At 33.7% G+C, this 72,089-nt stretch overlaps 4 protein-coding genes across 5 annotated transcripts; 3 read left to right on the top strand and 1 right to left on the bottom strand.

Moving 5' to 3' along the window:
* The first annotated feature begins 22,128 nt into the window (after nt 1-22,128).
* Nucleotides 22,129-25,942, top strand: LOC107425199 (uncharacterized). Its single transcript, XM_048478647.2, is given in 4 exon segments — nt 22,129-22,555; nt 23,672-24,162; nt 24,164-24,421; nt 25,174-25,942. Coding segments are annotated over 4 exon segments (1,572 nt in total). The 5' UTR covers nt 22,129-22,267; the 3' UTR covers nt 25,709-25,942.
* Nucleotides 25,943-44,130: 18,188 nt separating this feature from the next.
* Nucleotides 44,131-46,360, top strand: LOC107425177 (uncharacterized). Its single transcript, XM_016035127.4, has one exon. The coding sequence runs from the start codon at nt 44,654-44,656 to the stop codon at nt 46,025-46,027; it is 1,374 nt and encodes a 457-aa protein (XP_015890613.3). The 5' UTR covers nt 44,131-44,653; the 3' UTR covers nt 46,028-46,360.
* An 8,677-nt stretch (nt 46,361-55,037) lies between these two features.
* Nucleotides 55,038-61,081, top strand: LOC107425179 (uncharacterized). 2 transcript variants are annotated; one of them, XM_048479771.2, is made up of 4 exons: nt 55,038-55,331; nt 56,649-57,698; nt 58,604-59,492; nt 60,627-61,081. In XM_048479771.2, exons 2-4 carry the CDS (start codon nt 56,730-56,732, stop codon nt 60,677-60,679), a joined length of 1,911 nt encoding a protein of 636 aa, XP_048335728.1. In that variant the 5' UTR covers nt 55,038-55,331; nt 56,649-56,729; the 3' UTR covers nt 60,680-61,081. The 2 variants fall into 2 exon arrangements, with proteins under 2 accessions (XP_048335728.1, XP_015890615.1); XM_016035129.4 differs by having other exon boundaries at nt 55,041-55,331; nt 60,601-61,081.
* Nucleotides 61,082-62,724: 1,643 nt separating this feature from the next.
* Nucleotides 62,725-64,689, bottom strand: LOC107425180 (probable xyloglucan galactosyltransferase GT17). The gene has a single exon (XM_016035130.4). It carries the CDS (start codon nt 64,675-64,677, stop codon nt 62,899-62,901), a length of 1,779 nt encoding a protein of 592 aa, XP_015890616.3. The 5' UTR covers nt 64,678-64,689; the 3' UTR covers nt 62,725-62,898.
* Nucleotides 64,690-72,089: the final 7,400 nt, after the last annotated feature.

The raw sequence follows: 72,089 nt of genomic DNA, 5'->3' as shown, positions 1-72,089 counted from the left end.
CCATAACAAATTTTAATTTTTATATAAATAATGGCAGCGCAATTTAATACAACATTAACGTGCATTAAATAAAACTATACCTGGAATTTATCCGACAACCTTTGTTGTACAAAATCATCCCACACCTCTTGGCTTATGAATTCATAAATTGAGGATCGATGCTTCAACTTTTCGGGTGTGTCAATATATGGTCGAACAAAATATCTATATAAGTAATTCTTGAATTTTCTCCATTTGTCACAACAATCTTTTAAAGTTGCCTTCCTAAAACTATCATCCTTACCCGTATATTGCTGCAAAATTAAAAAATATATAAATTTAGTAACATTGATTGACAAGTAAATGCGGTAAGTTAGAAATGCAAGTAAAATGCATATATACAAGCTGCAAATGTAAAAAAAAGAATTATAAAATCTCCATCAATTAAATATTATTCATAATAAACAATATCTAACAATAATGCACTTCGTACCTTTATTGATGCCCATAGGTTATCTTTTAATCTATCAGACACATCTCTCCAATTAGGTATATTAATTGGTATTGTGCTCCTAGCCAACGAGCCCTCCAAATTGTTTAGTCGAACGGCCTCAGAGTTAATAGCAACTCCAACCTCATTATATTGAGGTTCGAAGCTTTTGTTTCCCGCCAATTGCTTCCTAAGGCCTTTCATTGTTGTGGCCCCTCGTTTTCTACGCCTTGGGGATGACGTATTCGGCCTTTCCATATCACTGGATGGTGATCCAGTGCCATCCCCATCCGAGAGGACATGTTCATTAAAAGGATCCATAATTCTACATACAAAAAACATAAACACAAATTAATATTACTAACAATATGAACATAGGGTGTAGTATAATGAATAAACCATTAATAACAATAATAAACGATAAATTCATGCAATTTATTTACCAAGTGATGTAGTAATATTATCTTCTCTTAATATCTATCCTCTTTAACAGTCATTAACATTTTCAAACTTTGCATCCGGTGACTAAAACCCAAATAAACTAATAGGTTACATTTGGGAAGGACATTTCAAATAAAAAGCGACGCATTAAAATATTTATGAGTCGCTTATGAGCAAATAATTTGTTTTTTTGGGTTTGTGATCTTTCTGTTTAATTAATCTGATATTCTTTCAGCGTTAAATAACCAGTGAAAATATTTAAACAAGATAAAGTAGGGTTTTTTTTTTTTTAATTAAAGTAATAGGCGACGCATAAACACTATTATGCGTCGCCTATAACCAAATGATAATTTTTTTTTTAATCTTCCTCTTTAATAAATTTGATTTTTTTTCAGCATCAAATAACCAATGAAAATATTTAAACGAGATAAAGAAACTTTTTTTCTTTTTTTTATAAATTTTAATAATAGGCGACGCATAATCACTCTTATGCGTCATCTATAATCAAAAGTTTTTTTTTTCTCTTCCTGTTTAATCAATTTGATTTTCTTTTAGCATCAAATAACCAGTGAAAATATTTAAACAAGATAAAGAAATTTTTTTTAAAAAAAAAAATTTTAATAATAGGCGACGCATAGTCACTCTTATGCATCGCCTATAATCAAATGGTAATTTTTTTTTATTTTTTATCTTCCTGTTTAATCAATTTAATTTTCTTTCAGCATCAAATAGCTAGTAAAAATATTTAAACAAGATAAAGAAAGTTTTTTTTGTTTTTTTTTTTTTTGGTTTTATATTATAGTAATAGGCGTCGCATAAGCACTCTTATGCGTCACCTATAATCAAATGGTAATTTTTTTTTTTTATCTTCCTGTTTAATCAATTTGATTTTCTTTCAGTATCAAATAACCAGTGAAAATATTTAAACAAGATAAAGAAAGTTTTTTTGTTTTTTTTTTTTTTGGTTTTATATTATAGTAATAGGCGAGGCATAAGCACTCTTATGCGTCGCCTATAATCAAATGGTACTTTTTTTTCTTTTTATCTTCCTTTTTAATCAATTTGATTTTCTTTCAGTATCAAATAACTAGTGAAAATATTTAAACAAGATAAAGAAAATTTTTTCATGTTTTTTTTTTATTATAGTAATAGGCGACGCATAAACACTCTTATGGGTCACCTATAATCAAATGGTAATTTTTTTTTTATCTTCCTGTTTAATCAATTTGATTTTCTTTTAGCATTAAATAACCAGTGAAAATATTTAAACAAGATAAAGAAAGTTTTTTTATTTTTTTATTTTTTTGGTTTTATATTATAGTAATAGGCAACGCATAAGCACTCTTATGCATCGCTTATAATCAAATGGTAATATTTTTTTTTATCTTCCTGTTTAATCAATTTGATTTTCTTTCAGCATCAAATAACCAGTGAAAATATTTAAATAAGATACAGAAAGTGTTTTCATTTTTTTTTTTATTATAGTAATAGGCGACACATAAACACTCTTATGCGTCGCCTATAATCAAATGGTAATTTTTTTTTTTTTTATCTTTCTGTTTAATCAATTTAATTTTCTTTCAGCATCAAATAACCAGTGAAAATATTTAAACAAGATAAAGAAAGTTTTTTTATTTTTTATTTTTTTTGGTTTTATATTATAGTAATAGACGACGCATAAGCACTTTTATGCGTCGCCTATAATCAAATGGTAATTTTTTTTTTTTATCTTCCTGTTTAATCAATTTGATTTTCTTTCAACATCAAATAACCATTGAAAATATTTAAATAAGATAAAGAAAGTTTTTTCGTTTTTTTTTTTTTTTATTATAGTAATAGGCGATGCATAAACACTCTTATGCGTCGCCTATAATCAAATGGTAATTTTTTTTTTTAATCTTCCTGTTTAATCAATTTGATTTTCTTTCAGCATCAAATAACCAGTGAAAATATTTAAACAAGATAAAGAAGGTTTTTTTTTTTTTTTAAAATTATAGTAATAGGCGATGCATAAACACTCTTATGCATCGCCTATAATCAAATGGTATTTTTTTTTCTTTTTTATCTTTCTTTTTAATCAATTTGATTTTCTTTCAGCATCAAATAACTAGTGAAAATATTTAAACAAGACAAAGAAGGTTTTTTTTTTTTTAAATTATAGTAATAGGCGACACATAAATACTCTTATGCGTCGCCTATAATCAAATGGTATTTCTTTTTTTTTTTTTTGTCTTCTTGTTTAATCAATTTGATTTTCTTTCAGCATCAAATAACCAGTGAAAATATTTAAACAAGATAAAGAAAGTTTTTTCATTTTTTTTTATTATAGTAATAGGCGACGCATAAACACTCTTATGCGTCGCCTATAATCAAATGGTAATTTTTTTTTTATCTTCCTGTTTAATCAATTTGATTTTCTTTCAGCATCAAATAACCAGTGAAAATATTTAAACAAGATAAAGAAAATTTTTTTTTTTTTGGGTTTTATATTATAGTAATAGGCGACGCATAAGCACTTTTATGAGTCACCTATAATCAAATGGTAATTTTTTTTTTTTATCTTCCTGTTTAATCAACTTGATTTTCTTTCAGCATCAAATAACCATTGAAAATATTTAAACAAGATAAAGAAAGTTTTTTCATTTTTTTTTTATTATAGTAATAGGCGATGCATAAAACTCTTATGCGTCGCCTATAATCATATGGTATTTTTTTTTTTTAATCTTCCTGTTTAATCAACTTGATTTTCTTTCAGCATCAAATAACCATTGAAAATATTTAAACAAGATAAAGAAAGTTTTTTCATTTTTTTTTTATTATAGTAATAGGCGATGCATAAACACTCTTATGCGTCGCCTATAATCATATGGTATTTTTTTTTTCTTTTTTGTCTTTCTTTTTAATCAATTTGATTTTCTTTCAGCATCAAATAACTAGTGAAAATATTTAAACAAGATAATGAAGTTTTTTTTTTTTAAATTATAGTAATAGGCGACGCATAAACACTCTTATGCGTCGCCTATAATCAAATGGTATTTTTTTTTCTTTTTTATCTTTCTTTTTAATCTATTTGATTTTCTTTCAGCATCAAATAACCAGTGAAAATATTTAAACAAGATAAAGAAAGTTTTTTTTTTTAAATTATAAGTAATAGGCGACATATAATCACTCTTATGCGTCGCCTATAATCAAATTTTAATATATATTTTTTTTTATCTTCCTGTTTAATAAATTTGATTTTCTTTCAGTATCAAATAACCAGTTGAAATATTTAAACAAAATAAAGTAGGTTTTTTTTTTCTTTTTTTTTAAATTATGAGTATTAGGCGGCTCATAATCACTCTTATGCGTCGCCGATAATCAAATATAAATTTTTTTGGTTCTTTTTTTTAACTCAATTTGATTTTCTTTGCAAAATCAAATATCCTATTAATATATTTAAGCAACTTATTAAATTAACAAATTTTTTGTTTAATTAATGTTAGCAAATATATATATTTGGTGTGTGATCTTTCTATTTAATCAATCTAATTTTCTCTCAGCATCAAATCACCAGTAAAAATATTTAAACAACATGAATGAGTTTTTTATTTTATTTTGTTAATCAATCTGATTTTCTTTCAAGTATATTTATTTTTTATTTAACATTTCAAAACACTTAAAATTTATATGCTTTTTAATTTTTATAGGCGACGTAGTTTCTTCTTTATACGTCGCTCGTTCTAATTTCATTTTTTTTTTTTTTGTATTTCCATTTTTTCGTTTGTAAGTGTCTTTAAATATTTTTATTTGCCCCTAAAATGTTTTTAATAACCATTTTTTATTCCCTTATATTCAGGAAATATTAGAAATAAAATGGCACATTAATCTATGGGCTTTCTTTTCAACAATTAACCCCAAGTACGGAAACTTGAGAGCTGGAAGCAATCTAGGAGGTATGAGAAGATTTTGAAGGATCACACTCTCATTATGCATTCTTGTTTCTTTCAAGGGTTTGAAGGATTTTGTGGGTTTCTTTCCTAAATTCCAAAGTTCCTTCGTCCTCTACTTCTTCTTCTTGCCGGTGGTTGGGTTGGAAGAACTTCACCCTTTTGCCGTCGCCTTCTCCGTTGCCATGTTCGGTGGGTCCTGTACGTCGCCGTCGCGCTGGGTGGCTGGGATTTTTGCCGTCTCGTCACCGCAATTGGGTTGCTGGGTTTCTGCCATGCCATCGCCATTGGCTGCTATGGTGGCTTGAAGTTCCTCTTGATTGCTGGATTTGTAAAGGTTTGCTGTTTTTGTGTGCTGTTTTTCATCCCTTTTGGGGTTCGGTGGTGTATGTGTGCTGTTTTTCATCCCTTTTGAGGTTCGGTGGTGTATGTGTTTGCTGGAAAAAATATTCTGTTTGCTTGTTTTTTTGTTTTTTTAAATTTTTGTTCGTTACTGTAATTTTGGTGGGGTTTTATGTTGTCAAGATCATGGCTTGTTGTCGACAATGGGTTAGCTAAATTTTGTTTGGAAAAATAGCTATATTTATTGAGTTGGGTTCGATTGTATGTAAAGCAAAATGATATGCTAATATTTGTATTATGTGTTTATATGGTTAAATTCAAGATATAGCCTTTATAAATTGCGTGGGAAATGTCAGAGGTGGCGCTCTGTTGCGGATCTTAAAACGACGTCGTTTGTATGACTCAAAATCCATTAGTGATTTAGTCACCGGATGCAAAGTTTGAAAGGCCTGCACTTTTTCTAGCACATAATTAGACATTCTTGCATTAGTCATAACACATGTTTTGCTGCGTCTGAAATGGTGAAGTTATGCAGGAGAAACTAGTTCATTTAGCTCCAAGTAAATAGAATATCGTCCATCTTATAGGACTTTTACAATATGTAAACAGTGTCACAGTCCAATATTTGCAGAGATAGTCCCTGAGAAGTCCCGTACCAGCATCTATGCTCTCGATCGATCTTTCGAAACCATCTTGGCCTCCTTTGCTCCCCCAGTAGTTGGGATTTTGGCACAGCACGTTTATGGTTATAAACCAACCCCAAAAGGGTCATCAGATTCTATACAGATTGAAACGGACAGAGAGAATGCTAAATCACTTGCCAAGGCACTGTACACAGCAATTGGCATTCCAATGACAATCTGTTGCTTCATTTACACTTTCCTCTACTGCACGTATCCTAGAGACCGAGAACGGGCAAAAATGACTGCTTTAATAGAGTCAGAAATACACCAGCTAGAGGCAGACACAGATACTACTTCACCAAGAAAAGAATATTCAGAAACTCTTGTCTCAGAATCAAAAGAAGTTGATGAAAAAGAATTGACTGAAATTGACATGGAATATGGTGGTGACGATGACAAGGACATTGCTTTGAATGATAATGATAAGAAGTCTCTTCTGTCCCGAACGTTGACACTTTCAGATGTGGGAAAATAACTAACCCGCAAATCGAAATAGAAGCAGGATCTTATTAAAAGCTTTAACCAAGATCAATATCTTCTTCATACCACATTTTATTACTCAGTTTTGTTTGAAGTAGCTTAATATGTTCCACGAATTGATAAAGATTAATGAACAATGTATACCCATGTTTATAAATTTGCTAATTTGTTTTGATCGTACAACTTGTCAATCATTGTGAATAATTCTGTACTGATTTTCATTTCTTTATTGTTGCACATAAGAGCAATAGTTCCAAAGTACACGAATCTTTCCGCAGGAATTTACCTTTACTAGGATTGAAATATGAGGAGAATCATTCAACCTTAGTAGATGCTCTTCATCGCCTAGCTTTTTTTTTGGGAAGATTTTCAATTTTCTTGCCCATGAGCAAGATATCCTCTTCAACATTAGATGTTGAAATAATCAAAATCTTAGAGAAATCAACATTATTATGTCCTTGTTCATCGCTTAGTCTACCTTGAGTTAAAATTTGAATCAGAGTGTGAACTCAATTTCTTACATGGCAACCTAAGATTTTTTCTTTTTCTTTTTGTTTGTTTGTTTGTTTGTTTGTTGTTGTTGTTGGTTGGAAACTAGTAGGCCAATAAGTTCTTCTCTCCTTATTCAATATGTAGCCGCCATATTCCATAACTTTACTTGCCCAAAAACAACCTCCACGGCCTTCCATATTTCAATTTGGGAATGCTGGCTAATTTTGGCAATGAAATATTTGGCAAATAAGCAGACTCCAAATCATGGGAAAATTTTCCTTTTATGATTTTTCTTGTGTAATACACGACTTCACTCTGTTATATATAGACATGATCACAGACAACCCTTTAACACATTGCTTACTTGGGTAAGCTGCAGTGTCTATGTCTGTGTCTGTGTCTTTCTTTAATTAGGCTTCAAACATGGAGTTTTTTTGGTCTAATTATATTCATGTTCTTCTTCTTCTAACTCAGTTGTTGGTGCTTTTAACCTTTTTGCAGAATTTGCTGGTCAACCAGTGGAGTCGCTCTTCTTCTTCTTCTTCTAGGCCAGTAGGTATGTATGTCTTACTTATTTACTCTGTTTCATGTCCTGCTCAAACCAAACATGGTTGTTGTTTTGTAATTGAGGAAGGAAATTCGGTTGGTACATATATATACACTTGGGTTTATAAGAATTGTATTTACCTGTAATTAATGAAACACACTCATTACCTTAGCATATGCATTAAAAAAACAGCATTATTAATCCGGAAGCTGGGAAGAAGAGCTTAATTAATTTTGAAGTTGATTATAATTGAAAGTTCGTTAATTTTTTTTCCTTCTTTGCTTGCTCTTTGGCTCTCGAATTCAATTCAGTAGGTACCCTTTATCACAATGTCTCATACTCAACATGATTGGGCTGAATATTGTGTGCCGCATGCTTCTCTTGGACCTCAATGTCCGACGATGCTGGACTACATGCAGTAGGCCGATGCTGTGGGCAAAAAGTGCAAATGCGGGTACGATTTGCTTCCTGGAGACATCGTCAGCCGCCTCGGTTGTTGCGACGATTGGTATCACCAAAGCTGTTGCAAGGACATGGCATGTGAGAGAGAACGAAGCTGTTTCAATTGTGGTGGCCAACTGTTTTTGAACCCCTGGACAGTACTAGAGAAGTTCAACATCGCCCATTTGCCGCCGTCGCCTCCGCCATCCACCACATCCACACCTGCCTCGTCGCCTGGCTCATTCCCAGCAGACTCACCACCGCTCGCCCCTCCATTTGAAACTGAGTCACCCTTTTACCGCCAGCAGACGCCTTTCGAGCAGAAGAAGAACAAGCACAATAGATGGGTTTTTTAGACGTCTTCTTAGCCTATTTACAATCCTTTTATTTATTTATTTATTTATTATTATTATTATTTTTGGTAAATTAGGTTTTTTTTCAGCTGAAAGGTTAAATTAGGTTTTTACTCGTTTATTTATTACTCTTCTACAGTCTTGGTCTAAGTCCTTAGTGATACCTATTCAGTACTGTTGGTTATTATAATGACTTTGCTTTTATATAATTCAGTCCTTTATTTATTTTATGTTTTCTTATTTCTTGTCAATCTAATCTATTATTTGACCAATCTTTTGTCAGTTTATTTCTTTCTATGAGGATTGAGATTTAAGGGTTTTTTTTTTTTTTCAAATTCTATTCTCCAATAGTTTATGGCTTTGGGAAGATTATGCTGTTTTTTTCATAGTAAAAATTAAAAAATGATTAATAAATTTATAACTGCCTCTTTTTTTTTTTTTTAATCATAAATAATTTGTCTTTAAGGAGAAGGAAAAAAAAAAAAAAAAAAAAAAAAAAAAAAAAAAACAATAAGTTGATATCATGTAAAGGATTGCTCTTTTGGATACGTTTTGTGAATCTTGGACCGGCCAAAGCCTACAAATACATCTTTTATTTCTATATACATTCATAGTTTTATCAACATGTCATTCTGTGATGCTACAAAAGGATGATCCAGTTAATACCGGTAATGTTAACTTCATCCCTCACAGTCACAGTCTCAACGCCCAAACAGGTCACTACAAGCATACGATCTCTACCACCACTATGTACCCAAAATCCATATATTTTTGGACTAAAAAACTGACATAATTAAAAACTTAATCATCATCATAATGGGCCAAAAAAAAAAAAAAAAAAAAAAAAAACTTATGGCAACAGAAATAAGGTTTTTTTTTTTTTTTTGTATTCTTAATTAAACTAATTCTTTAAAAAGAAATAATAATAAAATAATTGACTACTTCAATTGGACTAAACTCTTTGGAAAAACAAAAACGAAAATCAACATTGATTGCGTACGTACATTTAAACTTTCTTAAACTTTCCAGTAATAAGCCGATTCCAAGTCATGGCGAAAATTTTTTCTCTGATTCTTCTTGTTTGCCAAGACTTTCCTTGTTCTCAACTTGGTATCACATGTCAATATATGTAGACAACCCAAGCAACCTTTTTAACATATACGTACTATCCATTCCAATTCCAATCTCACCAGCATCAAAGCTAGCAATAGAAGCAGGATATTATTAAAAGCTTTAACCAAATCAATATCTTCTTTATATATACCGCACTATGTTACTCATGGTTTGTTTGGAGTAGCTTAATATCTTCCATGGATTGATAAAGATTAAAGAACAGTGCTACCATGTTTATAAATTTGTTAATTTGTTTTGATCGCACACCTCATCCATAATAGTAAATTAATCTGTATTGATTTTCATTCTTTTATTATTCTTGTTTCTTGTTTTGGCTCAACTCAAGTACAAGGACAACATCAACTTCAGATTAGATGTTTGTTAGTTGCTGTGAGATCATTTCATTGATTCCACTCGGACTAATGGCATGCAAATGATTTCTCAGATCGTTACATTGATACTTGCACCTTCTTTTTACTTTGCCAGTTTGAGTTTATTTATTGTATGCTTGCACGCGATTCGAATATATATACATATATTATATTAATGGTACAAATTCTTTTACCAAATAATATTTATAACTACCAAAAAGCTTGGGCCACCGGTAGTAATGTATAAAACCAGTTTGTAGTGAACAAGAATCTTCTCCATCTTTTTAAAATGGAAGATTACAATTTGGATTTAATCAAATTATGTCATATCAATAAATTTGATCGAAAAATTTAGATTGTACCATGTCATCATTGCTAAATTGTTTAAAACTTTAGGAAAAATTGCACTTTAATACCCATAAACTTAGAATTTATGTAACTTCAGCCATAAAGTTTCAATTTCAGTGATTGTGATCAATTTCAACAATTTTAATCATCAAGTTTTCAAAGCTATACTTTACATAAATTGACTACACATATCTTATTCCACGTTATTTTTTTCCTCTCTTTTCTTTCAAAAAAACCAAACCTCAATCTCTTTCTATCTTCATTCCCTCTCTGGCTTCGAAACTTGTTTCGTAACTCAATAATTCAAAGTACTGGCTTGATTGAGATGCTAAATTACAATAATGAGCTCGATTAAGATGAAGAAGAGTGAGGTGAACTCGATTTATCAAGTTTCTACAGCTGGATAGGATTGGAATGAAGCAACTTTAATGGTGAGCCCAATTCGAACGTAGTGTCGTATTCTTTTAATAGGAGGGTGTACAAAACGATGCATTGTGGGCTTTTTAAATAATATATATATATACACATATATATTTCGATCCTGCCTAAACCCTAAAAGAAACTATAGAAAAAAGAAAAAAAAAATTTGGGGGTCATGTGAGGTGCATGTGATCCCAATTTGATGGAATCGATTAAAATTACTTTAATTGGACCATATTAAAATAATTTTGAAAATATGGGATATGGATATATCAAAATTGATTTTAGAAGGTTTGATTGAAACTTTTATGATTATTGGCGATACTAAAGTGCATTTATCCCTTTTTTATTATATAGTAATCTATAATTATGGAATAAATAATTTTATTTGAAAAATAAACTAAACTTCTATTTTTAAAGTCTTAAAAATAAATTTTTTTTTGAAAAAATAAATTAGTAAAAGAGTTTTTTTTTTAAAAGTAAAAACTTAGTAAAAAATTCCATTTTTAAAGAGAAAATAAAAAAAATTAAAAAAAAAAAAAAAAAACCTTAACCTGATAGAATGGAGCATGGCACTTTCTCTCTTTCAAATTCCAAGTTTGTAGGAAGAATTATGATATGTAGCGATAATCCTCATAATCCATTCCAAAATTTCTTCAAACAATTCATTGTAAAATACAAAAAATCACAAAATAATGAGGAAAAAAAAAACCATCCTTACAAATAAATAAATCGACCATATTTGTCCTCCTCTACCACTTCATTTTTTTTCTTTTGGGAAAATCCTCTACCACTTCTTTTTAATTACATTTTCTGATTTGAAGCTTTTTACAATGTCGAATTTTATTTCTTCATGAGTTTGCTTGGCTACTTTTTCATTTTCGAATTGAACTTTTTGCCTCTTAGACACTCTCCCTTGGCCTCCGCTTCTTGGTTATAGTCGGCTCCAATTTGTGCGCGTTGAACATACTTACTTCGAGCAATTGGACTATGGGTCCTTGCTTTAGACCAATTTACAATTGTTATATCCTATCTCAAATTATGTCGTAAGATGTGTTTTGTTGTTTGTGTATACTCATATATGTGAATAATTGAAAAGAGCATTGATAGAACTGTTTTATATTTTTAGATTAATTGACTTGGTGTTCATTGGAATGCTATGTGGAAATATTTTTGGATGTACTTTTAAAAAAAGTAACTAAAATTAAAAAATAAATTTTAATTACTATTGGATAAGGCGACCCTTTTATATGTAAATGCGTCGCCTGTTTATAACAATGAGTCGCTAGATCATCTACTTTTTTAAACGAAAAATTACAATTTTAGAGTTATTACCAAAAGTTTAAGAAGGAAATAAACAGTACTTGGAGAAACTTATTTGTTTTAAAAGAATTAAAAAAAGGGCGTCTATGAAACTGTTTATCCTTTAGCAACACAGTTTATTTGAATATGTCGCCTGTTTATCCAATTTCTTAAAATTTTTGGCGCGTTTTCAAAATTTACGCGGGATTTTGAATACCATTTCTTTTCACAAAATATGTGTTAGTACACTTCATAATAGGTGTTAGAATTGGAAGCAATCTAAAAGAGACTTGAAGAGTGGGATATTTCGTGTTTAATTTTCCATTTGCTTGCGTTGCTATCTGGAAGTTGGATTTCTCTATGTCGCCCTCGTGGTTAGCTTGGATTCTTCTTTCTTCGTCTCCATGGTTTCGGTGAGTTTCTTTTTGCTTTATGATTGGCGGTGACATTTTTTATTTATTTATTCATTATACCTGAAGGTTAGGTTCGCTGGGTTTTCTTAATCTTGTTTTTGTGGATAATTTGTTTGCGATGGGTTTTCTTAATTTTGCTTTTGTCGATAATTTGTCAAACACTAGCGGAAGGTTAAGGGGAAAAAAAAAAATTGAGCTATGGTAAAAAGGAAGGGTGTGAGAGGTTGAGAGAGAAAGGAAAAGAAGAGGGGAAAAGCACAACCAAAAAAAAAAAAAAAAGAAAGAAAAGAACTAGGAAGGAAAGAAAGAACATAGAAGGAGAAGAAGAGAGAAAAAAAAAAAGAATAGAAAAATCAAATCAAACCTATTTTTTGTCTTTTCTTTGGTAAAATAAAATAATTATTAAAATTATATTTAATTTTAATTTATATTTTTATAATATAATTTTTTTTTTTCCTTTTGAAAACCAAAAAAACCATAGCATTGATTAGAAAACAAAGTTACAAACATTAGCTCGAAGTAAAGTAGTAAGCCATTGTGGACCATCTTTGAGCCATGACTAAAATGAACTAAACTTGTTGCATATTTAGCAATACAGTGAACCACATTGTTTGTCTCCCTAGGTTCAAAAGAGCAAGCTAAACATGAGTAGATAGAGAACATCTTCGACAATGTTTCTACTAAGAAACAATTTAGGTCGAGTTGTTTATCTTTGGTAAAAGAATTCACAGCACGTATAACAGTGAAGCAATCACATACAAGTTCATGCTGAAGGAAAATGGCCTCAACACAAAGGCTGATTGCTTAACGAATAGTTATAAGTTCGACATACTAGACTGACCATGAAACTACAAAAGGTTTTGCCAAGACCCTCATAAGTTTACCTGAAGCATTATGCACAGCAACTCAAATTCCAATTGTAGAAGTTCCAGCTTTAACAGAGGCATCAATATTTATTTTTAGATTGTCTCCTTGTGGTGGTAACCAACGACAAGCTCAGGGGTGTACACATTGAGTAGTTGTTGGTTGTAAGGCTTCCTTAAATTCAACATGCAGTTGTGATATGGAATCCAATATTTGAATACCTATCTTTACAAAATTTCCATGTACAATAGCATCTTTGTTATTTCATAAACTCCAACTTGTCCATGCAAACCTCTCCCATTGGAAATCTTAAAGACGTGTGAAAACAGAATAACACAACACAAAGAAAGTCATATGTAATACTTTTAAAATCTTGATAAAATTCGGAACATTTCCACATTCGAACCTCATTCCTATGATCCTAGAATACATGCAGTGGATTTTCCTCCTCTTTTAAACATATTAGGCACTGTCTGTCAATGGTGATACATCTTGAAGCTAATAAAGACAAATATGGTATGGCATCATTACAAGCATGCCATATCAATAATTTGACCTTGTTTGGAATAGATAAACACCACAGATTTCACCACCAGATACTGTTGTGCAAGTCAGTTGGTCCGCTAACATTGTTGTGGTTCTCTGGCCACTTTAGAGAAGAAATATGAGAAGAAAAATAAAAAGAATTCTATTACTGTCTTGGAAATAGAATACAAAAATAAAAACTTTTCTCGTGGAGGATTCTCACATGGAACCTCTCCTTTCAGTGTCAAATTCTCTCTGGAATTGCTCACTCTTCTCTCAAGCTCTCTCTGGAACTTAAACACTCTCTCTCTCTCGGAGTTTACTCTCAATACTCCTCACTTGGAATGATATTGAGCTTGCTCGACTTGGCTTAAATATGCATGCAACGGGCCTATTTATAACCTTACTAAGTCGATTGCATGGCGACCATTTTCAACTTCTTCTGACAGGTGCCCACAATTGTTGAGCAAATTATTTTTCGGTGTTAATTGCAGCAACCATTGTCAACAATGGTGGCTGAGCAGTCTTCACACTGTTGATGCAGTGGTGGTGTGGCTGGACTTCACAATTCTCCCCCTCCAGCCTCATTTAAAAACTAATGGTCATCTGCCATCCATTCCAGCTATGTCTCTGCACAGCTTCAGCTTCTTTTGAGCAACAATTTTTGTTAACATGTCTGCTGGATTCTCCTTTGTGTGAATCTTCATCAGTTTCAGCAACTGTTGATCTATTACTTCACGTATCCAATGATAGCAGATGTCAATGTGCTTTGTACGGGAATGATACATTGAGTTTTTGCTCACATCCATGGCACTTTGGTTATCACAATGTATCTTGTAGTCTTCTTGCTTGATGCCCAATTCTGTGAGAAAACGCTTTAACCACAACATTTCCTTACCCGCTTCCGCTGCGGCAATGTACTCTGCTTCAGTAGTGGATAAAGCAACACACTTCTGCAATCTTGACTGCCATGACACAGCTCCCCCCATAAAAGTGTAGAGATAACCTGATGTAGACTTTCTATTATCAGGGTCTCTGGCCATATCTACATCTATATAGCCTTCTAAGATTGGATTACCTTCCCCGTAGCACAAGCACAGCTTCGATGTACCTTTAAGATACCTGAGAATCCATTTGACTGCTTCCCAGTGTTTCTTCCCAGGATTTGAAAGAAATCTGCTCACAACACCTACTACGTGAGCAATGTCTGGTCTGGTACACACTATTGCATACATCAGACTTCCTACTGCTGAAGAATATGGTACTGAAGCCATCTCCTCTATCTCTTTTTTGGATGAGGGGCACAATCTCTTGCTTAACTTGAAGTGATTTGCAAGTGGAATGCTGACCTGTTTGGCTTTATCCATGTTAAATCTCTTTATCACCCGTTCAACATACTTCTCTTGAGATAGCTATAACCTTCTATTCTTCCTGTCTCGGATTATTTGCATTCCCAAAATTTGTTGAGCTGGTCCTAAGTCTTTCATATCAAAGGACTTAGACAATTCTTTCTTCAGCTGACTAATCTTCATTGCATTTTGTCCAATGATCAACATGTCGTCCACATATAGCAAAAGTGCAATGAAGTTTCCACTTGAAAATTTTTGAATATAAACACACTGGTCTGTTACAGGCCTTTTATAGCCTTGACTCACCATAAACGAGTCAAACTTCTTGTACCATTGTCTTGGTGCTTGCTTGAGGCCATACAAGCTCTTCTTCAGCTTGTATACGAGGTTTTCTCTCCTTGAAACCTCAAATCCTTCTGGCTGCTCCATGTATATTTCTTCGTGTAAATCACCGTGAAGAAATACTGTCTTCACATCCATCTGTTCAAGCTCTAGGTTTAGACTTGCTACTAAACCAAAAATGACTTGAATTGAAGTCATTTTTACTACTGGTGAAAAAATCTCATCAAAGTCAATTCCTTTCTTCTGAAAAAATCCTTTGACCACCAATCAGGCTTTGTGTTTCACCACCGTTCCGCTGCCATCTTTCTTGAACTTGAACACCCATTTATTTTTTAGTGCCTTCTTTCCTGTTAGAAGCTCAACCAACTCATAAGTATGATTTTTCTGTAAGGATTCCATCTCATATTGCATTGTTTGCAGCCATTTTTCCTTATCTTGATGAGAAACAGCTTCCTAGAAACTCTCTGGCTCCCCCTCTTCAGTAAGCAGAATATACTCAGATTCTGAAAATCTCTTTGATGGAATTTGGCCTCGTTCAGATCTCCGAACTTGTAAACCACTGGTTTCAGGAGGTGTACCATCATCTGACCGCTGTGATGACCCTACAACTGCTTGAGAGGATTGAGTCTCCTCATGCTCAATATCCCCTTCTTCCTCCTGGTCTACTTTTGATATATCTTTACGCACCTCATTATCCTCTGTGGCTATTTATGCTGGTGCTGGATTAGGACCAAAATTCTCTGCACTAGAACTACAATTAGGAGACATTCTGGGCTTTTCAATGTCTTCCATTGTCTGGTTTTCATGGAATACTACATCCCTGCTTCTAATAACCTTCTTTGTTTTCGGTTCCCATAACCTGTATCCGAATTCTTCATCTCCATATCCTATAAGGATGCATGGAGTAGATCTTGCATCGAGCTTCTGTTTGAGCTCCTTGGATACATATACATAAGCTAAACAACCAAACACTCTTAAATGAGAGTAGGAAGGAATTTTACCCGACCACACTTTCTTCGGAATTTCAAAATTCAACGGTATTGACGGTGATTTGTTGATTAAATAGCAGGTGGCACAAACAGCTTCTCCCCAGAATGGCTTTGGCAGCTTAGCCATACTGATCATACTTCTGACCTTTTCTATAATGGTTCGGTTCATTCTTTCGGCTATTCCATTATGTTGTGGGGTGCGAGGGACCATCTTCTCATGTCGGATGTCGTGTCTTCTACAGTAGACATCAAACTCATTGGAAGTATACTCGCCTCTATTATCTGTGCGGAGACATTTCAGCTTCTTTCCTGTTTCACGCTCTACCATGGTATGAAATAATTTGAAGTAATCCAATACCTAGTCCTTTGTCTTCAAGAAATGTACCCATACCTTCCGACAAGCATCATCAATGAAGGTCAGGAAATACTTGTTGCCACCTAATGATTCCACTTCCATGGGACCACAAACATCAGAATGCACCAGACTAAGCAACTCTGATCTTCTCGATGCAGAGGAACTGAAGGAGACTCTATGTTACTTACCAAACAAGCAATGATTACAAGGATCTAGCGCAGCATCCTTGCAAACAGTGATAAGCTTTTTCCTTGCCAAAGTGGACAATTCTTTTTCACTCATGTGACCGAGTCTCTGGTGCCACAGATTTTGAGACGCCTCTCCTTCTGCAATATTGAGGCTATCTACACATATCTTCCCATGAGTCTTGTACAACGTTCCACAAATATGTCCTCGGGCGACAACTATGGCACCTTTCGTCATTTTCCATGTGCCTTTGCTAAGTACTTGTCATAGCCTTGCTTGTCTAAGGCTGCTCCCGAAAGTAGATTAAGCCGAAGATCTGGAACATGATAGACATCCTTCAAAGTGATTGTGCAACCAACATTCGTTTTTACCTAAATATCACCAGTTCCCATAATCTTTGTAAAACTGGAATTTTCTACCTTTACCGTACCAAAATCTCTTGCTTTGTACGTTTTGAAGAAATCTCTATGTGGAATGACATGGTAGGATGCTGCAGTATCGACTATCCACTCAACGTCTTGGGTTGATATATGAAGGCAAGTCTCTTCTTCGGTGGAGCAGAGCGCCACTTCTCCTGTAACAGTGACTAGTGTCTCTCCATCCTTCTTCGGCTAATTATCTTGAACTCTCTGCTCTCTCAACAACTTCCTGCAGTTCTTCTTCATGTGACCCTCTAGGCCACAATGATAGCACCTATATGATGATTTTCTGCCGTCTATAGATCTGCCTCTGCTCTTGCTCCTGCCTCTCCCCCTATCTTAACCACCTCTTTGTTGTCTTCCTCTCTTTGTGACAAGGGCATGTGACTGATCCATGCCAATGTCCTTTCTCCTGGCCTCTTCATTAAATAGGACATCCTTAACCATAGACATAGTAAGTTTGCCATTCGGGGCCGAATTGTTGAGAGAGACTACGAATGTCTCCCAATTGTCTGGAAGAGAGCTTAGAAGTAGAAGGGCCTGATCCTCATCCCTTAGTTGGTAATCTACAGCAGATAGTTGATTTACCAAGCTCTAGAACTCACTGGTATGCTTGGCTACAGAAGTTCTACTCTGTAATTTTAGATTTACCAATCGCTTAAACAACAGGGCTTTGTTCCGAGCAGTCTTGGCCTGGTACATGTCCTCCAATTTTGTCCAGAGGGCATATGCATCCGTTTCCTTCACTACATGATGGAAGACACTGTGGTCGATCCATTGCCTAATCTGACCGATCATTTTCTTGTTTAATTTCTTCCATTCTGCTTCTTTGCTGAGATCAGAGTTTTATCCTTTAGCTTTTATAGGATCAAACAAATCCTTACAATTGAGGAGATCTTCCATCCGAGGTCTCCAAAGTGTATAATTTGTGGCAGTGAGCTTAACCATAACTCCCAAAGATGATTCTTCCATTGACATTATGGCTTGACAAAAAATGGAGCCGAATTTGGCAAAACGGAGTTAACCGTTGCATCCGAAACGGCCGAAAAAGGTGGACTTGACTCTTCCGGGGTCAAAATATAATTACCAGAATTTTTGGGACAAAAATATAGTTTCACAAAAATTCTGGATCAACCTGTAAATACAGAAGCCATAGGGGTCAATTTGTAATTTCAAAAACTTCTGATGACGTGGCTGATTGTGTTGACGTGTCAACACGTGGCAGATGACATGGCGACTATGTGGCTGACGACATGTCGGGTCACGTGGCAGATGACGTGGCTGAGTGCGATGACGTGTCTGCTGACGTGGTCGTCTTCAACCTCCAAACGGCGCGTGCGGCGCGTGATCTGTTGCAGAAAATTTCAGACGGCACGTGTGGGCGAATTAGGCTCGTCGTTTCTCTTCGACGAACTTGGTTGTTCTCATCTCATCGAGTACTTTCACCTGGTATTGTCAAATTATTGATTTGAGCAACTTTTCGAAACACCAACTTGAAAAACAGAGGCTCTATTTCTTCAAATTTTGAACCCAAGCTCTCGACCTGGAGCTCTAATACCACTTGTTATGGTTCTCTGGCCACTTTAGAGAAAAAAATATAAGAAGAAAAATAAAAAAAATTCTATTGCTCTCTTGGAAATAAAATACAAAAATAAAAACTTCTCTCGTGGAGGATTCTTACGTGGAACCTCTTCCTACACTGTCAAATTCTCTCTGGAATTGCTCACTCTTCTCTCAAGCTCTCTCTGAAACTTAAACACTCTCTCTCTCGGAGTTTACTCTCAATACTTCTCACTTGGGATGATGTTGAGCTTGCTCGACTTGGCTTGAAGATGCATGCAACGGGCCTATTGATAACCTTACCAAGTCGGTTGCATGGCGACCATTTTCAACTTCTTCTGACAGGTGCCCACAATTGTTGAACAAATTATTTTTCGATGTTACTTGCAGCAACCATTGTCAACAATGGTGGCTGAGCAGTCTTCACACTGTCAGTGCAGTGGTGGTGCGGCTGGACTTCACAAACATTACTTCCAAAACCAAGCTTGTATGCTTTCCAATAGACATCTGACTATATGCAAACCATTTGTACCATATTTCCATGCAAAACAATCCTCTTTTCCTACACCACCAACATGTATAGTTTGAATGAGTGATGCTTCATCAGGAGAAAAAACATATGAAGAAGATTCATACTCAAAGCACCAAACTCTGTGAGCAAACATTCCACTCTAGCATTTTCATCTAAAGGTGATAAAATTTGAGGGGATCCCATGCACCACAACCATGCATCCTTGTAAACCCAAACAGTTTTTCCATCCTTAACTCACTAGATCCCCCCACTCTCCAAAACTTGTCTGCCCTAGACAAAGAATACGCCAAGCATGAGAAGGATTACGTCCAACGCCGGCGTCCCCAAAATGTTCCTCTTGGGAAATATTTTGCCTTTAGAACCTTTGCAATAAGAGAATTTGGAAATCTAATTACTCTCCAATATTGCTTTGCCAATAATGCCCGGTTAAATTCATCAAGGGATCGAAAACCCAAGCCACCCATAGTTTTAGGTTGTCTAAGCGTGATCCAACTAATCCAAGCAATGCTATTTTTACCACCATATGATGCCCACCGGAAGCAAGACATAAGACCTGTTAAATCTTATATAAGTTTTTTCGGAAGCTTAAGACAACTCATCGTGTATGCTGGAATGGCCTGTGCAACGACTTTAATAAAAACCTTTTTCCCATCATGAGACAATAATTTTCCATTCCAACCTTCCATTTTCTGCCATACCCTTGCCTTAATAGATTGAAAGAGCTTTAATTTCCTTCTCCCAACAAAAAAAGGTAAGCCAAGATATTTGTTATGTCCAACAACCCCTTGTGTTTGAAAGGTTTGATGTACAAAAGTCCGTATTGGCTTAGCGATGTTATGACTAAATGTAATCACTGTTTTCTATAAGTTTATTTTCTGAACTGAAGCACTTTCATACACATGGAGGAGTTCAAGTATTTGCCGATAATCGTCTTCAGTAGCATAAATGAAGAGAATTGTGTCATCCGCAAAAAAATAAGTGAGAAAAATTGGAGAAGTGGGAGGAATTGATATCCCCGTAAGGCAATTAGACACAAAGGATTTCCAAAGCAAACTAGAAAGACCCTCTGACAAGTAGAAATTGATAGGAAGATAGTGAATCACCTTGACGTAAATTACAAGTAGGTTTAAAAAATCCACATTGCCAGCCATTTATTAAAAGACGATAAGAGACTCCCGATATGCACCTCATAATCAAATTGATCCATTGTGAAGAGAATCCTATCTCATTCATCATCCATCGTAAGAAATTCAATTCCACCTGATCATAAGCCCTACTCATATATAGTTTTATTGCCATTAAACTCTCTTGACCCAAATGTTTCTTTGCAATCATATGCATAATATGTTTTACTACTTTTCAACACAAATTAATAGTTTGATAATTTTTTAATGATATTCAATTACCTTTTTATCTCTTTTCAGTTAAATTTAATGCAAATTAACATTTTGGAGAAGAATTTTAAATAAATATTGTTTATTTATAAATACTATGTTACCCAAACATCAACACCTTCTATATCCCATTTCAACTAAACTTCAATAGGCAAAACCTTTAAAGATGTTCTTAAATTGTGGTAAAAAAATGTTTGAATATTGGTATAAGAAATTAAAAGGTTTTTAAAACAGTAAATATACACTATTCGATCAAATTAATTAAAGGCTGTCAAGAGGCTTTGCATGGGAAAAATGCTCCCTTTTTAAGATCAAATTATGTGACTTTTTTTTTCCCCCAAATTTAAGCCTTATGAATTTAATATATAGATGTTAAATTTTTAGTTTTTGACAAACTTTTACAATATAGATTGAAAAAATTAAGATCCAAACGTATTTAGTAACAATAAAACTTTTAAATAGGTTTTTAAATATGGCAGGACAGATTGATTTTATCAACCAAATCAACACTAACAAGACGCAGTAAATGTTTAAAGTTCAAGTCTCAAGACTTTAAGGGATTCTAAACTTTGATGATCAATCAAATGTTAATAGTGTTAAAATGATTTTAATGACATTAATATATATGACAATAATTATAGCCTTGTTTTAAAACATGTTGCTCGTTTATAAAAATTATAAAAAAAAAAAAAATCAACATTAGTCTTATAAAGGAGCAATAATGTAGAAGATATTTCAATCATAAAAATTACTTAGTTTTCTTAGGTAATCTTTTGGATTTGAATTCTCTACACCCATGTAAAAAATAAAAATGAATAAATAAAACATTAGTCCTCTAAAGCATGCAAAAAATATATAGTGATATTTAAAAGCAAAATAAAAATATATATATATTTCTCCTAAAATAAAAATAAATAAAAAGACATAGAAAGGGAAGAGGGCATGGTAGGGAGTATAATTTGGATGTAACAGCGATTCCAAACTTCTTGCGCCAACTTCTGATTGGACTAAAAACAGCAACCCCTTCCCTTTTTCTTAGCTTCATTGATTATTTCCCAAATTGAAAGAAGCAAATTAATCATTAAAAAAAAAAAAAAACAAAAAACTTCTGATTGGAAAAAACATCAATTCCCTCCCTATTTTCTTTGCTTGATTGATTCCTTCCAAAAAACGAATCAAATTAGTCATGGAAAAAGACACCAGAATTAACATTTTCAGCTAAGGCAATTCTTCCACTACATCGTCCTCACTCAACACCTCCTATTCCATCAATCCCCACCCTACACGTGGAATTTCACAACTCAACTCTAATATATTTCAAATCTGTAACTTATTAGTATTACATTAATTTCCACGTGGAAAATTATTACTGACAAGAAACAAATATTAAAGATGGATTCGATTCACAGAGTACAATTACCTTGTGGTACTTCCCACTTGGCGGAGACACAGGGTCTTGTCTGCATCCGAGTCAACCATAAGCCTTGGTTACCTTTTACTTCCCATAAAACCAGACCAAAACAGAGGACTTTCCCACTCCTCTATTTCGTTTCAGAGAGTTTGAAACAGAGGACGCTAACCAAAACTCAAAGCTGAGTATTTTTGAAAATGAAATCGGAGACTTTGACGTTGGTTTTGGTGAATCTCGCGGGAATCATGGAGAGGGCTGACGAGTCACTGTTGCCTGGGGTGTATAAAGAGGTTGGTGTTGCTCTTCATACAGACCCGACTGGGTTGGGCTCGTTGACTCTGTTCAGATCCATAGTTCAGTCGTCTTGCTACCCACTTGCGGCTTATCTTGCTGTGCGTCACAACCGTGCTCATGTCATTGCTCTTGGTGCTTTTCTCTGGGCTGCCGCCACCTTCCTCGTTGCCTTTTTCTCCACTTTCTTGCAGGTCCCTGCTCTGTCCCTCTCTCTCTCTCTCTCTCTCTCTCTCTCTCTCAAAGTTTATGTCTCTGTCTCTTTCTCGGTTTTTGTATTTGGGTATGAATGTGGTTGTGTATTGTTTTGTAATGTCAGATTTTTAGATTTTATTTTGGATTCAGGTCTATTGCCACCCCATGAATTGGTTGTGTTCATTGGTGGTTGTTGCTTTTTGTGATTTTCTTCTTTTAATGGGTAATACGTATTTATGTATTTTGGATATATACTAATATACATATGTACATGCGTACATATACATATATTGCTAATCGCGGTAATCAAATTTATGGGCTATTTGCTCAAAAGAATTAATGTTTAAATTATAAATTAGTGTTTACCATTTTAGATTTGTGACCTTTGCTTATTGTATTTACTAGATACCCGTTTCCCTACTTTATACACATAATGACATGTTAGTGTGTGCATAACTTTTGTACTGAAATTTTGGGCTGTTTACCGAAAGACAGAGAAACATTTGGTCTCACTTTAAGCTTCTTTGACATATTTCATTGTTAGTTCAACATCGAAAACTGAAAGAACAATATAGGACTAAAAACAGTGATGGTAAAGCTTGCTAAAAGCTTATGCTGCGCACGGAGAGCGCTGATATGAGAAAATTTTACTTTCAGTTTTTATAACGCCTCAGCTTAATAAGACATAGCTTTCTTGTAGTGAGAAATACCTCCAGCATATTTGCTCAAATGTGATTTTTTTATTTTTTATTTTATTTTTTTTGGTGGAAAATAAAGTATCATTATGTAATATCAGCAATCATTTGATAAAATATATAAGGCTTGGTATGTAACTATTTAAAATGGCTTTGGAGTTTAGATGTTAGATTGGCCATATTGTTGGGCTGTAGCAAGTGTGAGATCCCAAGTTGAATACTTGGACAGGGAAAAAGTTGAATTATCGCATACAAGTTCAAAAATTTTCAAACCGGGATAGAGAACAAAACATGAAATATACAGGTTACATCCTAGCACGAACCTAAGAAACTCATCATTTAAAGTTAATCAAGTCCTTGTGATTTACATGCTAGATTTATAGTTTGAAATTGAGTTGGTTGACTTGGTTATCTTTATAGCTGGCGATTTCAAGAGGTTTGAATGGGATTGGACTTGCCATTGTCACACCAGCCATTCTGTCCCTTGTTGCTGACTCAACCGACGAGAGCAACCGTGGTACTGCTTTTGGTTGGCTACTACTTACAGGAAACTTGGGTGGCATCATTGGTGGTCTCTGCGCTGTACTTATAGCCTCAACATCATTCATGGGAATACCTGGTTGGAGATTATCTTTCCATCTGGTTGGACTCATTAGTGTAATTGTTGGTGTATTGGTCCGCGTCTTTGCTAATGATCCACGCTGCTCTGACGGTGATAGTAGAGCTAAAGATCAAATCCAGCGCAAGTCTTTTATGTCGGACATGAGATGCATGATCAATGAAGCGAAATCAGTTCTTAGAATCCCATCTTTTCAAATCATTGTGGCTCAGGGTGTCTCTGGGTCATTCCCATGGTCTGCTATGTCATTTGCAGCTATGTGGTTAGAGCTCATTGGATTCTCCCATGGTAAAGGCGTTCCTTTGGACCCTTTTTATAGTTGCTTGTTCACTTGGAGCTCTCTTTGGAGGAAAGATGGGGGATATCCTCGCAAAACGCTTACCGAATTCTGGGAGAATAATGCTTTCACAGATTAGCTCTGGTTCAGCCATTCCTTTTGCAGCTATTTTGCTGCTTGTGTTGCCTGATGACCCATCCACAGCATTCTCACATGGTTTGGTTTTGTTCCTTATGGGATGCTTCATATCATGGAATGCTGCAGCAACTAACAAGTATGCTTCTTTACTCCATTCCTATCTCATTCTTACATACAACACGCAAAGTTTTATTTTATTATTTTTTATTTATTTATTTTTTATCTTCTTTGATGGGAGTCTTTAGAAAGAATAATGCCCATTGCTTCATCGATTATAATATTAAAATTGTGCAAATGAAAATTTTATGGAAACCACTTTTGGGTGTCTTAATCAATAAACAGTAATAGTTGATATGGAAGTCCATTAATTTGGATATAAACATAATTAGAGTAGAATTTAGTTGAAGATTTTACTAGGTTCCTCCTTTTATGAATCCTCAGCATACTTCTTTTATACTGCAGGTATTTAACTGGTACCAATATGCGCCTATATTTCGAATATAAACCCATCTTGAGTATAATTTTCTCATCTTGTTTATAAACACCTTAAAAGATAATAAAAGTCACGATGACACTGTGTTATTGCTTTTAACAAATTGCTTGTTTTTATATCTTTTACATCCTGAATCCTTACAACGTAAATTTATATGTAAGGTTAGTTTTGTACATTGTATTCATTGCTAGTTTCATAGGTTTATATTTATTATAGTTTCATAGGCCTGCACTTTTCTAGCACATGATTATACATTCTTGCATTAGTCAAAATACATGTTTTTCTGCATCTGAAATGGTGAAGTTGTGCAGGAGAAACTAGTTCATCCTTAGCCCCAAGTAAATAGAATATCCTCCGTTTTGTTGGACTTTTACCATACGTAAACACTGTCACAGTCCAATATTTGCAGAGATAGTCCCTGAGAAGTCCCGTACCAGCATCTATGCTCTCGATCGATCTTTCGAATCCATCTTGGCCTCCTTTGCACCCCCAATAGTTGGGATTTTGGCACAGCATGTTTACGGTTATAAACCAACCCCAAAAGGGTTATCAGATTCTATACAGATTGAAACTGACAGAGAGAATGCTGAATCACTAGCCAAAGCACTGTACACAGCAATTGGCATTCCAATGACAATCTGTTGCTTCATTTATTCTTTCCTCTACTGCACGTATCCTAGAGATCGAGAACGGGCAAGAATGACTGCTTTAATTGAGTCAGAAATGCACCAAGCAGAAACAGATACTACTTCATCAAGAGAAGATTATTCAGAAATTCTTGTCTCAGAATCGAAAGAAGTTGATGAAAAGGAAATGACTGAAATTGACATGGAATATGGTGGTGACGATGAAAAGGACATTGCTTTTGATGATAATGATAAGAAGTCTCTTCTTTCCCGAGAGTTGACACTTTCAGAGGTGGGAAAATAACTTACCCGCAAGTTGCAATAGAAGCAGGATTCATCAAAAGCTTTAACCAAGATCAATATCTTCTTCATACCACATTTTATTACTCATAGTTTTGTTTGGAGTAGTTTAATATGTTTCACGAATTGATAATGATTAATGAACAATGTATACCATGTTTATAAATCTGTTGATTTGTTTTGATCGTACACCTTGCCAATCGTAGTGACTAAATCTGTACTGGTTTTCATTTCTTTATTATTGCATATAAGAACAGTAATCCAAAAGTACACGAATCTTTATGCAGGAATTTACCTCTACTAAAATGGAAATATGAGGACAATCATTCAACCATAGTAGATGCACTTCATCGCCTTGCTCTTCTTTTGGAAATTTTCAATTTTCTTGCCCATGAGAAGATATCTTCTTCAGCATTAGATGTCCAAATAATCAAAATCTTAGAGAAACCAACATTGTTACGTCCTTGTCCATTGCCTAGTCTACCGCGAGGTAAAATTTGAAGCAGGGTGTCTATATCATCGCAACATGTCCCCATTTCAATATCATCAAGTGAGATCTTCTTCACAACTTGAATCTGAGTTCATCATGTATTTTGACATGTCAAATTCAGTCACAACTTGAAACTGAGTTCATCATGTATTTTGACATGTCAAATTCAGTCAACATGCCTTTGTCATTAAAAACTTGCTCACCAATGGCTTTAGCAAGCTCTGTCCTGCCACAACCAGGATGGTAAAGAAAGAACAACGAACCAACCACACGGGCCAGGGACAAACCGTCTATGGTTTAACAAGGAACTGGTGATATCAAATTTAGTAAATTCTTACCCTACAACGCTCTTTGTGAACCTCGGAAATAATTTTGGTTCTGTAACCGCAAGTAACCATGACAACGGAATGCCTGTAAAGGACCTCACTACCTGTATTGTATACCAATAGAAACTTAGAATCAACTTTCCATTCAATTCAGAAAACCATCAATGTTAGTCCATCATTAGGCGATATCCAAGTTTTAAAATCCATATTCCATTTCAGAGGTCCTATGTATTGGTTGTTGTACATATACAACAAGGTGAACATTCACATGACAAATTAACCAAAATTGTTTGCCATTTGTACAGCTATAAAAACAAACCAGCCAGAACACGTATATTGCACTTAAATATGTTTCACGGGAAGTAGGAAATCAACACATCAACCATATATATTACAGCAATATAATTAAGATTGAAACAAAGGTACATATATAGTATACAATATAATTAAGAAATTAACACATCAAGTACATATAATTAAGATGAAAACAAGATAAACTTTAATTTATTTAAATGAGTAATCTATGTACCTTAATTACCCAAAAAAAAAAAAAAAGACTTATACTTATATACCATTGCTACCATAAAAGGAGAAACAACTAGCAACTGCTTTTGTTGTGTCTGAGCTGTTAGACTGAGTGACAGTTTTATAAAGTTGTTGAAATCAAGGTGGTCCATCTTCTTGGCAATATGCAGCTGCTTCATGCAAGAAACAAGCTCTAGGCGGATCTGCTCTAACATAAATGCATCTTTACTTCTCTTTTCAGATCTTCTCCATGAGTTTATAGTACTTTTCACCTGAATTCATATATATATATATATACATACAGTCCATCTATGGTGCGGATGGTCCTCATGCGGACCACAGTATTGGTGACGGTTTTTCATAATATTGGTGACGATTTTCTAAGAAACCGTCGTTAATACTATGAAAAACAGTCACTAATACTACGGTCCTCATGCAAACCGTCTTCACCATAGAATTTCCGTATATACATATATAAAGATTCTATGATGCGGACGTTCGCATGTTTTTGTCGTACAAACATCTGCAACGATGATGATCTTTTAAGAAATCGTTGTCAATACTCGTCTTTGTGTGATAATATTGATAACAATTTTTTGTCGTCTTTGTGGATGTCTGCATGATAAAAACGTACGGATGTCCGTGCCATAAACCGACTCTATAGATATATATATATATATATATATATGTAATATCAAGCAATTCAAACATATTAGAATTATGCTAATTCCGGACAAATAATGCTAACATAGTACAAGGTTTGAAATGACATAGAAAATAGGCATCAATTAACTTACATATCTAGACCATAATCTCTTGCGGCACAGGATACTTGTCTTTGGAAATTTCATCCAATTCAATATGTGTGCGAGTGCATCAATTAAGTATCCCTCCAAATCATTTATCAGATAAAAACATGCTCTTTCCAGCAGACCAACAGCCATTTGCGGCTGCACGGACTTGTGGCTCCATATCCATATCTATCCGTGCATCGACAACCAGTTTCTTATATGGCAACCAAGATTTCACGCCTATTTTTTTTTTTCTTTCTATTCGATCAGAAACTAAATTATATAAAAAGAAATGTTTTTGGAAACTAGATGTGAACTCAATTTCTTTTATGGCAAGCTAAGATTTTATTTTATTTATTTATTTATTTCTTTTTGGGAAACTAGTTGGCCAATAAGTTCTCCTCTCCTTATTCAATATGCAGCCGCCATATTCCATAACTTTACTTGCCCAAAAACAAACTCCACAGCCTTCCAATTTCAATTTGGGAATGCTGGCTAGTTTTGGCAATGAAATTTTTGGAAAATAAGCCGACACTACAATTCATGGGAAAATTTTCCTTTTATGATTTTTCTTGTGTAATACACTACTTGACTCTGTCTGTTATATATAGACATGATCACAGCAACCCTTTAACACACAATCTTTGTTATCATCAAATTACTTACTTGGGTAAGCTGTAGTATCTGTGTCTCTGTGTCTTCCTTTAATTAGGCTTCAAACATGGATTTTTTTTTTTTTTTTTGGGGCTCTAATTATATTTATATTCTTCTTCTTCTAACTCAGTTGTTGGTGTTTTTAACCTTTTAACCAGTGGAGTCACTCTTCTTCTTCTTCTTCTTCTTCTTCCAGTAGGTATGTCTTATTGATTTACTCTGTTTCATGTGCTGTCCAAACAAAAAATTGTTGTTTTGTAATTGAGGAGGAAAATTTGGTTCGTACATATATATACACTTAGATCTGTAAGAATTGTATTTACCTATAATTAATGAAACACGCTCATTACCTTAGCATATGCATTAGAAAAAAACACCATTATTATTCAGGGAGCTGGGAAGAAGAGCTTATAATTTTGATCTTTTATTTTGAAGTTGATGATAATTGAAAGTTCGTTAATTTTTTGCCTTGCTTTGCTTGCTTCATAGCTCTCAAATTCAATTCAATAGGTACCCTTTATCACAATGTCTCATACTTCACATGATTGGGCTGAATACTGTGTGCCTCATGCTTCTCTTGGACCTCAGTGTCCGACGATGCTGGACTACATGCAGTCGGCTGATGTTGTGGCCAAACAGTGTCCCAAATGCGGTTACAATTTGCATCCTGGCGACATTGTCAGCTGCCTCGGTTGTTGCGACGGTTGGTATCGCCAAAGCTGTTGCAAGGACATGGCAGGTGAGAGAGAACGAAGCTGTTTCAATTGTGGTGGCCAACCGTTTTTGAACCCCCAGACAGTACTAGAGAAGTTCAAGATCGCCCATTGTTAGAAATTTATAATGAATAAAAATTATTTCTGAAACATTATGACTTTTGACAGAAAATTGCAAGTTACATTGTTTCATATGTAAGAGTTATATCTTTTCCCAATCAATGCGTTTTTTCTTTTCGAAACAATGTATTTTTTTGAAACAGTATGTCCTTTCTCGAAACAATATGTCTTCTCTTGAAATAATATATCTGTCTGAATCATCATATCCCTTTCCTAATATCCTTCTGAAGTCTATAAATACCATATGGGACTATTGTTGAAAGAACAGGAAAATAATTAACAAACGTGTGAGTAGAAAGAATTCAAACTTTGTCTGGTTCATGGTTCTTTGAATTTGGAGTACTACTATTCAGAGAAAAGATCATTGTATCCTGGGAAACAATCACTGTAAACTGTGAGAACCGTAGCACAGTGAATATTGTTTAAGGGAAAAAGAGTTCAACTCTTACCTCGATCGTTATATAAAGATCAACTTTATTTGAAATTATAATATAAACACAATACCTGTGAGTTCTTCTTCTTTATCTCACTATAATTATTTATATATTTAATATACATTGAGATATTTATACATATATATATAGGTTTATTAATTTACTAACAATCTTAAAACAATATTATATTAGTAAATTAATCTCTTTCAAACGTTAGGTTCTCTGCGTTGTTTATATATATGTTTAATTATTTACTGAAGTTAAGAAAGTTTATCCATATTTACATTAAGATCTTCTTTATCACTTCGTTGATATATATATATATATATTTATTTATTTATTTATTTATTATTACTTAATATTATAATACACATACAATTCTAGTCTTATTATAACTCCTACCTTTTATTTCCATTTACTCGTTTACGTGCCTATCCTTATACTCATATATATACATATTTTTTGTACTATTGTAGGTATTAGATAATATTTAATATATATAATATATTAATAGATAATATTTAACATATATTATATTTAATATTCATTTAAATTATACTTGCGTGCAATTCCGGTGTTTAATTACGTGTTTTATGTTTATGGGGTTACCATTATCCTTTTTGTAGTGACGAATCTTAGAATGCATTCCTAAGGAAAGGAATTTGTATATTTTTCGGGATCTGGAAAGGGCGTGGAAACACATAAAAACTCTTGAATAGAAATGGAAAAGAGATATAACTCCAGTTCCTTCGGAAATGGTAAGATCTTTGGCGCAAGAAGGAGTTGATCCGTATTATCTTGACTTGGTTCTGATTTCTCTATTTTTTTGAATATATATATTTACGTGTTCTATGTTTATTATAATATATGCATATATTCACATATTTTATTGAGTATTTATATATAAAGTTTAGTTTTTAAGTATTACAGTGAAAGTTAAATATTTATAGCTGCAAATATTTATATTGTGCATACATTGTTGCATATTTTAATTTTGTTTTATATATAAAATTATTTGTTTAGTTTAATTATTTCTTAATTAGTAATTATTTGGTAATATATTTTCTTTTTATAGAAATGGCATCTAGTGCATCTTTACCTCTTACTACTTTTTGTCAGGACCCGTCCAGAATTCCTTCCCCGGAACCCTAGACAAGCCCTGATCCCAGGAAAACCCTACCGGATCCTCTAGCGGAAAATCCGGCAGAGCCTCCCCTAAGGGATTTATTTACCACAATTTACCTGCACTGAAAACACACTTCTAAACTCATCCCCTTATTCCTCCCGCAAACTACAAATTGTTCCACAAATTTCAGCACTTCTCAAAAACAACAACAGTCCAGTGCATAAATAAAACATAAGTATCCCAATAGTATACAGAGCCTTAAGAAGTGCTAAACAACAGAAATACAACAAGGCTGAAAGAAATAATACACTGAAATAAAAGAGTACAGAAGTACTTCTCGAAACACAACAGCAGCGGAAAACTTGGTTCGCTCCGGAAGAACGTCTACCACCACTTGCACCTAAGGGAACGGAATTTAAGAGTGTGAGATGCTAATCATCTCCGTGAGTGACCCTAACTACTGAACACTTTTAATAATAAAATAATATTAATAGCAATTAAGGAATAGAACAAATACCAACAATTAATAAATAAATAATAATAACTGTTGGAAAATAATAATTTCCCTCAAAACTCTCACCAATCGCTCCGTTTGAAATGTTCCCTTTTTAAAACCTTTTCGCAAAACCCAATGTACATACCTCCCAAAAACCAAGGGATTAAACCATTTGATACACAATAAATAAATAAAAACATACCCCAATATATATAATAAAAATATAATAAATTATAGTAAATAATTTTGAACACCTTTGGGGTTTAAACCATTATTTGCAATTTACACCGACGCACCACACCATATACCGGTGATGCCCTCCGATACCCAGCGTCCCGAGCACCGACTGGCAGGGGGGTTAAAGAGAGAAACCTGCAACGGTCACTTCGGCGTCCCGACAGTACTGCTACTAAAACCATCAACCCGACCAAGGAGGGGGGCAGCTGTGGCCAATAACAAACTTGCCTGCCCACGGTCCAATGGCAACTCACGGGTGAAGTAATAACCACACGCTAAACCACATAATAACCGCGTGCTACCACGTGTCCATACACCATACACCAGAACACCAATACTGTATGAGTGCGTTTAAAAATAAACATTAATAACCAACCGTACCGTTTTCCAAAATTACTGTGGGAAGTATACCAAATTTTCACAAAACACCATCCCACATATTTTTATTTAATGACCCGGTACGAAACATTGATAACCAACAAACCACAATTTTCTCGAAGTACGAGATGCAACCATAAAAATACCGCGGGCATAATTTATAAAATTTAAACAAATATTTTCGTAAAATATTTAACCCAATTATATCCGGAAAATCAAATTTAAAACCACGTACAAATACTACCAAAATTCACTTTGCTCATGCATAATAAATAAATTAAACCAAAATAAAACCACAATTAAATCACACCACATGAGCATAATTTAAATACCAATTTAAATACCAAATAAACATAATTAATTGCCCCAAAATAATTTTTGAAGGTGGGTCACTCACCTGGAGCACGCAAATCAACTAAGATCCTCCTCGGGATCAACTCCGCCACTCGTACGCGCACCTACACAACCACAGTGTACCAACCAAAAATATTAATATTTTATTCGGGTAATTCCCAAATGGGTACCCGGGGAGCGAACACCAAACGATATCTAAAGGTTACGAGTTATATACCGAATCGAAACTCGCGTGATGAGGATCACGGATTCGGTCTTACTTTCCGATGATCGGACCCGACGGGGTCGGAATCTCGCTGGAAAGCTTTTCGGGTTTCGGCTCCGCAATTCTCCCACACCGTCACGAATTGGCTGAAAAAGATGCCGGATTCAGGTTCAGGAGGTCGAACACAGCGGACTGGAGCCGGCCGAAAATTCGGGTACTCGCCGGAACAGTACTTTCCGGCGAGCCGCCGCGGTCACCGGCAACCGTCAGGGGCGGCGGCGCGTGCGGTGGCCGTTGGCCGTGAAATTTTGCAGACTTGTAGATCGTGGGGAGAGCAATCCAACGGGACCAGCGGTGAGCAAAACAGAGGCCGAACGGCGGAGAAATCACCGTTTGAAGATTTCCGGCCCCTCACCGGAAAACGCTCCGATCCAGGCGCGTCGGTGGTCCGATGGCCGTGATTTTTGGTGGGTCGGCCGGACTTGAGGAGAGGATCAAGGGTGTATGGCGCGTGTGGCCAGAAAATGGCCGGAAATGGGTCGATTTGCGATGGCCGACGGTGGAGGGGAAAAACTCGCCGCCGATCTTCGGACGTCCGATCCGGGCACGTCCGGCGGCCGTTCGCCATGAAACTTGGAGGTTTTGCCGGAAATGGGGAGGGAAAACTTTCTGGCCGACTCATGCACTGTAGATCGGCCAGAAAAGTTGAAAAATTCCGGCGGCCGGCGGACTCTCTCTCTCTCTCCTCTCTCTCTTTCTCTCTCTTCCCCAAGAATTTTATCAAATAAAAACCCTTGTGTGACACTGTTCATGCCACGTGGACCAATCAGAAGCTGACACATGGCATTTCACTGTTCACCGACCCAAAAACATTAAAATATTACGGTATCCGGTAAATTTCAAACGTCCATAACTTTTTAACCGGATGTCTGTTTTAAGCATGCCGCTAGTCTGTGAACTCGTATCGACGAGCACTTCACAACCATGCACGAGTCAAAGCTCATTTCCCCATAAATAAAAAGTCGACTCCGGCACCTCTTGGACAGTTTGGACCGCAACTTGTTTTGCCCATAACTTTCAAACCATAGCTCCGTTTTCGATGTGCTACCAGTCTACGAACTCGGGGCATCGTGCACTTCGCCACGGTACCCTGGTCAACTCGAAATTCCCACCGAGTCAAAAAGTCAACTTTTGACCCTTCGGTCAACGGTCAACCTCGGTCAACGTGCACGGATTCCGGTGCGATTTGGGATGGGATGTTACACTTTGCCTACATCTTTGAGTCACGCTGAGAAACCAGAGAAATTTGGTGGTTTTGATTTTAAAAAATGGCAACAAAAATTGTTATTTTATCTTACTACTTTGAACCTAGCCAAATTTCTCACTAAGATTGCTCCTGTTCTAATGAAAGTGAGTCTAATACCTAAACGGTAGCAGCAGTGGATGCATGGCACCATTCGGATTTTCTATGTAAAAATTATATTCTCAATGGTTTAAGTGACACACTATATAATGTATATAGTAATGTTAAAACTGCAAAAGATTTATGGCAATCTTTGGAGAAAAAATATAAAACAGAAGATGCCGGCACGAAGAAATTCGTTGTTGGTAAATTTTTGGATTTTCAAATGATTGATTCAAAGAGTGTCGTAAATCAAGTCCAAGAGTTCCAACTCATTTTTCATGAAATACATGCTGAAAAAATGGAAATTAGTGAGTCTTTCCAAGTGGCTGCGGTGATTGAAAAATTGCCACCATCTTAGAAGGATTTCAAAAATTATTTAAAACATAAACGTAAAGAGATGGGGCTTGAGGACTTAATTGTGAGATTGAGAATAGAAAAAGATAATCGATTTTTCGAAAATAAAAATAAAAATCCGATGGAGAGCAAGGCAAATGTAATGGAACAAAGACATAAGATCAATAAGAACAAGAAAAGGAAATTTGAAAATCAAAGTTCCAATGGAGGGTCTAATGGCGATGGATCTAAAAGGTTCAATGAAAAATGTTTGTATGTGACAAGCCAAGGCATCGCACTAAAGATTGTCGTAACCGTAAAGGTCAAGAAAACAAAAAGAGAAAGACATTTCATGCCAATGTCATTGAAATTGAAAATCTTTCCAATGATGTTAATGAGATGAATCTATCTGCTGTTGTTTCTGAAGCAAACTTGGTAAGGAATCCGAGGTCATGGTGGTTGGACACTAGGGCTACTCGCCATGTATGTTCTAACAAGAATATATTCACCACTTATCAAAATCCAAATCATGAGGAGAAATAACTATTCATGGAAAATTCTTCTACTTCTAAAGTTAAAGGAAATGAAAGGTTATACTTAAGATGACATCTGGAAAAGAAGTTACCTGTAACAGCCCAGTCCACCCGCATGAAATATTGTCCGCTTTGGGCCCAGCCCGTACGGTTTTAAAAGGCCTCTTAGTGGTTAAGGTCCTACCCCTTCACTTGCCAGTCCTACTGGCCCGGGTCTCCCAGGTCTAACCGAGATATTGTCTGCTTTGGAAGCTAGGTGATGAGCCCAATCCTACCCCTCACGGTTTTACTTTTCTTGTCAGGAAGGCCTCTCAAGGGAAAGGTATCCACACCCTCTTATAAGATATGCTTCGTTCTCCTTTCCAACCGATGTGTAATCTCACAATCCACCCCCCTTAGGGCCCAGCGTTTTCGCTGGCACACCAATCCGGGTCCGGCTCTAATACCAATTGTAACAGCCCAGTCCTGCATGAGATATTCTCCACTTTGGGCCCAGTTCGCACCATTTTAAAAGGCCTCTCAATGGTTAGGGATCCCACCCCTTCACCTGTCAGTCACATTGGCCCGGGCCTCCCAGGCCCAACCGAGATATTGTCCGCTTTGAAAGCTAGGTGGTGAGCCCAATCCTACCCCTCACGGTTTTACGTTCCCTGTTAGGAAAACCTCTCAAGGAAAAGGTATCCACACCTTCTTATAAGGTATGCTTCATTCTCCTTTCCAAACGATGTGAGATCTCACATTACCCTCACAAATGTGTTACATGTTCCTGATATTCGTAAAAATCTTGTGTCTGGATCATTATTTAGTAAAAATGGTTTTAGATTGGTTTTTTAGTCCGATAGATTTGCACTTTCGAAAGGGGGTTATGTATGTGGGTAAAGGTTATTTAAGCGATGGGCTCTTTAAACTTAATATAATGACTGTGATGCCTACTATTAATAATAATATTAATAATTCTACTTATTTGGTTGAGTTTTCTAATATTTGGCATGGTAGATTAAGACATATTAGTTATATTACTATGAAAAGATTAATTAATTTAAATTTAATACCAAATTTTGATATTGATTTAGATTATAAATGTGAAACGTGTGTTGAATCTAAATTAACAAAGACACATTTTCATACTATTGATAGAAATACTCAATCTTTAGATTTAATTCATACTGATATATGTGATTTAAAATTTGTGCAAACAAGAGGTGGTAAAAAATATTTTATCACATTTATTGATGATTGTACACGTTATTGTTATGTGTACTTATTAAGATCCAAAGATGAGGCTTTGGAAGCATTTAAACTTTCTAAAAATGAAGTTGAAAATCAACTTAGTAAAAAGATTAAGATGTTAAGAAGCAATAGAGGTGGTGAATATGATACTCCTTCTAATTTATTTTGTTCTGAACATGGAATTATTCACCAATCCACTGCTCCATATTCACCCCAATTTAATGGTGTTGCAGAACGTAAAAATAGAACTTTAAAAGAGATGATGAATGCCATGTTAATAAGTTTTGGTTTACCTCAAAATATGTGGGGGAAAGCATTACTTTCTGCAAATTCACTTCTTAATAAAAATACCTCATAAGAAATCTAATTTGACACCTTATGAGTTATGGAAAGGAAGAAAGTCTTCCTATAAATACTTGAAAGTGTGGGGGTGTCTTGTTAAAGTAATAATATCTGATCCTAAGAGAATTAAGATAGGACCTAAAACTGTTGATTGTATCTTTATTGGATATGCAATTAATAGTAATGCTTATAGGTTCCTTGTGTATAAATCTGAAATTTCTGTAGTGCATGTTAATACAATTAGTGAATCTAGAAACGCATATTTTTATGAAGATGTATTTACTTGTAAAATGGCACGTGATCCAAGTTCTTCAAAAAGAACTTATGATGAAAATAAAAATCAAGAAGAAATGGATAGTGAGCCAAGACATAGTAAAAGAATGAAAATTTATCTTTTGGTCTGGAATTTTTAACTTACATGTTAGAAACTGAACCAAAGAATTCTTGAGAAGCTATGTTTACACCCGAAACTCCTTATTGGAAAGAAGCAATTAATAGTGAAATTGAGTCCATCATGCAAAACCATACATGGGAATTAGTAAATCTTCCACCTGGAAGTAAACCCTTAGGTTGCAAGTGGATCTTTAAGAAAAAGATGAAAGATGATGGATCAATTGATAAATATAATGCCAGATTAGTGGCAAAGGGCTACAAACAAAGAGAAGGTGTAGATTATTTTGATACATATTCATCAGTTACAAGAATTCCATCTGTTCGAATGTTAATTGCTATTGCCGTGTTAAAGAATTTAGAAATACATCAAATGGATGTAAAAATGGCATTTTTAAATGGTGAATTAGATGAAGAGATTTACATGAAACAACTTGAAGGATTTGTAGCTCCTGGAAATGAAAATAAAGTTTGTAAACTTGTAAAATCATTGTATGGTTTAAAACAAACTCCAAAATAATGGCATCAAAAGTTTGATAATGTAATGAAGTCAAACAGGTTTAAAATAAATGAATGTGATAAATGTGTTTATGAGAAAGATACTAAATATGATTATGACATTATGTGTCTTTATGTAGATGATATGCTCATCATTGGTAGCACTAAAGAAATAATTCAAACTACTAAGAAAATTTTGATCAGTAAATTTGAAATGAAAGATTTGGGTATCGCAGATGTTATTCTAGGAATTAAAATTTCTAGGACATAAGATGGTTTTGTTCTATCTCAAAAGCACTATATTGAAAAGTTGCTTAATATGCATGACAAAGACAGTGATCGAATTTCCAAAACACCAATAGACCCAAACTTTCGATTATATAAAAATCATGGGAATGGTGTATCACAATTAGAATATTCTCGAATCATTGGTAGTCTAATGTATGTTATGAGTTGTACAATAACAGATATAGCTTACTCAGTTAGCAAATTGAGTAGGTACACAAGTAATCCAAGTAAAGATCATTGAACGACAATAATTAGAGTGTTTAGATATCTAAGACATACCTTGGATTATGGATTACGGATTACATTATACAAGATATCCCACTGTACTTGAGGGATACAGTGATGCTAATTGGATATCTGACTCAAATGATTCAAGATCCACTAGTGAATATATTTTTATGCTTAGAGGTGGAGCAATATCTTGGAAATCTTCCAAGCAGACTTGTATTGCAAGGTCCACAATCAAATCTTAATTTATTGCTTTAGATAAAGCTGGAGAAGAAGCGACATGGCTTCGACATTTTCTAGAGGATATTCCAAGATGGTCAAAACCTCTACCTGCTATTTGCATACATTGGGATAATCAATTTGCTATTGGAAGGGCACAAAGCTAAAATTATAATGGTAAATCTCGACATATAAGTCGAAGACATAATATTGTAAAACAATTGCTCTCAAATGGAATAATATCTATAGATTATGTGAAATCTAAAAATAATCTTGCGAATCCGCTTACTAAAGGTTTAACAAGGGAGCAAGTTTACTATTCATTGAGGGGAATAGGATTAAAGCCATTAATATTATGCTGATATTAGCATTGTTAATTTTAACAGTATTATAACTTCAGGATACCAATTTGAAAGAATTTTGAAACTTCAAAATTGCAATCACTGAAATTGAAACTTCAGAGCCGAAATCATATCAATACTAAAATTCAGTTTTTCCAAAACTCATTTAGAATTAAATATAATCAAACATAAAACGTCTAGAGACATCTATACAGTGGTATTGACCCCCGATCCATTCACTGCCCTGCAGTTTGTGGACTTGAAAGTCCAAGTCCTTGAGAAGTCTATTAACTAAGTATATAGATCATCTTCTAACTTAAACTGTTTCATATTTTTGTTCTTCCCATTTTTCCAAATCTCAATCAATGGATAACGGATTACTGGATAGAAAAACTTTGTTAAGCCAATCAAAATGAATGAGCCAACAATGTTAATACCATAAATGTAAACAAAAAAAACAAAAAATTGGTTTACTCCTCTCAGGAGCAGAAGAAAATACTCATCCTATAAGTATACATCCATCTATGTTCATGAAAAGGAATATTACAAGCTAAACATAAATACTTTGAAAAACGAAAGATAATGATCTTCTCTATTTCTTTGAATTGGAGGATCACAATTTCAATTTTCTATTTGTTATAAGGATGACAATCATAAGTGAAACTCATATATCACTTAACAATTTAAATAATTAATTATAAAAATTCACTTTTTCAAATTAGAATTTAAAAATAAAAAATTTAATGTGCAATTAAATGCTACTAATTTAACAATTATAATGTTAGCAATAGTTCCATTATAATAAATAGTAATACCCTTTGGATTTAACCAAATTGTATCATGTCAATAAATTTGGTCAAAGGGTTTAGATTGTACTAAATTTGTAATCAAATTTGAATTGTACCATATCATCATTTCTAAATTTGAAACAACTTTTATCGCTCATCAATTAATATTAACTTTTAAATAATATTATAAGTACTAAAATATTTATTAAATAGCATATTAAAATATTAGTGGTTGAAATATTTATATAATATAAATATAAAATAATAAATCATTAAGTGAAATAGAAAAATAAATTAATTAAATATTATCACAGCATCTATCACATTGTTTTGTAAATAAATTTGACATTTTAATTATTCCAATATTATTGTTTTTTTTTTTTTTATGGCTTAGAATTAAATATAACCATAATATTATTACGTATTATATACCTGATAATTATCATATAATAAAACAAGGTTTTTTAAATTAAAATAATGAAACAAGTTAAAGAAAAAAAATAATTAGTTGTATTTTGGGACATAAAATCATACTAAAAACAAATTCGGTAACTCATAGTCGTACCAAAAAAAAAAAAAAATCTTATTTTATTGATTTATTGCACATGCACATGTATTTTGGGCCATAAAAGCATGACCTCCTTTTAGCACATGGATAAAGGATCAGATTTTTTTTTTTTTTAACCCAATTGGATGCTGCTTTAATAAAGATATGACATCCTTTTTACTACCTTTTTATTTTCTATATTTTTTTGTGTTCATGGTTTTTTGTCAAAATTCCATGTGCATTCGAAGAAGACAGTTCCTCCAAAGGCAAAGCAAAGCTAAAGGAAATATCACAACAAATATATATATATATATATATATATATATATTTTGGCGTTCATGGTTTTTTCTCAAAATTTCATGTGCATCCGAAGAAGACAGTTCCTGCAAAGGCAAAGCAAAGCTAAAGGAAATATCACAACAAATATTTATATATGTGTGTGTGTGTGTGTGTGTGTGTTAAAACAAAAAAAAAAAATTGCCAATTCGATGCTTATTTATTGGATACAAGAGCTGTCATCCGATTTAAATGAAATAAAATTAACAAGTGGTAGAAGCAGGCAGATCAAAACTCAAAAAGGTTGACTTATCAAACAAATAAAAGTTTGACTTCTACATATGTGAAGGTAAGGTCTAAACTAGTATCCTTCATAGGAGGTGAAATGCAAAGTAATGGTTGTAGCCAAACACACAATCAAAGACATATTAAACTTCAAATTGACAAAGACTAATCATCGATATATTCTAGGTAGGCTGTAGAGGAGTTTTCTAAATTGAAAATTGAATCAAACATCATATTGATTAATTAATTAGATTCTCAATATGCATAAGTACCAACCTATTGATACTACACACATATTAAGAGGTTAGGTTAGCACAATGCATAACCCTTTCAAAAAAAAAAAAAAAAAAAACGTTTATTACTCTTGTGCAAGAAATTGGAATTCTAGAAATGAAAATAACATTTTCTAAAAAAACAAAATGGATATATAATTTTCTTTAAAAATAAATTAAGTACAAAGCATACTATTCAAAACAATATATATGTGTAACAGATATGTTATTTGTCACCACATAAATTGTCATCTTATATTATTAGGAATGTTTTTTAGAAAATACCGTACATGCTTCTCCGAGCATGCCATTATAAATTTAAAATATATATATATAGAGAAAAATAATAAAATATGGTCCAAAAAGAAATTTAACTAATCTAATCATTGCATTAATAAAAAAAACCATTATAGGATCTCGAATGCACAAATTAAGAATATTACTGAAGAAAAAAGTTAGAAGGAAAAACAAAAAGAGCTTTTGAGATCAAGTTGATAATGAATGAAAAAGAAAGATTATTGAACTATATTGAAGATTTTGAGATTTTTTTTTTTTTTTTTTTTTTTTTTGCTTCACAACAACACTTTTTATGTGGACTTTTCAAAATTTCATTCCTTAGTGAAATCAAAACTACGATTGAAATAAATCTAAATTAAGAATAAAACAAAAATAAATAAATAATTAGATAAAACTAAAACTTTCCAATATTTTATTTTATGGGAAATTTCTTTATTTTGGTGAAAAAGATGAATCAAACAAATTAATAACAATAACAAATGGGAAATTAATCAAACTGTTCAAAAGATATTTTTATTTATGTGAGAGAGTTCGAGTTTGTTTTCCATGGCAAAATGCCCTGCTATATTTGCTGATTTTTATTTGATCAAATGTAATTTCATTTTATACTTTTGAGGCAATCCATTTAAACTGCTCTAAATATCAAGTGCACTATTGTAATGAAAATATTTGGTGGAGGCGTTTACACAGGGGAAAAAAAAAAAAAGAAGAAGGAAGAAAATAATATATTAATAGTAAATAAGAATGTTCTATCTATAAATTACTAGTTATAATGGGCTTAGACCAAATTCTTAAATAAGTCGTAACTCATAGTAATACTTTTTGGAATTCGGTAACAACAATTTCAAAGGTAGGCAGAATAAAGATTTTATTGAAATGAAAATATCAGGGTCAACACCAATAATATTAGACCTCACCTACCACTCACTCTTATCAATTAATTTATAATGTATTCCAAATTTGCATTGCCCTTTGACCTTCCTCACTAGAAGAGCAATTACAATGCTTTGGTTTTTTTAAGTGCAAGCACATTCTATCATGGTCAAATAAGGAAGTCAGACTTCTAGGAGACGATTATTTTGGATTTTAATTGAACAATTTAATCAGTTTTCTTCTCAAATCATCAAAATGAATAACAAATGCTACAGGATGTGATTTTGAATTCCTAGGTCTATGCCAATCCATCTAAAAAAGAAAAGAAGAAAAAAGTTCTATGCTAATAGAAAAGATTAGGCATAAAGAGAAGAATTAGTCAAATAATGTGACTATCCTGAAACCAGCCTAAAAGTTATACCTAAACAAGAAGACCTCTAATGGAAAAGAGAGCAGAAAATAAAAAAACATATATAATATACGGACACTAGAAAAATAACTATTTGATATATATATATATATATATTTTGGTGAATGCCAGCTATTTCAGCTTTGATAGAAGAAAACGTAACAAGCCAAACGAAAAAGAATATTCACCAAAAACAAAGAAAAATGAGGGGGGGTGGGGGGAGAAAAAGAATAAATAAAGGGCCAAATCTGAAAGAAAGAAAACAAAATTTTTGCTTAAGCCAAAAAAAAAAAAATAATAAAACAAAAAAAAAGAAAACAAAATTTTTGGGTTCCGAAGTCTTATCCTTCTTTTACAATGATTGATTGATAGGGCATTTTAATAATGGTGGCTCGGAATCAAAAGATGATTCAAATTCAAGACTAGACAAAACCAATTAATTATCACTTTGCCCCTCCATGAGTTCTTCAAATCATATTTGTGAGGAAAAACAAAAACAATCAAGGTGAAAATAAATTTCATCATATTATGGCCTACAATGGGAAGAATCACAAGCAAAACACTGAGGGGCCCACTCCAATCCCACGGTGGAACCTGTTTCCATATGAACACCATGACCCATTAGTGAAACTGTGTGTGGGACCCATTACTTAGGATTCTCTCAAATTTGGGTCCCATGTCTTCTTCGGGCAGCCAAATACGTGTCTTGGGGGCCTACAAGAAAGTGTTTTTTTTTTTTTTTTTATGTTTTTTTAAGTCTGCCAGAATGGCATGGGAATAGAACAAGACGTACACAAAAAGTCAATAATATCAACTTTTTTCCCGCAAAGGGATCAGCAGATCATGAATCTGACGGCTATCAGATTTCAAATACTAACAACGAGTCAAACAGAGTCAATAGGGCTCTTTAACAGAAATGAGGCAGTTTCCTTTACTGTAGTTATTGCCTTATGGGATTAGTTATCTTAGTTTTCATTCCATTTATAGAGATTGAGGTCCGAAAGCATTTATTAAATTTTTTTCATTCCATTTATTTATATATATATATATTTTTTTTATTTCCATATCATCCACTTTTATATATATATATATATATATATATATTATTTACCAAAAAAACCATATATATATATATATATATATATATATGTATATATTATGGAAATTTTAACTTCCAACTAAAATTTTTAAGATGTAAGCATTTATAATAGACCAACTAGTCAGACTTGTAAACTTCTTTTTGTTTTTTTTCCCCAAAATAATTGGTTAAATTTTAATTCTTTATTATTATTATTATTATTATTTGGATATGTTGCTTTTTTTTATTTTAACACTTGAAATGCTCAAAAAACCACTTGAGATTTTATTAAAATCCTGTCGTGAAATCCAATAAAATGAGCTCATAGATCATATTTTTCCCTTTCAAACAAAACTAGAACAATGTTAGATGGCTTTTTTATTATTATTCTTAGGAATGTATGAATTGGAATTCAGAACCATTGAAAATTTTACTGTTGAGCTGTCCATAAAATATATTTTAAATGGACTTAAGATCTTGACAATGTAGCAAATTACTCTTTTTTGAAGTGCATAAAAAAAAGTTAGCAATGAAAGATAAGAATGATGATACATCCCTATTACTTCTAGCGACTTCAATTCCCAAAGTAATTTAAATGATAATTCAATATCAGTAAACTACTTAGACAATAGAAAAACTCATAAATGAAATTCCTATACCCAACGGTATAGACTCAAGACATAGATAATCGAACTTCGCACAGCTTATGAAAATAAATGCATGATTTGCCAACTAAGCAGACACTGAAAGCCGCAATCTTGTCATTATTGGGTACCACTTTTTGTTTTGACAACTATTATTTTTCTGCTTACCACATAAGAATTGTTAATTACAGGCAGTTAAAAATTAAGATAAAAAAACATAACCCTCCCTTATATACACACATATATCTTAATCTCTGATTAATTTGTCATCGTAATCAATTCAATTTTACCAAAATATACAGACAAATTGTTGAATCACCCTAACTTAAAACAAAATATTTAATTTTATAAAACCCATTTTGGTCATCCATCCAAGGACTAAAATATAAAGCAATGGCTAATAACCTCGGGACATAATGTCTGAACACAAGTTATTGTCAAACACAAAAATTAAAGATCGAGTCCACTAAACAAGAACTGGTGGATTTAAATTTAATTATATAATTGCCCAAAAAATATCACATACAGAGAGGACGAGAATGCCGGTGGAGTAATAGTCAAAGAGATGGAGAAACTGAAGGCTGCCTACTAGCACCATGTGACAGACCTCATCGTCACTATACGTTCGCATTAAAGTCTTCCTCTACCCAGTTCCTCCTTCATATCATATATATAAAGCTTTGCCTTTTTTTTTTTTTTAAAACTCCTGCTCTCACTCTCTCTGTCTCTCGCTTTTCTTGGATCCAATTCCCAACTCTATTAGATCCCTGCAGCTCTGGTCCAATAGATCCTGGAGATCATAATATTCCTAGATTTCAGAAACAATGGCTTCCCTACTTTTGTCTTTCTCTCTCAGAAAGGTACTCTTGCTTTATCTAGTTCTGTTTCTGTTTAGTTCTGTTCTTCTCTGTTCTTCTTCTGAGCCTCAACTTCAGAGCTCACAATTTCTTAGGAGAAGAAAATTGTTGGGAGTTGAAAAAGAAGATAAGCCTCTGAAAAAGAAGATTTCCAGTACTACTAGTACTACTACTTCTTCCCTATCCGCCAAAAACCAAACCAAACCCGTCAAGCCCAGCCTTTCTTCTAAAAACCAGACAAAACTTGTGAAACCCAGTATTTCTGATGCCAAGAACCAGACCAAGATTGTGAAATTCACCAACAATTCGACCAAGAGTTTGTCAGTTACTAAGATTGAGATCAAGAAGCTCAATTCCACTTCAAAGACCAAGAAGCTGAATTCCACTTCCAAAGCCTCAGACTCCACCAAATCCAATACGTCTTCTTCCAATAACAAAACCTCAGATCTAATCAAGCTTAGCTCAGCCAAGAACAAAACAACCAAACCCACCACCACCACCACCAATACCAAACAAACCCAAATCAAGGTGGAATCCCAGAAGCCAAACAAGAATCAGAAAACGGATCAAAAGCCACCCACCAATCAAAAACCCATCAAGAAAAAACCCCAACCCAGCTGGATTGAACAAGACGAAGAAGACGACCTCGTCTCGGAATTCACGGGTTTGCCCTCCAAGTTCCAGCAAACCCTGATTCCAGACCTCGAGAAGATCTCGATGACCTCCAAAGCTTATCTGAACAAATACAACAAAGAGATCACCAAGGGATTCAAACCCATCGTCGGGAACAAATACGCATCCACAATCGCTTCCTTTGTCTCTTTCGCATTCATACTCATTCCTCTTCTCCTCGTTTCGTTGATTTTCAATCGCATCAAAGCCTATTTCTCAATCCAAAAGCTCTTGATCTTCATCCAAGTCTACCTCGCCATCTACTTCACGATTCTTTGTCTCTCCTCACTCGTAACTGGCCTCGAACCCCTCAAGTTTTTCTATGCGACTTCCAAATCCAATTACATTTGCCTGCAGGTTCTGCAAACCCTCGGCTACGTACTGTATCTTCTTCTCCTTCTCATGTATCTGATCTTGGTCTTTTCCACTGATTGTGGGCTCGGATCGAAATTACTCGGCCTGGCCCAAACTTTCGTGGGTTTCGCGATCGGGTTGCATTATTACGTGGCGGTGTTTCACAGGGTCGTGCTGCACCAACCGCCCAAGACCAATTGGAAAGTCCACGGGATTTACGCCACGTGTTACTTTTTGATTTGTCTGTGTGCTACTGCTGAGAGGAGGAAGAAGGCTTATTTGGAAGAAGGTGGTGAAGAAGGAAAGAAGAACTAAAAATTTCTTTGGATTTTTTTTTTTTTAATAAATAAAATCAGGTGCTTCCAAATACCATCGAGCTCTTCTTGGTCTCAACCAATCAGATTATTATTCATATACATTAATATTGTTTGCCAAACTTGGTTCTGATTGCCTGAGACCATTTCTTCTTTGTGGGTTTTTAGTTATTAGGAAACAAAAATTTGTTTCAATCAAAATATGTAGGGAGGAGCAAATGTAATGTGATACCATTGGTTTAAGCAAAATGTAATATTTTCATTTGGTATATTTGTTGGGATAAAAAAAAAAAAATTATATAAATTGTTCATCGCAAAGTTTATCTGTCTTTTTTTTGTTTTTTTGGGTTCACATGTTCAAAGGTGTACTTTCAATTTGGGAGTAAGATTTGGATTTTGTGGTGAGTAGTACAGTTTGGAAGTAAAAATTGAGAAAGAGACCGGAAGTATTAGGGTACTAACGTCATTTTACAGGCTACCGACGGCTTTGATATTGTGTCGGTGGCGGTTTTTAGACTAATATGCAACCGACAAATTAGCAAGCGTCAAAGAGTCCAAGTTTTTTTTTTTTCTAGGTTTGAGTAGCTTTCCATGCACAGAGTGTTGGCAGCGACCGAGACGTGACATGTGCCCCATTTATTTTATATTTTTTTGCATATAAATTAGTGAGGAGGGAAATTGGGAATACATTTTGTAAAACAAAAAATTTGTAGAAAGAACATTTGAATGGTAAAGTCCTTTTTTATATGGTAAGAGATCCATATACTGCGGATAATTAAATGGGTAATTAAAGTCTGTTTGTATAAGCTAGTGTCAAATCTGTTGGCAAAATATGGGTTGGATTCTTCCATTTTTACCATCGAATTAGTGCTAGTAATATTATAGGTTACCAAATTTGCTTATTAAAATATTTTTTATTTAATATAATATTATTTTAACGTTAAAGAAATTAATATAAAATAAATTTGAATAGATGGATCTGTAAATAAAGAAGTGACTCAATGAAATTATGGCATAATGCCATAATTTATCTATAAGTTGCTAAACAGCTAAATAGTATTAGCATTACTGTTGAATTAAGCTAGTATATCGAAGTTTTTATGAATGGAATTTATCATATTGCCAACCAAAATCATTAGCCTTTTTTTTTTTTTTTGGGTTTCATCATTTTTCTTTGAGAGTACATTTATATGAGCACTTATTTTTTAAAATATTTTTTGTTAATAAATATTTTATAAAATAAATAATAAATATTTAATTAGATATTTTTAAATTTATTTATGATATTTTTATATTTCAATTAATGCATTAATTTATTTTTTATTTTAAACAATTATTTTAAAAAACATCAATTTTGATGTTTCTCTTTAAAGCATTTGAAGTACTTGTTTTTATGAAAATAATACTTGATAATATTTTATCATACAAATAACAAAATAATTTTTTTTCCCTTTTTATCTTTATAGCATTTATTTTAATTTCGGAAAGCGCTGACAAATACACATTTGGTCACGGGTAATGTATTTCTATAGCCCTATAGGTAATATCAACAAACACGAATTAGCGGTTTCATGAAGTTTATTTGCGACAGCATAATTTATTTGCTAAGAGTAAAATGAGTACAAATTTGCTTGTAAGAGCCTACAATAAATTCAGAATCTTATTAAATCTTGAAATATACTTTATAAGTGAAATTAATAATGCTCAAACTAAAAGCTTGAGAAGGAGAAGTATAAATATGGTGGGTAGTGATGGTGAAGGTTCTTTGATAAACTAGATTTGAACATGGTGAAGTTTCTTCCAAAAAATGGTTGGTCCCCTACTAATAAATTATACATCCACTTGGGTTTAATACAAACTCCACACACACAGCACACAATCTGCTTTAGCTGACAAAGACAGAATTAAATGTGGGAAATTAAGCTCGGTGTTTTGGCAAGCAAGCCAAAAAAAATGCATGATGCGTATGATTCCAACACAAACATAAACATGCCTATTTCACCAAAATAAATAAATAAACATGCCTATCATTCGAAACAAGATTCTTCCTCGAGCACATTCAGGAAGTTGTGGGTTTGGTTGGGCTTGTGTGGAACACTATTGGCATTAAGAAGCCCACATTTACATTGATCTGGACCGGAATATCTGATCTTTGGACCTACATGTCCGGCCCCCTTTTATCCAACAGTGGGGTCATAGCCCAAACCACAGCCAACCTAGAAAGCCACAAGGAGAACATTCCCATATATAATTATTTTTATATAAAAAAAAAACTAAAAAGAAAAAAAGAAAAAGACATGTTTGCCTTTAACATGACAGAGTCTGAAAATTTTAAAAACCAAGTCCTTGTACAAAGGAGAAGAAACAAAATTAAAATTAAAATTTTGAAAAAATAAATAAAAACAACAACAACAACAACCATCTTATTAGCTTCTCAATCGGCATGAGATAAAGCAATAATCCAGTTTCTATGAAGGAGCTCTTTGCATCCACCTGTACGATCAGTCTGCTTCTCCTCTTATGAGACATGGTATCTACCGATCGGGTATTTACATATTACATACACGTTTTCTAATAGATTAGAAGAGATTTCCCACCGTGCCCATTTACTAATCTATTTATTGGGCTCGCTTGGTTTTCTCTTAGCTTTCCTTCCCTTGTCCCATGTATTTAAAGAGGAATCGGATTCGGGTGAATAATGAATTCACTCGCTTTACTTTAGTGGTAATTCAAGACAGATAAAGGAACAGAAAGGATGACATTCATTTGTCTCTCATGCGTATAGCTCTTGCAATAATACATATTGTTCTGACACCAATGCTTATAAAAGCGTGTAAATTTCAAGGTCTTTCGAATCATTCTACTTAAATATATTAGGAATGCGATGGAATGTTATGAAGACTCCGTAAGACATAATTTTGAATCTTGAAATCCTAGTTGGATCGCCTGAGTTTTCAATGAAGCTGCTTAATTATTAATCCTTATGTGAATGAGTTCTAACCATGAACTTTACAAGGCAATTGTTTTTTTTTTTTTTTTAAATAAGTTAATTGAATTTTAATATCTGTACTTTGATTAAATTGCATTAACTACTTAATTTATAATTTATTTCATATCAGTTATATTTCCAAATTGATTAACATAAAGTTTAAAAATTACAAAAATTAGTTTAGTTTTCTTATTAGTTGTTCTATCATTTTTTCTCATTTTATTTCGAAATTGAGGAAATGAATTAGTTTTCTTATTTTTCTGAAATTTTTATTAAGAAACAAATTGAACTAATATAAACCAAACTATAAATTAAAAAACTGATGTGAAATGTTTTAAATTCAATGAAAATGTCTTAAAATACTAAAGTGTAATTAATTTTTAAATCAAAAGTACCATTAATATTTTTCATTCTTTATTATATTATTACATATTTTGGTAAATCGTCATCCTGAAGCTTTTGTAAGCATTGTTAAATGATGTTATAATTCCGCAAGTATACGGATCACACAAATAATAAAGTGATGAGTGAGTATCTTTTCCACAAAGATTGATATTTGAACATTTGCTAAGTATCAAAATTATTAATTAATTATTTTTATTTAGGCACCCAGTTTAACTAAAAACTAGTGTGAATGTAAATTAAAACTAATATTAAATTTAAACTAAAGTAGTAAGATAAGAAATCAAGATAAATAACATACATGAGTAATGAAAATGGTAAATATTATGATCTAAAGCTTTAGGATTTTGATTTTCCTCTTATTTTTCCTATAATTGAACTTAACTTGGGTGATTACTATTGGATTTCTATCCTTAATTCTAACCAAAAGGTTTTTAATTACATCCAATTTCATATCCCTAGAAAAATTAGAATCTATAGATAATTAGTGGAAATTCGAGAATCTCTTCCTAAATTAACCTAGAAAGCCATGCATTAATTCCGCTTTTCTTGGTTACCCACTTCCTAATTAAGCTTTCCAACTCTAATTAAAATATGGGTTGTGTAATCCTAGTGACAAATCCATTAAATAACCATTTCCTAAGGAGAAATTTATAAATCTATCCAATACCCAATTGATTTCCAATCTAATTAGGCATATTAAAATATTAAATCCAAGGAATACACAAGAAAAAAATAGAATTGCATAATAGTAATCAACCCATCATTCAATTACAATCCAAATAAAAGTTCCATCAACATCATAGATGATAAATCTACCAATCCATATACAAATATAAATCAAATCCAAAATAGAATATATATTTATCATTAAACCCATGTCAAGTACAATATGTATATATATATAGATATCCAAATACAATTTAGAGAGTAATAAAATATAGAGAAAACTCAAAGGAGGAGGAATCGTGTAGAGGAATCTCTTCAATCTTCAATCTTCTTCCAAGCCGAAGCTTTCTCTCTTAGATTTTGCTCTTTCTCTTTCTAAATTGAGTGTGTTGCTCTCTAATCCTTCTCCAAGTACAGTGGTGGCTCCTTTCTTTTTCCTCTCTACCAAGCCTCCTCAAATAAAGGCCCTCCAAATCATCTATAAAACCCTCGCCTTAAATCTAACATTTAGATCAAGATCAAAGGATCCTAGATATGCATATAGTTTTCACATTCCTAATTTAAATGAAGTCACATGATTTGCATATGCAAATCTCTACACTAAAAACACATATTTTGCACATGCTCTTATTAAAACTCCAATTTTAGCAAAGTCAATAAAAGTCAAAATTAAAAATTAAAGCATGAAAAGTTAACATTTTGAAAAACTTCAATAGTGGGTGGTATGTTTGACTTGATTGAGGTATGGTGAGCCTTCTTTCTCTCCAAAATGACCTCCAAAGCTTTAAAAAACATGAAAATTACTTTTAATTTCACTTTAAAATTCACCTACATAAGTACACAAAAACATATCAAAATAACCATAAATACTTAAGTTTTTCATAAATAATTAAAGTAGAGAAAACTAAATAAGTGAGCTAAAACTCACTTATCATTTACGAGCTTTTAAATTCTAATATTATTATTTCACGCTACTGAGAATATTATACTACATGACTATCGTGAGTTTTTATGATTCAATTGGATTATTCTCATTTGCTACGCATGAACACACCAACTTGTTTGTTAAAGTTTAAAAATTTATAACTTTTATAGTAAAAATATTTACAAATTGCAATAAAAGGCACTTCTTTTTTTTTTTTTTTCATTCAAGGGTGTGTTCTCTTTTCGGATCGCTACAATTTTTGGTCTTTAGTGTTTGTTATTTTTGAATAGTCTCTAATATGTATATAAATGTAAGTAACATGGATGTGAATTGATAATTTTCTTTCTATTTCGTTTTTAAAATTGCAAATTGGAAACACATGCAAGGCACATATAGAAAGCGAAGTGAGGTCTAGATTACTAGGATTGAAGAGTGTATGTATTCTTTCTACCAAAAAAAAAAAGAAAAAGAAAAATCAGATGGAGAAAAGAAGATTGTATGTATTCATGTGTTTTTTGATAACTAGATTGTATATATCCATGTACATAGAGATCAATAATTGTGGAAACATTGGAATTTTGTAAAAAGTTTGAAAAGCCATATAATGGACATGACTAGGGATTGATCCAAGAGAAAATGGATGAAATGAGTTGTCTATGTCATGGGTGGGCCATATCCTTCCATTTCCTTGGGTTGGAATCAGCCCCAACACGCCTACTCTATTCTAATCTACTCTAGTCTACTCCATAACTTTCATCATTATTTCCCACTTCTTATATCCTCCATCACACTTGGTCTGAGCCTGAGCTCTCAAACTTCCAACTTTAATGCCTATTTGCAGTGAAAATGGCAGTTCGTTACTTGGATTTGTTGGATCTGGAATTTCTCACTGTCGGTTTATTTGTTCAGAGGAAAACAAAAATTTGAAAGAGAAATACTACTTTGGGAGCCTATGAGCAAACTTTTTATATTGATCGAGTTAGAAAAAAGTACTCTTAGCAGATAACCATTTATGTTTAGATTTTGTGAGCCACTAAAAGAAAGAAAGAAAAAAAAGTTCACCAAAAAAAAAAAAAAAAAAAAAAAAAGGAAGAAAAACTAATTACTTGTTAGATAATTATATACTTATAAATTGACCATACAAGTTTAAATTATTTCATAAACCTATATTTTAAGTATATTTTTTATTTAATATATGTGCTATATTTTATTGCTCTTCCTATTTTCTTAATAAAATAATTTGTTTAATATATATGTCTTTATCATTTTTTTTTTATGAAGAAATGTAATACAGAATCTGAACATAACATTGTAGAAAATTCAAAAATATGCGTTTACACAACGAGTACAATAAGCCAATAACTTTGGAATTAGGAAGAAAAAAACAAAAAGAAAAGGAAAAAAGTCAATAACTTTGGATTTTATTGTCTCTTTGGAACAATTCCAGTGTTTGTCACTGATTTCCATGAAAAAGAGCCTCAAATATTTCCTCTCTCATATAATATATATATATATATATATAAAGGATTTCATTTCAACTTTAATAAAAAAGAAAAAAAGAATTTATCCAAATTATAACATGTGTCCCATTATATTAATGCATTAGAAAATAAAAATTAGCCATTGGGGAAGTGTCAAAAATCCTATGGCCAGATATATATATATATATATATATATATATAAATATATATGGGTTAATTTCATTTAGATCTTTCACATTTAGTATAATTCTAGATATTATTTTTAATTTTAACATAATTTTATTTATTTTTTTATTATTAAATTTTTTCGTTAGATTTATCTAAAAATAAATAATAAAGTAATTTTATATTAAAAAGGTGGATTTTATATGGAATTTTTTTTCCTTTTTTTTAGGATAAAAAAATATGGGTTTTTTTTGCCTTTCTTTTTTTTTTTTTTTTTAACCTGCAATGGATCTCCTCTCTCCTCCCCACAGCCATCTTCATATTTGCCAACTCAAGTTGGACCGCATGTAGCACCGGCCTCAGGTCCTCAACATTAAAAACCCTTTTCCTCTAAGCTTCCCAATATCCTATTAGCCATACCAAGGTATCCTCTAACCTTCCGAGATGGGTTTGCTTGAAATTGCCTGGTTTTGAAGAGCAAGCCATCGTTTTTGGTGCAAGGCTTGAGTTGGGTCGGTGAGACCAACGAAGAGGTGGAAGAGGAAGTAGAAGAGAAGGAGGAGAAAATGTCAGAAATATATTGTTTAGAGAAAACAGAAAAGACAGGTTTTGAATGGAGACGAATGATGTGGGGGAAGAAGTGAGATTGAAGCTTTTCTTGATTGATGAATATGATAAGCATTGCGAATAGGGTTTTGGTTTTATTTATTTATTTTTATGTTACAAAAAACAAAAACTTTTATATTTTATAATAAATTTATTTTTTTTATATTTTTTTAAAATAATTTAAATAATTATATAATTATGCAAATAGAGTTTTTTTTATTATTATTATTTTTTTTTGGTTAAACCCTTTTTGCAAAACCTTTATATTGCTATATCAGTTCAGGTGTGATGGGTGAAACCGAGAAGACAAGCAAGAACAGAGACAACCTTCGTGACAACCCTTATAAGCTTACCTTTGACACCTGGCTTTCTCCTAATCATTATTTCAACATTTTTTTAAATTTTTATTAATTTCTTAATCCTAATTATTACATCAACTAATAAAACAAAAATATTAATATCATTGCAACATACCAAATAGGAAAGAAAATGAATTCAAATGGATAAATTACTTTGCAAGAGTGACAATTGAAATTTTAAGATCTATTTTGTATTTTTTCTTAAACTGAAAATCTAGCTAGAATTTTCCCAATATGTATAGATATATTTTCCTCCCACAACCAATAAAAGGAGATGCATCACAAGAGAAATAAATACTTGATGTTACACCCATTGCTTTTATTTTTTGTTTTTTTCTTTGCTAATATTGTCAAACCCATTACTTTTCTTGTTCTGGTTTTAGGTTTTCTAATTGGTAAATTGTTTTAAAAGTATAATAATCAAATTGTAGTGGTTAACAAATGTCTTCATTTCTTTATACCCATCCTTTTTAAGGAATTGGGATATTATTGTTGCCAAAAAAAGATAATAACAATGGGGATAAAATTTATTAAATGATTAAGAAAGTTCAAGGCAGCGATGAAAATTAAAGAACAATTGAGGGAGATTTTGGTAAATGACTGGTTGTCCGAATTCAAAAAACGGTAAGAAGAAGACAGGCGTGTAAGGAAATGGGACCCACCGCGAAACAACAAAAAGCGAAAATACTTCACACCATTGCCGCTATTATCATCCTCTAAAATTTGCGCCTGCTCCACCACCTTCACTACTTTGCTTTCCCATCTTTTCACCCTCACGCGCTCCTCTCACGCTCCTCTTTTTTTTAATTTTATTATTATTATATTTAGTGAAATCTTTTAATTCAAAATGCATTTGATTTAGCAGTAAAATTATTGAAAATTTATTTATAGGATTAGGATTCAAATTTTAATTTAGATGATATTTTCATATCTTCTAATTATAATAAATTTACTATGTTAAAAAAATTATTAACAAAAATAGTGCAATTTATCATTTTGCTGTCAAGTTAGAAAAATTTACCCTCGAATATTATTTTTTTCAAACTCAATTTTTTTTAACTTCACTTTATAATTTAAAATAAAAATTTTTTTGCCGAACATTACAAAATATACAAAATATATTTTCTATATGATTCAAAATTATACATTTCAACTATCAAAATTAACTCTATTCGTCGTTTGAAATTTATATTTGATTAATATCATTTCTGTATAGAAAATTTATTTTTACTAATTAAGGTTCCAAATTATATAACGCAAATCTTCAAATGAAAACACTAAAAATATAGGTGTGTATGTATATATATATATATATATATATACCGATAACAGTTTTTTTTTTTTTTCTTATTTTGCCAAAATAAAGGAAAACGAGCGCGTAGGAAAACAGTGTTCATTTTTTGGGAACTGAAAATTCTTTTAAGGAAATGTGGCAAAAAGTTGAAACAGTGCGAAAAATTTTCATGGCTAAAGTTTTTGGCATATAAGATCTTCTCTGGCTGTCAGAATCAAAACTCTCCGATAAAAACGTCGTCGTCTTCATTCTCTCTCTCGTTTTCACTCAGATGCTCTCCTTTTGCCGCTCCAGTTCGGCAACAAACGGAAGCAGAAGCTGATAGAAAATAAAATAAAATAAAAAAAAGAAGAAGCCAAAATAATAATCTTCTTTTGCCAAAACACCACAAAGCTTTCATCTTTTGGCTTCCAAGGTTTACTCTCTCAACCTCCATTTTTATACAGTTTTATATTTTTGCATTTCATTTTCTTCTTTTTTTTTTTGTGGGTTTTTCTTGTTTTTTATATTTTATTTTATTTTTCAATGTTTTTGAAAATCAGAGTCTATAAGGTTCATTGTAGCTGACTCTTCTCTCTAGGAGTAGTATTATTAGGTCATCCTAGGTTGGGATCTTTTATTAAGAGCTTAAAAAGATAAAAATCTCATATTTTTCCTTTTTTTTCTTTTATTTTTTTTTAATTAAAAATTTTGATCTATTAATTAAATCTATTTCATTTGGTACTTTTATTTATTTATTTATTTTTTTTGCTGGACTATTTCATTGGGTACTTATGATTTAGTAAAGTTCTCTACTTTAGATCTGTTTCATTGGGTAATTTGTGTATCTGTCAGAAAAAAAAAAATCTTTTCTTTTCTGTTTAATCTCGTAAATATAATATTTAGTGGCATTTTTTTCTCACTATTTCGATTAAAGCTGCTGAAAATGTTCTTAATTTGTTTCAGTTGCTGTTGAAATTTTGTTTTTATTGCTTGTTTGTCTTTTTGCTTGAGAGATTTCGAGTGATTGGGTATATGTAAAATTTAACAGTTCATGCATGGTCTATGCTAAGATTTAGTTTATATATAATACTCACTTCTCTCTAAAGCTTTTTCTTCTTCCTCGCCCTTTTTTTTTTTTTTTTTTAGTTTTAATCAGTGAACTGAAGGTGGGATTCTATTTGAGAAAATTTTCTGTTCACTTGTGGCCTAATATACATATATACATGTATATATATATATATATATATTTTTTTTTTTTAATGCAAGAATGTTTTATGTACCAAGGTAAATTTTCTAGAGATACCATAGGAAAATGGAAGTTTGTTTTTGCAGCCTTTGACCTGTAGGAGTATGGATAAAATATGTTGAATAGGAATTTAAGTAGTGAAACCTATAAGCTAAAGCATATCGTGTTTTCATTCTGAATCTTGACAAATTGAAAGATTAGAAAATATTTAATGTCTCCAGGCTTTAAATATGTGTGGGTGTTGTCTTGGTTGTAGAAATTTGCCTTTGCATTTGTGTGCATAAATGATAGAAATAGAATACGACACAATACAGTTCTGCTGATTGAGTAAAATTATTTTTGGATTTGGAAATCGGCATTTAAATGCTTGGAAATTAGTGGTAGGCATGTTGTTCATGAAGAATAAAGTTTGTAAAATAAATTATACTTTAGCTATTCTCAAATAGTGTATATAATTCTGAATTTTAGATTATGCTAGATGCTAAGTCAATAACCCATTTGCAGTATTGAAGTACATACCGGATTCACCAGCCAGGGAAGAGTTGGATTGGTGCTCTATGAATATCTAGCATTAAGTATCCGAAGATGGATAAAGTATCAGCTGATTGTCCATACCCAGGATGTTTCTTTTGTGTCATGAAGGAAGGGAATCCAAGCAAACGTAGAGCAAGCATTCTGAAATTCTTTCGAGAACTTCCTGCGCAGGATGATGATGGTCAGGTTCTCCCTATCAGTGGCCTTTGGAACACTGCCATGGCACATCCAAATGATCCTGAGTTCATTGAGTTGGGGATTTTTGAATGCATGGCTGCACTAATATGGAAGGGTCTAAAGAACCTTCGCTGGCTTTCTCATGACCAAAATATATACATTCCTTATTATGCAGCTCATATTATTGGATCCTACACGATGAACATGGAAGAATTTGCAGAAAGTGCTGTGCATGCAGGGGTAATCCCTCCCTTGGTTGAACTTTTGAGAGGGAAGTTAACTTGGGTTGAGCAGCGAGTGGCCGTTCGAGCTTTGGGCCACTTGGCAACATATGCCAATACTTTCTCTGCTGTAGCTAGTCATGGTGAAATTCTTGAGCTTTCTATTCAACTGGCAATGAGTTCACTGGAGATAGTTTACTCACATTTTTATCAGTATGTTGATAGAAGGCTAAGCTATCACTGCGATCTTCTTACACGAGGCATGGGTGGTGTTGAGATGGAGTCCAGGAAGGCTGAGGAGTGGGCGAGTCAGTTGCAGTGCTGGTCCCTGCAGCTCATCAATTGCTTTGCTTTTAAACCAGAGTTTCTTCCGACTATTTGCAAGCCTGAATTCTTGATAAAATTACCTGGCATGTGGGGTGGGCTTGTTAATGAGAACTCACCAGCTGGAATTGGTTTATTAAGAACAATTTGTCATCATAAACTTGGTAGAGGACCTGTTGCTAGCTGCCCTGGTATTATTGAATCTTTATGTAACATTGCTCGGTCATCGGATGATTGGCAATATATGGCTATTGATTGTCTTCTCTGGTTGCTTCAAGATCCAAGTACATGTCACAAGGTAATTTTTCCTTCTCTCTTTTTTTTTTTTTTTTTTTTCTCTCTTTTTATCTCCTTTACAATATGCAAATCAATAAGTAATGGCGGATTAGCTTATCTAAAAATACATGGAAGATTGTGCACATGCAGAGTATCATATTCATTATGCTTGTTTCTGATTTTGGAAAGATCATGTAATGATTTTGTCTTTGTTGTCTGTTCTGGAACGATCGTAGCAATACATGGTGTTTAGTTTCAGTTATAAATTGGCAATCTTCAAAAAGGCTGTCAAAAGATAAAACTGGAACATATGCATCAATAACTGTAGTCAAGCTCCAAATTTAGTCTCTTTTCTTCTAAGTTCGGAAATAGTTTGCCCTTGTCTTTGTGAAGAAATAATCTAATCTGATTTAGTTTTAGTGCATATAACTACCTCCTGCACACTCTTTTTGATAATTGGCAAAGCCTATTTTTCAAACTATCATAACTCTTTCACTATTTACTCTTTTGAGCAATAAGTAAGTGGTGTTTACAATGGTTTATTCATCAATAAACCACTCTGCATGAGTTTTTTGGGGCTTTCTAGATCTTATTTTTGAAACATCAATTCAATATGTATTTGTCTTTTTTGCATTGTGAATGTTTTGAATACTATAATTTATATGTTCAATAACCTTTTTGAGCTGACTTTTTTTTTTTTTAGCTCTATTTTGGATTAACATTTTTATTGTGAATCTTACGGTCTGATAATTTTAAAATTTCACCCATGCTAGAAGATTGAAGGTGGAATGTAAAACGATGCTCTAATTACTTTTGGATGATTTTAAATAATTTACTAAACAAGTTCTTTACAACCAATTTGACACTTTAAATTTATATACACAAATTTCAATAGCTTACCTGATGCTAGCAACACCACTTGTATAGGTGATTGATAAGGCAGTACCTGCACTTGTAGACCTTGCTGAGATTACAACTCTTGGTGATCACAAGAAGCTTGGGGATTCTATTGTAAATGTTCTTCAGGAATGCATTCAATTACAAGGAACAGGTCGTAACTCTACTAGCAACCGTACAAAAGAATTGATTGAGGAACTAGTAAGTTCCAGGCAGAGATTGAAGTGGGAAAAAAATATGCCAAAAGAGGACCTCCATATAAAACAGGCAGCTGCATTGGTGGTCAAGCTTGAAGGAAATTCCTTGTTCTCTGCAGGAAATATAGCTGGAGCTGCATCAAAGTACTCAGAAGCATTGGCATTGTGTCCAGTGAGATCCAAAAAGGAGAGAGTTGTTCTGTACAGTAACCGTGCACAGTGCCATCTCCTTTTGCAACAACCTTTGGCTGCCATAAGTGATGCTACACGTGCTCTTTGTCTTCACAACCCACTTAACCGTCATGCCAAAAGCCTTTGGAGAAGAGCTCAGGCTTATGATATGCTGGGGTTAGCAAAGGAGAGCTTGTTAGACGCCATTCTTTTCATAAATGAGTGCTCTCAGTCAAATGATCCTGATTTGTCCTTGAGGCAAAATAAAGTTCCTGACTATGCTGAGAGATTAGTGAAGAAGCAAATGCGTGCAGCTTGGTTATTTAGAGAGGCTGCTATCAAACATGGTGGTGTCCACTGTGAGGGTGATGCTGGTGACATCTATGGCCAAGAAGCTGATGATTCTGAATGGGAGACGGCAAGTGAAAGTGATATAGGAAATGATGGAAGGGATGAAATGGGTGATGATGATGATGACGACGACGATGATGATAGTGAGTGGAAGAATGAAGATGAAAGGAAAGATAAATACGAGAAGCCATTGATGAAAGGTACTACTAACAATTCAGTACTTACCATATTTTAGTGCAATTAGTGTGCTTGGTATTTTGTTTGTGTGTAGAATTACTGTAGGACTTGCTTCCTCTTCAACTTAGCTCTTGTATAGGCGTTATTGCTTTAAGAATGCTTTAGGGAGGAGAATCTCATCCCAAATTTTTCTGCACCACCACTATGATCAAAGCATCATAAACATTTGTCCATCTAATTTTGTATGATCGTTATCCAATTTGTGTGCATCAACCATGTTTGTAGTTGACCACTTTTCAGTTAAAACGCAAAATTGTGAACATTAATCCAGACATACCTAAAAGTTTTTTGATTGTCTGTAAACATAAGACATTATGATAGCTTTCTTACTTTTGTATTTTTCTGTGATGCAGTAATATATCATTCCTTGTCTAACTCGCTAAAATTTTGCAAAGTATAGACATGAAAAACTATTGTGGTAGTAACTCGTGAAGACTGGTTTTCTTATATATTTTGCTACACAATACAATGTACTGGTATCTATAGCACAGTAACCTATAGGTAACAAGAACAGTTACGATCAGAAACATGAGGTCGTCAGAATGAAAATTCTCACGATTCTGATTTTGCTGGTGGTTATTGTTATTCTTTTCCTTTTCCATTGCAAATTGAAGAACCATGTATGCTAAAATTCCCTTACTATAGTTCACTTTAGAAATGCTTAGCAGCCCGATAAATATCCACCAAATTTGTGTTGATTGCAATTAATTTCATTATTGACACTCCAATACTTCTTTGTTTTTTTCTTTTTGACATTTTCCTTTTGTGCAATCTGGTTGGCTTATTGTCTAAATTGAGCAAACTTCCAACATTTTTTTTTCCTGTGTAATGTCCTGTTTAGGAATTCATTTTTGTTCATATTTTTGGTAAGCCATTGTCTTGCATTTGTTGCATCTGGATAACACTTCCTTATTTATGCTTAATGCTTATTAACATATCTGTCTTGAAAACTTCGTACTTTTCATGTGCATGGTAACATGTTGGATGTATCCAATGGTCGTCGTATAATAAAAGGCCTGTTTGAATGCTTTATTGTCTAAACATTAAGTTGGATGTGTTTATTTGATACAGACCTAAAGCGTGGATACAATGTGCAGCTTGTGGAAGAAGATACATAAAATCGGATCGAAGGTCCGCCTTTCATATCTGAGTATATGCCACAGCAGGTGTGGAAACGAATGAATGAAGATGTCCAGCACAAATGGTGTCTCAATGGTTCGCCATTCTCTGTCGTTTAAAAGAAAAGAAAGATGTTCTGATCTTGTGTCTAAAATGGAAACTTGTTTTATATATTTTTCTTCTTTTTTTATTTTTTAAAAGTTTTCTCCGATTTTCGGTGTTAACATTCAACTGTAGAAAAAAGGATGAAGAATTTTTTTTTGTTGTAAGAACAAATAGAGTGTAGGGGAGGTCATGAAGTCTTTGGAGTGACTTGAGAGAGAGAGAGAGAGAGAGAGAGAGAGGGGCTTGTGTATATGAAAACCTTTTAGTGTTTTTTCACTTTGAACTCATCTATTATTTACTTTGAATGTTGGTTGTGATTTGATGGTTAGTTTTTTTCTCATCTATTATTTACTTGAATGTTGGTTGTGATTTGATGGTTAGTTTTTTTCTCATCTTTATTATTGTAATAAGTTATGTTTTTTTTCTCATCTTTATTATTGTAATAAGTTATGTTATTTCTAATTTTATTTATTTATTTATAATTCTGGGATAATGGGGATTTGAATTTGGCATCATTGTGTGATGAAACAACAGTGGCAAAAAAAGCTTTTCTCCAAGGGACATCAAATTAGTGTTATTTGAGTTTGTGTTTTACTAGGAGTTGTTAGGATTCTTGTGACTGGAAACTGCACGCTTTATTTGTAAGTGGATCCATGACTTTTGTGGTGGTGCTAATTAATCAGGCAAAGCTTTTTCACTGCCAATGCCATAATTCCTTTATAAATTCTGTAATTGCTTAAATGTTTTTGGGTAAGAACATGAATAAATTTTTTTGAAATGATTTTAATACAATATCCAATCCAATATATGCATGTTGTCATCTTATGTTAGGAGTCTTCTGGGCCAGGATAAAATTAAAATTACTAAATTCATAAATGTAGACATATAATTTTGTTAATCAGGATAAGAGTTATGTGTGAATGTCATGTCTCTTGAAATGCGTGCCTTGTGGTCAGTTCAGACGTACAATACGAGCAAACATGGGTGAAGAATTCTACATTTTAACTGGCTGTTACTATTAAAACGCCCACCAGCCCCTCTTTATGTACATCTATTCTTATCCTACCTTCTACAAAAAATTTATTTATAGTGAATTTAAATTCTACTTGCTATCACAATTAAATTTTTTTTGATGAATTGCTACGACAATTTAATTGGTTTTAAACAACCGAAGGATTTACTTTTTCCTATAGATTTTTTATTTCAAAATATTTAATATATTAAATAATTATGACAAATAGCATTTTTAAAAGATATAATTAATGAATAATTACTTTTTTAAATAATTTTAAATTTAAATTCTCTAAAATTATGTTAAAAAAGTAACAAGTAGTATTAAATGTCTTCCATCCTGCGTGGGAGTTGCATCCCCTTTAACATTTTTCAGTTGAAATTAATTAATATATATATATAAGTAAAATTAAAGAGTTATTGTGGTTTAGGATTATTATTATATATTTTTATTTTTTTATAATAGTATTATTAGCCCTCAAGGACGGCTACCTTGCAGGAGCATGTTGCTACTTGTCGGAGGTGGGTGTGTGCAAAAATAAAAATATGTGAATGTTTAGCATCTGTCACCATTTGGTGGCGCCCATTTTCTTTTCTTTTCTTTTATTTGTTTTTTGGTTTTTTGTTTTCTCTTTTTTTTTTTTTTTTTTTCGTAGCAAAAAGAAAATGGCGGGTGACATGCAAAGCAGTTTCCACCTTTGGCCCGTGTACACCTGTTTTCATTGACAGCATGCCATTTGGAAATATAAGAAAAACACAAAAATAATACAGAAAACTTGCTTTTCCCATTGACTTTTTTAAAATTTTTGTTTTTACGAAGCCCTGTTGTTTTCCAAATTGATTGAATAAACGATACACGCAAGTTTCATAAATCCAATAACTTTTTTTTTTTTTTTTTTTTTGTAAAAAAACAAATTACCTATTCTATAAACTATTCAAAAATCTCTTTACCATACCATATTCTGATGGGCAAGTTTCATAAATCCAATAACTTGATGAACTATATTTGTAAACAACTATTATTATTCTTCACATTATAAAAAGAAAAAAAAAAAAAAGCTATCAAACGAGTTGTCGGCAGTGAAAAAATGTGCCCAAAAAAAAAAAAATTATTGGAAATGGAACATAGGATGATCACTGAGTCCGCACGTGCTGGGCTAGAGCTGTAAGAGCAACGTCGACGGCGTCGTCGAACCCAATGTCCGTCGCGTTTGGATGCGCATACGTCATCCTGGGGATCAAACCGATCACATTTTCCCTCATTTTCTGGACCGTTTTTCTCGGGATCTTCAAAAGCTCCTCTTCGATCCTCTTGCTGGCTTCGCTTTTCTCGTCTATGAACACTGAGTACGTCGTCGCGTCCTCGGGGAAGAACCATGCGTACTGAGTATAAGCCGTGTGCGGCGAAAAGAACACCGGAATACACCCTGCGAGCACCGAGTCAAACGTTGACCGGCGTGTGAAAGAGTCTCCGGGAGCTTGGAGACAGAATTCCGACCGGCTCATCACTCCCAGAACCTCACCGGGCTCGTGGCATTTGTTTCTTCCTCCGCCGTCGAACCCGCATTGCAAGAGCTCGCACCGGGTCGACCCGGCGCACTGCTTCATCATCTCGTCTCTGATCGCCGCCTTCTCCAAACCCTTTCTAGGAGCCCCGATGAATGAGAAAAGGTGGGACCGCTCCAACCGCCTCACCTTGTTCTGCCACGTCACCACTTCCTGAAACGACGACGGATGGAAATACGAAGGGTACGGCACGCCGTACTGGTTGGAACCCTTCCACGGCTGTCTCTCGACGGTCAACACCGTCATGTTCTTCACCGCCGGGAGGTTGAGCAAGCAATTGGCTCCGAAATCGGGTGTGTCAGCGGTCCTCATGAAATCCCAAGCCGTCCTCCCCAACGCCATGAAATGGTCCTTCCCTCGGCTCCTCTTCCACCATTGTTGATCCTGAAGGTAATCGACCAGACCAACGGCGAGAGCGTCGCGCTCCGTGAGATTCGATTCTCGGAATTTGCTCGAAGCGTGAAGTCCGGCGTAGAAAGGGACGTAGAAGAGGTCGGCGATGTGGGGGTTCAGTGTCCGGCAAGGATGATTCTCCATTCGAGCGTGGAAGATCATCTCGGCTATGAACTGGTGGGTTGCGAACCAGCTCGTTGGAGAATCGGAATCCATGTCGGAGAGAGGCTGACCGAGTCCGCAATTAGCCACGTGGGGACACATGTCAGTATAGATGTTTAGGTGCCGGCAATCTTTGAGAAGTCCGGTGTTGAATTCCGGCGGAAGATTGTGCACGTAGAATAAGAAGGATTTTGAACAGGTGGGGGCCGGTGGATTCTCGGGGTGGTTTTGTTGGCTTTTTGGGGGGTTTTGCAGAGACTGGTTTGCGACATTGTCGGTGGTGGTGGTAGTGGTGGTGGGTGGGAACCAGAAGAGGACGACGAGAAACCAAGCGAAGAGGAAGAGGGAGAGAATTGCAGTGTACCTGAGATGGGTATTGCTGAGAGGGAAATTGAAAAAGTGTGGTTCTTTGTTCTTGGAGGAATCGTAGTGTTTGTTGATGTTGTTGTTGTTGTTGCTGTTGTTGTTGATTCTCTCCGTTAATGGAATTGGAGGTGTTTGTTTTCTTGGAAACATCGAGAAAATTAAACAAGAAAAAAAGAAAACGACAAGAAAAAGGAGAAGAAAGAAAAAATAAAGAAAGACTGGGAGAGATTGCCGGAGAGATTTTGAGAGAGTGAGAGAGAGGGTCTTTAATGTCGGTGATAGAGAGAAGACTTTTCTTGTTATTTTTCTTGTTTTAGTGAGGAAACGAAAGCAGTCAGCAATGTTGGTGAGAAATTCATTGAGGAAGAAAGTCCAAAGTGAAAGTGGGGTCAAAAACTTGAATGAGATATTTTTATATAACGCCATTTTTTTTTTTTCCCCTCTCTCTCTCTCTCTCTCTCTCTCTCTCTCCATAGTCCATTCTACTACGTACGTTTGCAAAAAACAACATATACTCATGCTAATTTGGCAAATTTGCCCATATGATCATCAACGTTTCCTCTTGTTAATTTTTTTTTTTAAATATAATTTTGCTATGTGCTCCATCTTTTCCCATCATCATCGATGGAATTTTTTGTGATTTCATTAAATGCGGTTGGAAACTAATTCTCATCATTTTTTATTTTTATTTTTATTTTATAACTAGTAGTACTTTTTTTTTTTTTGGGCTGAACTTATAACTCTACCAAAACGTATTATACTAGAAAAATTAATATGAAACTAATTCCATTACAATTCTACTAAATCAAATACTACCTTAGTTAATTATCTTCTGTTTCAAAACTAGGTTCAAATTAAATGAGCTTTTGTGGCTTGTTTGGAATGCTCGACTATTATTTATTTGAATTGAATTACTTAAATGAGCTTTTAATCTTTAATATGTTTTATCATATATATATATTATGACTTAATAGTCATATATTAAAATTAATCTGCACAAATTTATATACATAAAATATATATTTAGAAAACAAATTTATCACTATATTTACAAAAACAAGTGCCAACCAGCCAAAGTGGCGTACAATTTTATAGTTTTTTTTTTTTTTTTTTTGTTAATGAAAATTTTAAAGTTTATTTTTATATGGTTAAGTAATTCTCTTCCAATCACATAAGATATGGAGATGTGGGCTCTCTGCCATGCAAAAACCAAGAGGGGGAAGAATATATGTCCTTTAATAATACATGTGAGGGCAATTTTGTCCGACTACGACAAATATAAGATTATTAAAACACAGCGGCCACAGTACGATAAATGTCAAAATGTGAAAATCAATAATGCCAACAACGACACAGAGAGAGACAAAAGGGAACGACTTAAAAGCACATGAAAGCCGTCTACGTGGCACTATATTATTACACCTTTTCTCTATATGATTATCATATAATGAGGACAATAATTCACAAAATAGTTTTTAAAAAAAAGGAAAAAAAATAAAAATTAAATAAATTAAGAAGAAAGTCCTTTTTTTTTTTCTCCCGAAGAAAGAACAAAGATAGATAAGAGTGTTAATGGTACACGGCATTTATTTTTCTTAATTTGGGAAAATAAAAAAAAATTTAAATTTAAAGAGGAGAATACAATATGTTATATTGTATAAGGATTAGACTCCTTGGTTTGTTTATTTTTTATGCATTCCGGTCGCATCAGTACTATAATATATATCATCTTATTTAACAAACTATAGTAAAAAGTCCAAATAAATAAAGCGAACAAAATGTAAAAAATTTCTAAAACGAAGTGACATTATACTATTAGTTAGACAAAAATAAAGGGAAAAAAAAAGAAAAGAAATAGAATAGAAGATTCTAATTTATAGTGGGGTATGGTATTTGATCTCTTGGGCTTCAAGTTGTGACTTTATTAATTAAACTTTGTTAAAGAGGAGGTATATATAGCATATATAAAAGCTATGCATTAAAAAAAAATGGTTGGGCTTTAAGGTGTTAATTTATTTTTTCAACTTTGGTAAAGAGGAGATAGATGTATAGATAAAAGGAAATAAAAGGAAGAGTTGGGCTTCAATATATGATTTTAGTAATTAAACTTGGTTAAAAAGGAGATAAATTAGTATAATAAAAGCCATAGTGAGGTTTTTCATTCCCAGCATGAGCGGCATATGGTGGAACCGACACTTTTGCGTCATATATGTCTGTCTCTTTGCTTTCATTTTCTGTCTGAGCTGTCCAAGGCACGTAGTTTCAAAATGATTGGTAGTATTGATATATAATTTATTCAATTATTTTCAAACAAGAAATCGGCGCGATTAGTAAAGTGTATAAGTTATGAACTGTTAATGTATAAAATTATATTATATTATATTATATATATATATATATATATTCAGTCCGTTTATGGTGCGGACGGTCTTCATACGCACTACAGTATTGGTGATGATTTTTTATAGTATTGGTGACGATTTTCTAAGAAACCGTTATTAATACTGCGGTCTTCATATGGACCGTTCTCACCATAAAATTTCCATATATATATACTTATCACTACAAGTCTCGTTTTATAAATAAAATCAATGAAGTGTTTTTGGTGGGGGGTTCTCTGATGTTGATGATTGAACGAGGAAGCAAAGTGTGAAAAAATAAATTTCCTACTAAAAAAAAATTAATCATATTTTTTTATATATCCTTCAATTCCATTCTCTTTGCATACTGAGTTTGGGCTTTTAGATGTTTCAAATACTTGCTCCATATAAGAGCTTATTCATTAATTAGTGGGATATTTGACTCATTCTCACATTCATGGACTTTGCCCAAAAGAGTTACCGGGTCTGTGTTTGACGTCTGTGAGTTTTGTGAGACTTGCTCTTATCTCAAAACTCACCACACTACTTCATGGCCTCTCAGCTTACTCGCCTGGACATGAACTTAGGGGAATTTACTCCCAAAAAACATTGTATTCATTTTTATATTTCATTGTTTTCTTATTATAATTATTATTATTATTATTATTATTTTAATATTGCATGAAGGCACGTAAAATTAATGCTCAATTTGATTGGGATTTAGAAGAGGTATAACCTCTTTCTTTTTCTTCTTTTTTCTTTTTTTGAAAAAGCTTTAAATAATAAAGATTAATGAAATAACTTTTTAGGCTGACAAACTTAGAGAGGGTTGGGTCGCAGTATTCAATTTGTAACGTTTTAAGGAATTTGAATGATTTGGACGGTTTGTAATAGTGGGCATTAAATGAAATTTATTTTGGTGCCGTTTTGGGTTTTTTGGAAAAGGAAAAGGCTTATTTTGGTGCCGTTTTGGGTTTTTTGGAAAAGGAAAATGCTTTTCTGGCGTACGAGAAAAAGGAGGGAGAAGAGAGTAGAAAAGACAATTGGCTTTTTATTCTTGTTTGAACAGAGAAAAAAAAATTCAAAAAAAAAAAAAAGGTTTGCATTTAGAGAGTGGTAAAGCAAAGGTATACAAAAAGTTTGAGGAAAAGCTTTGGTGGTGCTGCATCCAAAAGTTTTCGATTCCGTTGTATCCTGGGAGACAACCGTCAGAAAATATCTGCACCGGTGGGACGGAAATTGTCTTAAGGACACTGTGGTATCACACAGGCCTCGGACTATTTTTCAACTAGCAGATTAAAACTAAGGACATACAGGTTTTTATTTTATATTTTTATTTCCTGTATTTGATAATAATTATTGACAATTGTTATTCCACATATATACACATATATCCATGTTATTTTTCTAACATTCTTAAGACAATTTTCCGCATGAATATATGTTTATATATGTGGATTGTTCAATCTTGTTGTTGATTAGTGACTTTCGGGTGTAAAGTTTTTGTTTAAAAAAAAAAAAAATGGCTTCAAACCCAAATGGGTTGTGTGATGGACATGTGGTATTTTTTTTGTTTTTACTTTTTCAAATGTTTATAAATATTTTTGTAAAATATACATGTCCATGATTTGATCTATTTGTTGTGTTGGGTTTGTGAGAAAGCTGTTTCTTATGGGTTTGAAAATTCTTGGGCAATTCCTTATCATTGTTTAAAATTAAATTTATTTTTTTTCCAAAATTGAATTACCCATGAATTTTAAGATTTTTGATGATTTTTTGGCATTTTTTGGTGCTGGATTAGTGAAAAAGAGGTGAAAAAATATGAACCCGGTCAGAAAACCCGTTTACCAGTAAAATGGGTCGAATTTGACCCGGTTGGAGGTTGAAGAATGGTTAAAAATGGGCAAACGGGCCGGATTTGGGTTAATGGGTCTGAAATTGGGTACGGTTGGATCTGGCCCAGTTCAAAGTCTCAACCCAGGTTAGAACAGGTTACTGTTCAATCCAAGGCCCAAGCCCAGATAAGATCCAGCCCATATGAACAGTGGCCCAATTGGTATGGACACGCCACATGTCGCCATGAGAGAGCGACAGGTGGCATATGAACAATGACACCGTGCACATTGCCAAGGCTACGTGGCGAACCATGGAGATGCCATGTGTCACACAGTAACAATGCCACGTGTCGACTGTTAGAGACGCCACGTGTCGACCGTTAGAGATGCCACATGTCGACCTGTAAAAAAATGACACGTGTCGTCCTATGAGAGAGCCACGTGTCGTATCATGGAGTTGACGCGTTGCGACCTATTACATGTGCCACGTGTCGATCTCCCGTGGTGCCACATGTCAACATATAACAGCGCCATGTGTCGTCACCTTAAGTGTGACATGTGTCACGTTGTGAATGAGCCACGTGTTTGCCTCCGAAGACGCCATGTGTCAGTTTGTGGGTATGCCACATGTCGGCCTCTGGTAACGCCACGTGTCAGTGAACAGTATATATGAACAGTAAATCTTGTGGGTGTATACAGAAACCCTAGAAAATCATATTGTTTGTGTTTTCCTATTGGAAATTGGTTGGAATTAGTTTGCTGAGATAGAATAACAACTAATTGATTTTTGGTTTTTGTGATTTTACAGAAATGGCAAGTGGAGATGTGCCCGTTGCACAAGTGGCAAAACAAACTCCTGTGTTTCAAGCTCCTCCTACTGCAAGTCATGCAGAAAAACTTGAGAAGTTTGATGGAGCAAATTTCAAAAGGTGGCAACAGAAGATGTTGTTTTACCTGACTACATTGGGCCTTGCAAGGTTTCTAACTGAAGACGCACCACCGAGTAGTGAAGAGAGTGATAAAGAAACTCTGATGGCGGTGGATGTGTGGAAGAATTCCGATTATTTATGTCGGAATTATGTCTTGAATGACCTATCAGATTCCCTTTATAGAGTATACTGTAGCTCAAAATCAGCGAAAGAGCTGTGGGAAACTTTGGACCGGAAGTACAAGACCGAGAATGCTGGATCCAGAAAGTTTGTGGTAGGCAGATTTTTGGACTATATGATGGTGGATACCAAGCCACTAATGAGTCAGGTACATGAGCTGCAAGTGCTCATCCAAGAACTTCTTGCTGAAGGGATGATCGTTAATGAAGCCTTTCAAGTGGCTTGTATGATTGAGAAGCTACCTCCAAGCTGGAGTGATTTCAGGAATTATCTTAAGCACAAAAGAAAGGAGATGGATATGGAGGCTCTTGTTAGCAAGCTTCGCATAGAAGATGATAATAGGAGATCTGACAGGAGATCCATGAAGGCCGCTATGAAGGCCAATGTTGTGGAGCATAGTGAGTTCCAAGTTGGGGCCTAAAGGAGGCATCTCCAAAAAGGCCAAGTTTCAAGGAAAATGCTTCAATTGTGACAAGATGGGTCACAGAGTGGCAGATTGTAGATTATCGAAAAGAAAAAGGAACAAGGAGGCACAGATGATGGAGCACATCACAAGAGAGGTTGATGATATTGACCTAAGTGCTGTTGTCTCTGAGGTGAACTTAGTGGGTTCTAACCCAAGAGAGTGGTGGATAAATACAGGTGCAACCCGCCACGTGTGTGCAGATAGGAGCATGTTCACCTCCTTTGAACTAAAGGCAAATGGGGAGAAATTGTTCATGGGTAACTCTGCCACATCGAAAATCCAAGGGGAGGGCAAGATTGTCCTGAAGATGACCTCTGAGAAGGATCTAACTCTAAATAGTGTATTGTATGTACCAAACATTCGTAAGAATTTGGTGTCTGGATCGCTGCTAATCAAACATGGTTTTAGATTAGTGTTTGAGTCAGACAAGGTTATCTTGTCCAAGTATGGGATGTTTGTGGGAAAGGGCTATGAAGTCAATGGTATGTTCAAATTGAATGTAATGACTGTAAAGCCAAAATTTATTAATAATAAAGCTAGTACTTCTTCCGTTTACTTGCTTGAGTCTTCCATTTTGTGGCATGGTAGACTAGGTCATGTTAATTTTAATTCTTTGCGGACGTTAATTAACTTGAATCATATTCCCACGTTTGATATTGATACCAAACATAAGTGTGAAACTAATGTAGAAGCGAAATTAACGAGATTATCATATCAAACAATTGAAAGAAATAATGAATCTCTGGATTTAATACGTAGTGATGTATGTGATTTAAAGTTTGCACCGACTAGAGGTGGTAATAAATATTTTATCACCTTTATTGATGATAGCACGAAATATTGCTATGTGTACTTGCTTAAGAGCAAGGTGAGGCTATAGAGAAATTTATTCTCTATAAAATGGAAGTTGAGAATCAACTCACCCACAAAATTAAATTGATCAGAAGTGATCATGGTGGAGAGTATGTAACTCCATTTGGAGAGTATTGTGGTCAACATGACATAATACATGAAGTTACTCCACTATATTCGTCGCAATCGAATGGTGTGGCTGAACGGAAAAATAGAACTTTGAAAGAAATGATGAATGCAATGCTGTTAAGTTCTGGAGTACCTCAGAACTTGTGGGGGGAAGCCGTTTTGTCGGCAAACGACCTTTTAAGTAAGGTGCCCCGTAAAGATCAGGTGAAAACATCGTATGAACTTTGAAAAGGAAGACAACCTACCTATAAATATTTACGAGTGTGGGGGTGTCTTGCCAAAGTTGTGATACATGCTCTTAAAAAGGTAAAGATAGGTCCCAAGATAGTAGATTGCATCTTCATAAGATATGCACAAAATAGTAGTGCATATCGGTTTCTCTTGTATAAGTCAGAGATTCCTGATATACACAAGAATAGAATAATGGAATCGAGAAATGCATCATTTTTCGAACATATTTTTCCATATAAAATTGAAGCAGGACCTAGTACGTCTAAACGAACTTATGATGCTCTCAATGATGATGATCATGATAGTGATCAAGATCAGGAGACCGAAGTTGAGACTGAGGTTGAATTAAGACGAAGCAAAAGAGTAAGAACGGAAAAATCCTACGGTCCGAATTTTCTTACTTATATGCTAGAAAGTGAATCTCAAAGCTTCCAAGAAGCTGTTAGTTCTCCTGAAGGAAATTTATGGAAAGAAGCCATAAAAAATGAAATTGATTACATCTTGCAAAATCATACCTGGGAACTAGTAGATCTTCCTCCAGGTTGTAAACCGTTAGGTTACAAATGGATATTTAAAAGGAGGATGAAAGCAGATGGAACAATAGATAAGTATAAGGTAAGACTTGTAATTAAAGGATACAAGCAACAAGAAGGCCTTGATTATTTTGATACTTATTCTCCGGTGACGAGAATAAATTCCATAAGGATGGTACTGGCGATTGCGGCATTGCGGAATCTTGAAGTAAATCAAATGGATGTGAAAACAGCCTTTCTTAATGGAGATCTCGATGAAAAGATCTACACGGAGCAACATGAGGGTTTCTCCGCACCAGGACAAGAAAAGAAAGTCTGTAGAT

Source organism: Ziziphus jujuba, chromosome 7, assembly GCF_031755915.1.
Source record: "Ziziphus jujuba cultivar Dongzao chromosome 7, ASM3175591v1".
Lineage (NCBI taxonomy): Eukaryota > Viridiplantae > Streptophyta > Magnoliopsida > Rosales > Rhamnaceae > Ziziphus > Ziziphus jujuba.
The sequence above is the reverse complement of the archived record's forward strand: the minus strand, read 5'-3'. Positions and strand labels throughout refer to the sequence as shown.

Excerpts from the sequence above, each read along its gene's own strand:
- LOC107425177 (XM_016035127.4), top strand. The coding sequence starts at position 44,654 with ATGGCTTCCCTACTTTTGTCTTTCTCTCTCAGAAAGGTACTCTTGCTT.
- LOC107425179 (XM_048479771.2), top strand. The coding sequence starts at position 56,730 with ATGGATAAAGTATCAGCTGATTGTCCATACCCAGGATGTTTCTTTTGT. Across the intron at positions 57,699-58,603 it reads ATCCAAGTACATGTCACAAG|GTGATTGATAAGGCAGTACC; the intron begins GTAATTTTTCCT and ends CCACTTGTATAG. Across the intron at positions 59,493-60,626 it reads CGAGAAGCCATTGATGAAAG|CTTGTGGAAGAAGATACATA; the intron begins GTACTACTAACA and ends TACAATGTGCAG.
- LOC107425180 (XM_016035130.4), bottom strand. The coding sequence starts at position 64,677 with ATGGCGTTATATAAAAATATCTCATTCAAGTTTTTGACCCCACTTTCA.